Source organism: Manacus vitellinus, unplaced genomic scaffold, assembly GCF_001715985.3.
Source record: "Manacus vitellinus isolate BGI_N305 unplaced genomic scaffold, ASM171598v3 scaffold_1_pilon, whole genome shotgun sequence".
Lineage (NCBI taxonomy): Eukaryota > Metazoa > Chordata > Aves > Passeriformes > Pipridae > Manacus > Manacus vitellinus.
The window spans coordinates 22480661-22537773 of record NW_021939396.1 but is presented as its reverse complement, the minus strand read 5'-3'; the positions used below and the strand labels follow the sequence as shown (position 1 = coordinate 22537773).

The 57113-nt window shown below is 40.6% G+C and overlaps 2 protein-coding genes and 1 long non-coding RNA gene across 9 annotated transcripts; 2 read left to right on the top strand and 1 right to left on the bottom strand.

The window, feature by feature from the left end:
- The first annotated feature begins 3386 nt into the window (after positions 1-3386).
- On the top strand, positions 3387-19926 carry NDUFAF6 (NADH:ubiquinone oxidoreductase complex assembly factor 6). Of its 5 annotated transcripts, none has more exons than XM_025895577.2 (8): positions 3387-3491; positions 4342-4525; positions 8838-8894; positions 10541-10643; positions 13186-13319; positions 15178-15279; positions 19216-19272; positions 19778-19926. In XM_025895577.2, exons 2-8 carry the CDS (start codon positions 4388-4390, stop codon positions 19904-19906), a joined length of 720 nt encoding a protein of 239 aa, XP_025751362.1. In that variant the 5' UTR covers positions 3387-3491; positions 4342-4387; the 3' UTR covers positions 19907-19926. The 5 variants fall into 5 exon arrangements, with proteins under 5 accessions (XP_025751362.1, XP_029815099.1, XP_029815096.1 ...); XM_029959239.1 differs by having other exon boundaries at positions 3392-3487; positions 4403-4525; XM_029959236.1 differs by having other exon boundaries at positions 3393-3491; positions 4403-4525.
- Positions 15261-49031, top strand: PLEKHF2 (pleckstrin homology and FYVE domain containing 2). Of its 3 annotated transcripts, none has more exons than XM_018078326.2 (2): positions 15261-15279; positions 45669-49031. In XM_018078326.2, exon 2 carries the CDS (start codon positions 45683-45685, stop codon positions 46430-46432), a length of 750 nt encoding a protein of 249 aa, XP_017933815.1. In that variant the 5' UTR covers positions 15261-15279; positions 45669-45682; the 3' UTR covers positions 46433-49031. The 3 variants fall into 3 exon arrangements, with proteins under 3 accessions (XP_017933815.1, XP_017933804.1, XP_017933810.1); XM_018078315.2 differs by lacking the exon at positions 15261-15279 and adding an exon at positions 29809-29977; XM_018078321.2 differs by lacking the exon at positions 15261-15279 and adding an exon at positions 42149-42187.
- Positions 25599-29003, bottom strand: LOC108640688. The gene is made up of 3 exons (XR_001921403.2): positions 28766-29003; positions 26638-26708; positions 25599-26144 (listed from the first exon to the last, which is right to left on the bottom strand). It is a non-coding gene; the product is annotated as an uncharacterized LOC108640688 (long non-coding RNA).
- Positions 49032-57113: the final 8082 nt, after the last annotated feature.

Sequence of the window (57113 nt, the reverse complement as noted above, 5' to 3'; positions counted from 1 at the left end):
TGTCCCAGGAGGGCTCGACAGCGCTTCCCTCCCGATGGGGAAGCTGGCGAGTTCCCTGAAAGGGTGACTGGGATTCCCCCAGGCTGCCCTTGGCCTCTCCTGGCCCCGAGAACGGTCCCTATGGCCGGCGCCGTGTTGGGAGCGTGGAAAGCAGGCGGATATTTCACCTGCGTGGATGATTTACCCTGCACACAGGATCACAGAACCGATAGGGTTGGAACGGACCTCTGGAAGGCGTTTCGTCCAGCCCCTTGCCAAGGCAGGGTCACCCAGGGCAGGTTACACAGGAACGCGTCCACGTGGGCTTTGAATGTCCCCGGAGAGACATTTGAATGTCTCCAGGAGATTCCCACCACCTTCCTGGGAAGCCTCCCACGGAAATCCACACACGCCCCCGCCCCTTCGCTCCTGCATTTCTTCAGAAATTTCGAATATTTCAGTTTCTTTGCCTCGGGATTTTGGAGAGAGAAATCACCGAAGTGGATGTTTAAAAATAATGGGTTTTGTCAGATTTTCTTGGCTGCTGGGAAACAGCCAAGCTTCCGGAGTGCTTCTTAGAAAAATGGGCAAAAGCAGACGACATCCGATAGCTGGACAGGCAGCTCAGTACCTTCTCTGTCCTGAATGCAGGAGGGAGGCTATGTTCCAGAAGCATGCATACATTTTTTTGTCAAATCCAAAGTGCTCCAAGAGGAGCGGGAGTACAACTCAGACACTTCCAGGCCAAGCCATGTTTCCTGTTGGGCTTCTGGGCTGTAAACAAAGTGCAGAGCCCCTTGGCTGTTTTCTAATCCACAGAAGTTCAGTTCTTTTCAAAGTAAAACGTTTAACAAGTCTCTTTTTAAAGACCTAAATAATTTCTCTTTGGATACTGTTGTCCTAGATGGTTGACAAAAGCAGGGAGGCGGCTTCCAAGTGTGTATAGAAAGAGTGGAACAGGATCATCTTTTCCAAACTAATGCTTGTAAAAGACAGAAAGGTGTGTATAGTCAGCAGTAATGCCTGAGGTAGGAAAACTAATGGGAAGAAATGGGACAATCTTAAACGTTCAGTGCAGCAAAAACCAGCAGATCTATACAGATGCAGCAGAGCGCACAGCCAGGTTGCAGTTTCCTTGACAAAGCTTCAGAATATAGCTTTCTTTTCCTAGTTACTCTACCCAGGATTTGTTCACCTGATACTCAAGAGCCCAGAGGCTGTTTGTGCAGTTAATATAAAAATAAAGGTAACGTATACAGGTAAAATGTTTTCAGTAACAAACAACTGTGAACAGAATAGTTAGGTTTGAAGGCACAGAAGCTGAGAGGGTTGAATTAAAACGTTTTTAATATACATTTTTGTTAAATGATAAAAAGATTAGTTAGAAAAATACATGACCATTCAAAATAGCAAAATGAAAGGTAGTTATGCTTTTGGCTTCATTTAATTGAAGCTGCTGTTCCCAGTAGCTCATATATTGCATGGAAATAATAAACTATAAAAAAAAGAGAAAGGAGTTATTATTCAAACAGAAATAAAACACCTGTGGCTGTGCAAGCATCAGCAATTCCCTAGTCCTGAATTTGATTATCCCACACACTAGGAAGAACAACTGAGTTATGCTTTAAGGATATACATTTGTGCAAGTTTTTGCAATATGCAAGATGTCCTTTCTCTTGGGCTTTCCTTTTTATGTTAAGCAACTCTTTTAAAAGTTGCTTAAAGCTATTTAGTTAAAAATATGTATCCCTAGTAGGTATGTTTTCTGTCTCTTGCTGCTTATGATGTCTGCTCTGGAAGACAACCATGTGGCTTGATGGTATTATGAAGTTTCATAACATGGAGGAAATTCATCATACTGAAAGTCCAATAATGGTCATAGCCAGCTTTTCTTCTGTGTGTTCATACATAAAATATACTTATGTGAGAGGAAAACTATGAAAAACACTCAATACCTGACTTAAGGTCGTTCCCTTCTTTCTTCATTCCTTACACTAATACATGAAGGACGTTGAGATAGGACGTTGAGATAGAACGTGATCTACAGCAATATCAGTTTTATTTTACACACTGTGGCTTAATAGATTTGCTACACTTCATTTTTAAGCTTGGAATAATTGAAAACCAACATGTCAACACCATTACTCTAGGGAAGACAAATTTCTCTATTGTACTGCTGTGTACTTTGTGTAACCTGTTTCTTTCTGAAAGTAGAGGTGTTGCGTGAACAACTCAGGCAAACTGGAACTGGGAAAATGTGGCTGTAAACCTTGCAGCTCTGCGTAGAGTGGGCAAAACTCGGTATTACTACAATCAGTCTTGAAAAAAATACTAGGTTTTGAGGTGATAATACTTTCAGAAACTGTCTTAATTGAGGGAGATTTGATGCATCTGTTCTTTAATACGAATGTGACCCTTAAAGCCTGCTAAAATTCACAAATGTAAATTTTTTTGTTTATGTTTGTGAATTTGCATCAAACTCTAAAACAAGTTTCACAACCATTGTGAAAACTCTTAAGTGTTTGTTGTCAGCTGCTGTAGGGTTAAGAAACTCTGTTAAAGCTCACTTCCTTTTTGTTTGATGCTAAAAGTAGCAACCCTAATAGCCCTTGGTTTTAGTTTGGCTTTGCTATTTTAAGCTCATATTCCAAAGAAATATGAGTACATGGAAGAACAGCAAACTTCATGAAAATGAGCAAATGTGTTTTCCTTGACACCTGTTTCTCCACTTTCCAGGTGAAACTTGGAGTTGTTAGACTTGTTCTAACAAAGAATCAGGTTTTAGGCTTATCAGAAAGTACACAAAAACATTGTTCAAAACCAGCAGTTTAGCCTTTCAGAAGTGGCCAGGTGATTTTATTAGCTGCAGTAATGTCTGATTTTGCAGTCTGTGATTCTGTGCACCGTGTTGTTTTTAATTTCGTGGCACACCCACGTGGCCAAACGATGGCATGTCACTCCAGGGTGACAGTGGGTTGCCTGCAGCGAAACTGCCAGCTCCCACAGTTTTTATGCTTTGAATATAATTGCCAATATAAACAAAAACTTAATGGTTAAGTGAGCACTCTTCTGCCAAGCTCCAAAGCACAATCTTTTAAAGAAATGTGGTTTCATGTTTGGAACAGAAATCTGGAGGTCGGACAAGCTGGATTCTTTTTGCAGTTCTGCCATAGCCTTTCTTCTGCCTTTAGTCAGATATCTGAGATCTGGATTTCAGAGGTGCATTGAGAGTTCAGACAACCTCCCCTCTCTTGGAGTTTGTCTTATTTTAAGCTTAAAAGCCGCTACTTTTGCAAAGTTTTGAACTATAACTTATTGCTACTCTTTCAGGAGTTCAGTGCTAAGCAGTAACACACCCAATGTACACAGAGCTATAAGTAACAAATATATTTTTTCATCCTTTTATAGAAAGCGTGACTATGAAGGGTTTCTGTGTTCTCTGCTGTTGCCTGCGGAATCTCGAACCTCTGCTTTTGCCTTGAGAGCCTTCAATGTGGAACTGGCTCAGGCAGGTATTAAAATATATTTGTGAACTCTAGAAATGTAAAATAACAATTTTGATATTCTAAATTACACTAGTAGGTTGTGTTTTGCCAGGATTAACTTTTTATATTGTGAAGGGCAATGAATAACTAGTGCAATAGAAACCTCTAGTTTTGAATGGCCCATGGAAAGTAGGCAGCCTCCCCCAATTATTTTGCTGATGTGTATAGATTTTCTGGCTTTCCTCTTTGTCGTGCTTTTTAAAATTAAAATTAAATTATAACAATTATAACAGGCAGTGGTCCTTGATACTGTTATGTGATTGCATCTACATCCTGGTTTCACATACAGCGACCGAATCAGTCAAGTGCAGCTAAATCCTGTCTGTAGAAGGTCTGTCAAAAACTTGGATAACCAGGACCAGGTCTTTGTTGGCAGAAGCAAGGTGAGGGAAAGGTTGCAAGGAGGGAAGTTTGCTGTCAGTGTAATGGGAGAGGAGTGGCTGCAGTCTCTTCCCTTTGCTAGGTGGCCAGAAACTGCCAGTGCAGCCAGGAAACTTGGCAAAGCTTGCCAGAAAGGAGTGATCCAGGAAATGAGCTGACCAGGCTAAACCCCTGACCAGCTCATGTAGGCCGTGCTTCTGGCAACCCATGATGTGCTCTCCTGCACTGCTGGCACTGCTGCTTCCTTTCCTTCTGGGAAGAAAGCTAGGGTGACGGTCACCCGAGACTTAATCTCCACGGGTTTCAAAGTTCAGGTCGTGGGGAAGATTTCTTTTTTAGTTTATGTAGTGTTCACAAGCTGTATCGGGAATAAACATCAATTGAAAACTGAGCATTTTCCCTACTGAGTGTGGCTATGTCCTGTGTCTCTTTTCAGCGTAGATAGACCAAGTGTCTTAAAGACACTGTGAGTTTCACTCCAGATGTGTCCTTTCCAGGTTAAAGACTCCATAACTCAGAAGACTACGGGTTTGATGCGGATGCAGTTCTGGAGGGAGGCTGTGGAGGACATATACTGTGATAACCCACCACATCAGCCAGTTGCTACAGAACTGTGGAGGGTAAAATATGCCTTTATTGTCCTAAAATTCACTTAACTTTAGTATTACCGTGGGAAATAATGTCAGTGTTTTGCGTGTGCTGTGTTACATAGTTAACAGCATTATTTTATATAAAACAGATAATGTAAATTGTGTTTGTGTTTCTGTGTGTAAGCTACCTACAAGCAAAGAGCTGAGTTGGAGAAGGAGGATATTTATGTGGGACCTGCTTGAAAGGTCAGACTTCTCTGAACCATCTGCTTTTTTCTCTTCTGCTTAGGTGAAGGGCTGAGTAAATTGTGGTAAGCCATAAGCTGATAGTTGAAGTGCAAAAGTGTACTTTTCTAAGCCGGTGCTAGTTACATCTGAAGAGATTCAGCTGTAGAAAAAGACAGAAAGTTGAGCACAGAAGGTGAACTAGCAAATAGGTATGAGGAAAGGCCTAAGACTTTATGCAGTTACTGGATAATAGGGAAAATCTTAATACAGTCTTCTCCTCACATCAAGAGCTGCATGGTGGCTTCTGTTTATGTATTGCACAGATCTTTTTATGTGCATTGAGTAAAAAGGATGTACTTGTGATCTTAGCACTTTATTTTTACCAAGATGCCCAAGTTCTGCAGGGACTAGAACATCACACATGAAGTATTCCTACATATCTATCCCTTTGCTGACCATGGCCAAAGAAACAGAGGCTTTCTTCCAAATTTTTCTGTTTCTACTTAGGACTGTCATTAATATGTTCAATGGGCAATTGAAGGTCTGAAGGCAGTGTAAATGGCAGTGTAAATCCCCTTGATGCTGATGTAAAACCACAATGATTTCATTGGTAGGTTGTCATCTAGTCCAGCTTGCCATTCAGAGATGATCTAACATCAAAGTTAGATCAGGTTATCAGGGTCACATTGAGGTGAATTTTGAATTTTTTCGGGGATGGAAATTCCATATGTTGTTAACTTGGCATCTTAGGGCCACGGGCCACAGCAAGTGTTTGGAGCAGCAAGTCCACAAGTGCTCCAAGAGAACAGCTACTCTTACTCTATAAGATCAGACCTGGATTTAAACTAAAGATCTCTGAGTTCCTGGACAGAAAAAGCTGCAGTTTCGCTAAACCTCAGTAGCTGAATGCAGTTGACATAGATCCATAGGTAGTTAGGTTTGTGGACCTGCTGAAAAACAGGCAGTGAAATGTGGAGTCTTTGTCCAAATATTCATCTGCATTGTTCCTGTTAAAATCCTGGGAAAGGCGGGACACTCACTGTAACTCTGGATTAGAACAATGCAGTTTCTGCAGGATTAGAGCATTTCTCTTGTTGCAGTTTTGATTTCACTCGGCTTCATAAAACGGCCTGGGTTAGAAAGGACCTTGTAGATCATCTAGTTCCAGTGCCCCTGCCATGGACAGGGACACCTTCCACTAGACCAGGTTGCTCAAAGTCCCATCCAACCCGGCCTTGAACACTTTCAGGGATGGATGCAACTCTGCTGCACCTCCGAGACCACAAAAATTAGTCCTTTACAAAGAACCTTGGCCTCTCCCTGACTCTTCCTCCTTCAAATGTGACATAAAGCATAAGTGAGCATTTGTTCCTGTCTGTCAACACTCATGTTTAGATTAAAATTGAGATTTAAACTAAGATACACTTTGTTTAACTAAGAGAAAACATAGGTAATGCCAGGAAATAAAATGTTACAGTCACTTTAGGGAAGACCAGAGCTTTTCCTAGGTGTCTCCAGCTCAGATAAATTATGTGCTTTAGCTACATCAAAGTGTTCATACAGTTAGAATGAAGACTGGCAACTGTTGTGAGCCTTTTTATGGGATTATGGGAGTTGAAGATGTACTTAGCATTATACTTTAATGCAGATATTAAAGTGCAGAACCACTTGTTTACCATGTCAATCTGTCTGTGCTTTTGCTTTTTATTTCCTTCTCTCTGTCACTCTTCCAACAAATGGCAAACTTCCCAGGTACAAGATGGTTTTCTCCCAAAATGCTTTTTTCACCTTTCTAAGGAGCAACCTTAGTGTAGCCTAACTTATTTTTGCTTCTGAAGATATCCTCTCATTTAGTTGTCTGATGGAGCGGGTCAGGTACAAGTTAGTTGTGGATACGACTGTATCTTTTCTTTCAACCACTTTTATTTTCAGGCTGCTTATGTGTGTCAGTGTGGAGTGTGTGCATCAAAGCCCAGCCAGCCTCTTAGCAGAGGTGCCCTCTCCCTCCTGCCAACCTCCCCCCTTACTTTACTGCTGAGCTTGATGCCAAATGGTCTAGAATATGTCTTTGGTCAGCTGAGGTCAGCTGTCCTGGCTGTGTCCCCTCCCAACTCCTTGTGCACTCCCAGCCTCCTCCCTGGTGGGATGGTGTGAGCAGCAGAAAATGCCTTGACACTGTGTAATCACTGCTCAGCAGTAACTATAACAGCAGTTCTTAGCAACACCTTTTCCAGCACAAATCCAGAACACAGCCCCATAAAAGCCACTGTGAAGAAAATTAACTCTATCCCAGCCAAAACCAGAACAGCATTCAGATATAAATCATTCATATACTGGGATACCAACTGCAACCCTTCCCAGCAGCTAGGGCCCAGTCATGCTCCTTTCTCACAAAACAGAAAATTGATTTTGAATGGAAGAAAGGATTGCCTATCTCTCTAGTAAGATTTCACCTCATGTGTGATTTCTCTAAAGGAAGACCAATATAATACAATCCAAACAGAACTGGTTGCGAAATAAGATGTTGAAAAATAATTCAGAAGGTATTTCTAGGAGCTCTGAAAGCTCTGAGCACTGCAGAGCACTGGAATGAACTGACAATTCAACCTTACCTGGTGACCTTTTCAGTCAAGATGTGATTTTTATTTCTGTACTTTGGCAAATACCCCAAGAATGACCTATTTGAAGATCATGGCTTCACAAATGTCCAGGAATGGCATTGCAATTCTTAGAAAGAAGCATTTGGAAAGACACCTGAACTCACAAGTATTGCAAAACTGTTAATAGAATTAGCATGTCTTTGCACAACATAATCAATGTGTACTCTTTTTACTGTTGAGTTTATATGAGGACAGTTTGATTTTCCAGAATAAATTCTAATTTATCATGCTAAATGTGTTCCTGAAGTTTTGTATATCCCAGAATACTCACATTTGGATTCCTAAAGTTTTATGCACTAGTAAAGTAGATAAATAGCCTTTAATAGTATTTCTTGAATTATTAATAGCTCATTTCTTGGTGACTTTAATATAAATTTATACAGTGGCTGTATAAATTGTTCCTACTTGTCTGTCCATTTTGAACACATGAAGAGTGAGGCCTAATTCTCCATTCGTTTCTGGTAGAAGAAGCCAGTTTTTGAAGCTTGAGAAGTGAGGACCTGTGTGTTTGAATGAAGGTAGCTTAAAATGGATGTAATGTTCAAATTGCATAATTTAGCAGAATTCATTTTGGAGCTTTAAGTCTTGACCTGTGACTGTTTAAAGGATTTAGTTTACAAAATTATACTCTCGGTGAACAAGTGAGAATCAAACCTGACATTCGTAGTTATAACTTAAAATTTGTCTTTTCACATACGGAGTACTGTCTCAAGCAGAATTTGTTGAATCAACAAGATCTGGTCTTGTCAAACCTTGAAAAAATATTTACTAATATGATGGATGTAAAGAAGAAATTGAAAATGAGCTATTAAGCTAAATGGTGAGAAATCTGCTCCACAAATCTTGTTTGTAAATGTTTATATGTGTGAATGTAGCCTTTCTGACAATGTGTTCTGGAAAATTCAATGTGTGTAATTAAGAGGATTGAAGGTAAGTTGATAGAATGAAGTGATACAGGAAGGAAGTTAAGTACAAGCTAAAAGCCAAAAGAATGTATGAATATGAGATGCTGTGGGATACATTTTAAACAAACCCAGAATATTCAGTATAATAATTTGTTAGGTTGCTGTCTTTACAGTATGTATCAGTATGTTGTACTGGTGTTTTCTTGAAAATGTATAGGGGAAATGTTTTTTATTGCTTGACTCTGGAGGAAACTGTGTTCTTTTTGGAAAGTGAACATAGTTATCTGCAAATATTTTGCGGGAACGTATGACTCCAAGAATAAATTACTTGCAAAAACATTTTTAAAGAAAAGCTTTTAGTTAGCTGGCTTGATGTCCAGTATTTCATTTTTGTGTGCAGCAACTTGCAGTAAATGTCATTTGAAAATTTCTGTATTTGAATCTCTGTATTATTGTATTAAATATCTAAAATATATTTCAGCCTTCAGAATGCAGTATTACCATCACTTTGTATACATTAACATGGAGGTTTTATTTGATAATTTTCAGGCTGTCAAGAGGCATAATTTGACTAAAATGTGGTTCATGAAGATCATTGATGAAAGAGTAAGTATTTACCATTCAGAGTCTGATTCTAGTTTTAGTCATATTTGGCTTTTCTTTTCCTTATTTTTATGTGCTTATGTGTAGAACAAAAGCTTATATAATTCATCTTTTCCAGACAGCAGTATTTCTCTTTAAAAATAATACTGCTATATTTCTTTTTAATTCTCCCTTGATACCACTCTTCATAGTTTCTGCTCTTTTCTGGCCAGAATGGCTAATAGAATCCTTTGTTTATTTTTGCTTTAAAGTAGGTGTAGTTTGTGAGTCCACATAGATGTAGGATCTCAAAAATTAAATGACTTGTCTGAACCTTTCTGCCACACTTTTCCGCTTCTTATCATGGCTGTGGAGTTTTTCCTCAGCAATGTTGTAAACTGGAGCATTCAAATCACATGAAGTTTAAAATATCCACCCTTTTCTGGGAAAAAATGAGGAAGAATTTCACTGGTACAGTGATGCTGCTACCAGCTCTGACACAAGGGCAGGAATGAAAAGCGGGGGGCAGGAATTTCTTAAACTATTTTTATTGCTGAAGTTAGTGTCTCATGAAGTTATACATTGAGAAAATTGATGGTCAGTTACTTGCAGAGTGTCATTGCTATGAAAGACTTCAGAGTTTATTAATCTTAAAACTGGTTCTTAATCCTATGACTAGTATGTTTTAACCACAGAAACCGCTAGGACAGGAAGAATGCTGGAGGATGTTATATTTTTTGATGTATTTTATTAGATACTACATCATTTGGGTGTATTTTATTATTTTTGGCTGTATTATTTATTAGAGGCTCGAAGTTGATCTGGGGGCTGGAACACCTTGCCTATGCAGACAGGCTGAGAAATTTGAGGCTGTTGGTCCCTTAGAAGAGAAGGCTCTGGGGGATAGCACCTTATAGCACCCTCCTGAAGGGGGCTACAAGAGGCTGCAGAGGGACTTTTCACAAGGGCATGTAGTGATAGGACAAGAGGGAATGGCCTTAAGCTGAAGAAAGGTAGGTTTAGATTAGATGTTAGGAAGAAATTCCTTACTATGAGGGTGGTGAGGCAATGGAACAGGTTGGCTAGAGAGTTTGTGGACTGTCTATGAAGTGTTCAAGGCCAGATTGGACTCTCTGCAACCTGCTCTATTAGAAGGTGTCCCTGCCCATGGTAGGGGAGTTGGAGTTAGATGGTTCCTTTCAGCCCGAACCATTCCATGATTCTAAGAGTCAATGATTTGCTTATGACTTTGAAACTCATGTGTATTTGATAGATTTTTATGCATGTTTTAAACCATACATTCATATTTATCCAAATTTCTCTGTGCTTCAGTTGCAAAATAACTATTATAATTGAAAACTTCATGGTGTAAGAATACCATATGATGTTTTGTTTTGGCTGTATCTTTTTTTAATGAAGAATTCTGATTTCATATTACTGCAGAAAGTTGTATTTGCTCGAGTAAGCAGACATGGCTGCAGTTGCATGTAGTTGATTATGTTAGACTTGCTATAAGCTTTAACGATTGCTTCTATCCGAGTCTATACTTTTCTGTCTCTCAATTTTTGTCCTTTTTTTGTTTTGTTAGTGAATTAGGTTGACATGACCGTAGTAATAAACTTGTGTAAATAGCAGTTATGTTTTACTGAAGTTCTGTGTTTATATTACAGGAGAAGAATTTGGATGATAGGGCATACCGTAACATCCAGGAGCTCGAAACGTATGCTGAGAACACTCAGAGTGCTCTCTTGTACCTCACCTTGGAAATGCTGGGTAGGTGTTTTGCCCTTTTTATGTTTTGTTGTTGACTCATTAGTGCAGGTACAATATTTATTGATGTTTCAAAAGCCCATTCTTTTCCCACTGGAGTTTACTTTCATAGAAGTTGCCTTAGGTAATGCTTCATATATCTTTTGAATGTGGAATTGTACTACAGCTGTCCTAGACCTATGCTTTCCTTGGAAGCTGCTCAGTGCAGAGCTCACTGAAGTGCAGTTTCCTACTCCTCCATTCTTTGTTGCTTTGTTTTGTCTCTTCTTGCTCTTATGTGTGGTAAATTCAACTCTTCACTATATTTAGATTGCCCTACAGAACACAAGGTGCTGTAGATATTCTGCAGCTGTTGTTCTGTATTGCAGTGATGTACACTGATTATCTTGAAACAGCCAACTTCCCAACCTATAAACTTCCCTTGGTGATATTTTAAATTTGGGTGTGAATCCTCTTAGAAGTAGGTTAACTATCAATAGTTGAATAGCTAGAAAAAATGCAACAAAAATGATCCTTGTGATCAAGAACTAGTTTCATGTCTAATATAAGAGTTACAGATTGGGAAAGAACTGTTCATCTGTAGTGAAGAAAAGGGTAATTTTCTTTTAGGTGTCTGTTGCACTATGGAAGTATTCCCTGTATGAGCTCAGATGTAGAAAAAAGGTGGAAAAAACTGTTATTTAGTAGTATTTAGTATTGTAGAAGCAATATTTTCTTCTTGTCTATCAGAGTGGTCTGATGGAAGGCCAATACTGAGGCTAAAAGACTTAATAAAAATGAAATTAAAAGAATTAAAAAGAGATATGGTGAGCACCTTATTCTTTGGAAGAAATGAGGAACTTAACATCCAATGTTTGCTTCCTCAGTAGGAAATCAGTGAAATGTTGCAAATGTCTTTCTGAACCTCTGATTGAAGAAATGTAGGAGTATGAGAAATGTCAAAATCTTTCATTCTGAGAAATGTTTTTGATCCTGAATAAGTTCAGTCATGCTTGGGTCACTCCTGGTACAAATAGATAAATCTGTTTTTCAAAATGGGTATGGAGGCTCTGGATATTCTAGGTGTTCTATTGTCATGTGTCACTTCTCTTAAATTTATGAATGTAATAAAGTATCTAAGCAAAAGTCTCCTTCACTGCATATTAAACAGTTAACTTCTGTAATTTTTTCTCCTTAAACAGGGAAACTAACCAAACCCTTTCTTGGTGTTCCCCATCAGCAATCTTTTCCAGAGTAGGTAGACCTGGTTTCATTGCAGGTCAAATTTCTTGTCCTTTTTAGATTCTTTATTCCTAACCAGTCTCCACTGTGTGTGTATCTCTCCCGGTACTAGTGCTGTTTTATTCTTACTGATTTCAGGTTCTCTCTCATTTTGACTGGTAATTGTGTCAGCCAAAGTCCTCGTACCTCCTCTCAGCTCCTGTCATTTAAAAATATCAATGGTTGTGCTCTCTGATTAATTGCCTCAGTAATTAGGAGTTTGATACTACTAAATAATTCTGTTAAACCTTTTAAGAATGTCACTTTTGGGATATATTCCCAGGTTGAGCATGAGTCACTGCTAACTCTGAGCTTTTTTTTCCCCCCAAATTCCTAGTTAAATGTAAATCCTGAGCTGCCCAGTCAGTATCAGTAAGTTATATCCATTGATTCCTCCAAGACATACTTTGCTTTCTCTGTAGTTAATTTATAGCCACTGTTTTGCAGAGGCTTTTGAGATCCATTGAAGGCCCAGACAGGCTTCTGCTGGGAATCTGGTATGCCTGGTACAATCTTCAGAAGTTAGTTAGGCTCACTGACTGTCATTCCTGTATCCTCATTTCTTTCTTCATGGAATGCTGCTTCTGCTAGAGCTTTTATGAGTTCTAATTTCAATTTTCCTTTAAGTTTCATTTTATCCTGGGTCAGTCCTGTGAAAACATTACAGCTTTATGATCCCTTTTTCAGTTCTCACAGTTGTGTGACTGTGCAGTAACTAAAGTTACTTTTCTGTTGTTTTGCTGATCTGATTCAGTTTTCCTCATTGCCGCAAACAGCACAAGGGAGGGGGCAGAAATATGGGTTTGGGGGGTGAAGTGTAGGATCATTCTCTATGTCTTCACTACCATGATGAATCAGCTGCAGTTAATCATGAAACCACATTGTAAGGATTAATGCTTGTCAGGAATCTCACACTTGAATGAGTTTTTTTGGCAGGAAAAACAGTTCTTGGGATACTGTTATCCTGGGAGAGGACATATCAATGAAAATGAGTTTGTGTACTGATGTGTTCTATCTGAATAGGTGCTGCTCTGCTAAGTATACCTTTTGCAGACACTGCAACAAAATAATAGGCATCTTACTCCTGAATGTGGAAATCAATGACTTTTCCTGCTGCTTTGCACCTCTGAGATGAGATTGCAAGGCAATTTATGCACAGAATGTTCTGTCATGGACCAATGCACTTAGCTTTCCTGAAGTATGACTGTGATACACATCAGGGAAGACCATACTCCTCAAAAGGTCTGACTGCATGTTTCTAAACATATTATTTCTGCAATTTTAGGTGTGAGGGACATCCATGCTGACCATGCAGCCAGTCACATTGGGAAAGCACAAGGCATAGTTACCTGTTTAAGAGCAACTCCGTATCATAGTACAAGACAAAAGGTCTTTCTTCCCATGGACATTTGTATGTTGGTGAGAGAAGCAATTTGTCTGGAATTGAACAGTATAATGTTTCTTCTAACTGTGTTTCTCAGTGCTAGATATGAGATCATGATTTATTCTGCCAGAAAGAAACAGGACTTTTTTTCTTTAATTTAACTTTCTGCTGTGGGCTAGTAATATGCCATTGTCATGGTTTTGTATCCTTTGGGAGGTGAGAGGAGTGACCTTCAAGAAACTCTAGGGTTTCTTTTTGGGTTTTTGTTTGTTTGGTTTTGGGTTTTGTGTGTTTGTTTTTTTTGGGGGGGGTTGTTTGTTTTATTTGTTTTTATTAAATGTAATATTTTGATTTTCAGGAATTTTTCCATTAATGTATAAAAATGCAACTACGTAATGGGGCCTCGGTTTTGTGGTTTAGGGTTGGATGTGGGTTTTTTCTTTCTTTTTTTTTGTTTTTTTTTTTTTTTAATTTTCCTATGACCATAAAGGAAGGACTGTGAGAAATTTTATTTCTGAACAATCTTCTTGCATTTCTCTTTGTTACTTTTTCATAAATGTGCTGGTGGTTTTGGGGTTTTTTTGTTCCATATTTGACAGCTATAGGCATACATTCCATACATTGCTGTAGGAGATGGTATAGTCCTCCAATTTAAACTATACACCTAATTTGCATTGGAATTTAACAGATCGTGCAGCTTAAGTAGGATGGGATTAAAGCTCAGAATTTTTCATTAATGTTCTGTGGCTCAATCTGCAGCATCTCAACTGTAATTCCTTCATTTCCAGTCTTTATTTCTAAATGTTAATGCTGTTCTTTTTTTATTTAACCAAAATTTTTGCAATTATAGTGATGACTAAGGCAGCTGTGTTAGTATTTTCTGAATATAATCTCAATACAATTAAAAGTTTTGATTTGAAGTTTAGTAATGTAGGTAGTTGCAAAAAATGTAGATGCTAATATAGGTCAGGGTTATAAGACTGCAAAAAGGAGCTGCACCCTGCTTGCAGCCCTTCTGGGACTGCATGGTATGGGAGGCCTTCCAAATTTTCAGCTTTTCAAACATAGCCTGAAAATTCACAGTCATTCCTTGCCATGGAAGGTGTTTTGCAGTGAAACCAAAAAAAGCTTGCATCCCTTCCGTGAAGATTGAGCATCCTGTAAGCATTTCAGCTGCTGGCAAGTATTGCAGAGTTCTCCTGGAGCCTCTACCTCCTGTGAAGCCCCACCAGCCTACATTTATACAGCTTTCACATGCCTCGCTGTTGTTGAGAGGGACAGGCAGCTGGTGCAATTCTGAATATGCCATATTGTGTCTCACACTGGTATCTGTAGTAGAAGAATAAGGTTGGGGTTGGTTTCTTTTGAGGTTTGGAGGGGTGGTTTTCCAGTGGATCTGTTTTTTTGCTGTTTGGTTTTGTTTGTTGGTTGGTTGGGGTTTTTTTTTGCAAGCCTGGTGGTGCACACCAATCCCAAGATTTCAAAAGCCAGCATGGCTTCTTGTGTTAGCTGTTACTGGCTTGCTTCTGCTTAATATCTATTCTTGGTTCATGGTTTTAAAAATTGGGTATCTAAACTGATCTAAATTCCCCAAACTTTAAAATCTAACTTGGTTGTCTTACTGACCACAAAGATTTAGGGAGCAAAATCATGCAGAAAGAATCTGTACCAACTGTTCTCTGTGATTTCTTGAATTTTTTTTTAAGCGATTGACCAAACAACAACAAAAAAGGAATTAAAAAAGGAGGGAGCAGTAGTAAAACATTTAGGCTGTTTTAGTATTTTGTCCTTAGTTTGGTTGCTGGAACATATTTTTGAGAAGTTAAAATGGAAAATTGATATTTATGGTGTTTTTTTTCTCTTTTTGATTTTGTTTTTCCTTCCTATGTCTAGCATGGAGTTTCACAAGAGGACTTCATAAGGGGCAAGCAAGAGAAAAATGTGAGAGATGTAATTTATGACATTGCCAGCCAGGCCCATATTCATCTAGAACATGTAAGATTCCTTTCCTTTTATTTATTTAAATAAACATAACTGATGCTAGTCTCCTTACGCATTTGTTGTTAGATGACTTAAAACTGCATACTTAATTTCTAATATTTTGCCTTTAATTATTTTGGAAGTTTAAATTAAAAAAACCCCAACCTTTAAATATTACTACTTCTTTATGAATATTATACTTATCTTTATGTACAGGAGGCAGTTTACTCACAGCCAGGTCCAATTTGTTATATATAAATGCTGCCTAAGAGACTTATTACTGGAAGAGAAACTTCAAGCAGACTTTCCTAAATGCAGCTATGTGCCAGCATGGGATCAGCACCATAGAAAGCACCTCTGCATATGGTATTTTGCAGCACGGTGGAATGGCTGCCAGGAAAACAGAGCATGTTGCCTTTAACTGCTGGTTAGTGTGTGTGGGAGAGGGGATTCATTCCCTAGCATGACCAGCCATGCCCAGAATTAAGTTGGGAAAAGTGCTTTCTGTTTATATCTTTTCTGGCATACAGCCAAGTGAATTATGAAAGACTTTATTTGCTTGGAACAGTGAATTATGAGCCCTGAAGGACTGCAGAGTTCTACTCTATTTTTTCTTTCATGTTTTTATTTTAGCTACACTCTGAATTGCTTGTTGGTGCATAGTACAAAAGCAAAAGAATGTTTCATCAGCAATGCTTGGTCTGCCTCCATCTGGAAAACAAAACTTGCAAGAAGCACTGTAAAGAGCTGCTTATGTCTAGGAGTACATGTCTGTGTATACTTTAAGTATTGCCCTCAGTGCTTCCAGTCAGGGTAGTCTGGAAAGATACCATTTCAGAGTAAAGAAATGCCAGATTTATCTCTGCATTTGCACCATTGATATAATCCTCAATTACAGCATTACCTGTGATCACAGGATTTTTTTGCAGTAGAAATAGGAGAGCCCTTTTCTGAAGGTAAAATGAGGGATCTCTGGTTTGTTCAGTCAGATGTTAGTTAATTGCTTAATGTTTTTATTTTATGTTAATAGTATGTATATATTATAACAGCTCTCCAGTACCTACAGAGTCCTACAAGAGAGCCAGAGAGGGACTTTTTACAGGGGCATGTTGGACAAGGGGGAGTGGCTTTAAACTGAAAGAGGGCAGGTTTAGATTAGATACTAGGAAGAAATTCTTTAATGTGAGGGTGGTGAGGCACTGGCACAGGCTGCCCAGAGAAGCTGTGGATGCCTCATCCCTGGAAGTGCTCAAGGCCGGATTGGATGAGGATTTCAGCAACCTGGTCTATAGTGGGAGGTGTCCCTGCCCATGGCAGTGGGGGTTTGAACCAGATCATCCCTTCCAACCCAAACCATTCTATGATTCTATGTAGCCTTGAGCTTTATTTTTTATAGACTAATTCTAATTTGCATTAACGCATTCCTGTTCACACTGTTTCTTCTGATGTCTCAGTTTTTGTGGTCACATGCCCAGGAAAACTGTTTATTCCATTTAGAAGTAGGGAACAGAGCCAAAGAAAATGCAGCATCAAAACTGTCCACTACCTTTGTTCGAGCTGAAATATTTTGATTTTTCTTCTTTTATTCTCTACCCATTATCCCATAATGCACAGCATTTAAAACCCATTGACTTTGGTTGCAGTTTTGGCTTACAAAAATGCCAAGTGCCTGGTCTGAAATGCCTCATATCAGGGATGGGAGGAATGGAAATGAGTAATGTGTATTTATGGTCTACATCTTTAAAATTTGGTTCCTGGTATTGTATGGATACTTTGGGACAGAAGCAGGAAGAGAATTCAGTTCTTCAGAACTTTCAGATAATTTGATAATTCATACTGCCTTGGTCCCCTCACTTCCAGAATGCCTACCAGCTTCTGAAGAGAACAGGCCTCCTTTCTTCCCACTGCATTCCTAGAGCCCTGCCCATGTTATACACTGGGAGGGTCCTGAGGAAAATATGCAATGTGATCATGTAATTGGAGACTATACAGAAAAGTATAAACAGGAGGAAACCAGATTAGGGCAGCATTAGCATTTCATTCAACTGAATGTTTGTCTTGGCACCCTCTCCCCTTTTTCTGTTAGTGGATGGGTTATATCACCTTAATTAAAATTTAAAAATTCCTCTTTGAATACTTGCTCCATCATCATCAGTGAAGAATAGTTGACAGTGCAGGATCTCTGTAGAGTGTTCAAAGCACTTGAACTGGCTATAACTGGCAGCAGTAACAGGATATTGGCCTTCTTAATAATCAGATGATCTTTGTTAATGCAAGGACAAAGGTACTTTCTCCCCTAATGGCTGAAATGGGCTTTAGCTGGCAAGGTTTGCTGGGTATTTCAAGACTTCAGGTGAATGTAGTGGGCTGGTGCCTTTAAATGCATCTGTCCTCCTGTATAAAATCACCATCTTGTTTTGCCTGAGGGTCTTTTGAGCCACTTATGCTTTGTTTTAGTTGGAATTAGAGAGTAGGGTAAAGTTTAAACCTGAAGACAGGTTTCGACAATCTCAGCATTTGTTACACAAACCACATATTTTAGAGGATGAGGACAATGGTTACCAGCCCCATTTCACAGCCAGAAGACATATAATCCTAAAATGCAGAATTGAGTCTCAGCAATATTATAGGAAGCATATTGTAGTAATGTGGCCCTTAATCTTGGCAGAAAAATTTCTGGAGTGTGGTCAGGGACTGATGACCAGCAGAGGGCAAAATAAGATAATGAAGACTGTAGTTTTCCTTAGGAGTTCTGTGTTTTATTAGAATAAAAACTTATAATAAACATTCTGTCAGTCCCACAGTCCGCCTTTGAAAGCCTGTGAATACATTTACACATTCTCCTCCTTCCTCTTAAGCACCCTTTGTTAAAAGAGAGTGTCCTTTTGGCTTTTTGCATTTATCTCAGTTATGCTACCTCATTATGGGCTCAATTTACCAAGGAAGATAACATGCTTTCTGAATGACGTGCAACCCATTCTGGGTTAAGAAGGTCAAGCAAGACTACTTTTTTTTTTCATCTTGCAATTAATAATAGTAAAGCAAGATGTTAGATCAGGGAAGAATATTTTTCTTTTTTAGAGATAGGCATACAAAAAGTTTTAAAATAATTTGCCTTATAAAAGATTAAGTATTTTTTCCTTCCAAAGTTTCAGGCTGATTTTTCTCAGTTGCCTGGAAAAATTTGTGAAAAACTATCAGAAACTTATACACTCTTGTCAGTATTTGTAAAGGGTTGGTTTGTTTTAACCTGTAAGAAAAGGCAAAACAAGGAGGGATTTTGTGTTTATAAATAAACATTACAGGAAGACTTGCTTCAGCTCTGTTAGAGGAACCTGAGCTGAACACGAGTTTAAATTGTAGATTTGATTCAGCCTTGCTTTAGGTGTGATATGTAAATACTGAGGAACTGAGATAATTCTGAAGTCCCAGAAATGCAATGGGAGCATTTACAACTGGGCTTCTGGGGCTGATGGCAACATTGGACCAAAAAGATGCATGGAGAGAAGTGCATTTCTGGTCTTCCATAATTTCTGTCTATTGGCATGCAGAGAGTTATTTGGGTTGTGGGGTGGGGGAAAGGTTAAATTGTTTATTAAACCAGATGCAACTTGGGACTTTGCTGGAACAAGGGATGCTAATTTACATGATTTATAATATGTAACCTTTAAGTCTGTCAAATCACATAAATATTTTAGCAGGCCTCTCCCAGTATTACATACTTACTGTGTAACTGCTTTTGTACACAGTGAGGGATGGTGCTGGCTTGCACATAAGGAAAAGTTACACATTCAGGATGTCAAAATAAAAAGGGATGAAGCTCATAAACCAGTTTGTTGCCTCTAACCATTCTACATAGTACTTGATGTTTAATCTGAAATGTTAAATTCTTCTGATAAGTACGTTTGTTTTTGTTTTGTTTCCCCCCCACCTTACCCCATTTACTTTTAGGCTAGATCTTTCAGTAAGAAAGTTCCCGCGAAGGCGTATCCTGCTTTTTTCTGTACGGTGGGTGTGATATCATGCACTCTTTAAGTGATGGACTTGTTCCTCTGCTAATGTTTGTGAAGAGTATCAAATTAAGCATGGTTAACTCCTGCTTCGTGTGTCTGTTTTGGGAGGATGTAATACCTAAAACTCACAAAGATCAATCATAATGTGTGCCTGACTGTGGAGCCTTACAGTTTTGATCAACACTTTTAATCCTTCTCCTTTAACTACATCATTTCACCCAAGATGTCTGTATATTCACAGACTGCCATTCTGATGCAAGAGCCCCAAATCTTGTCTATTTTTATAATTTGCTGTTTGGTCTAGTAAAAGGTAATGCTTCTCTTCACAAAATCTGATTTTTTTATATGCTTGGAATGTGATGGTTACACTACCACTTAATAACACAAACTGTCAAGCCTTTTTGCAGTTTCTCATTTGGTTTCATGTATTGTTTTTTTAAACTTAATGCCCAATTATTTGTATGCACCATATGGATTAAGCTTTTTTTCTTCTTTTCTAGGTTGCTTTAGATGATTTTTTACATAACATGCAAAAAGTGGACTTCAATATATTTCATCCAAGCTTACAAAAGAAGAGTACATTATTACCGTTGCATTTGTATATTAGATCTTGGAGAAAAACATATTAAAGTTTGGGTTTTTTTTTTTAATATGGGTTCAGAGTGCTGAGTTTTTTTCTTTAATGTCTCAACTTGATAGAATTGCAAAGTGTCTAACTTCACGCTTCTGCAAAGTGCAGTTCTGGGAAACAGCAGATGCACATGAACTGTAGCTGTCAGCTTGCTGGCAGTAGTTAAGTTTGTTCTTGGAATTTGAGGCTGATATCTCTGTTTCACGTCTGCCAAGTCATATGTCCTTGTCTGAGATTACTTTTCTTGTCTTTCCTGTAATAACAGCAATATGACAGAATTTTTCTTGGACAAATTCTGTGCTAATGGATGCTTCTGACAGTTGTCACTCTTCACTGAAAAAAGCAAAAAAAAAACCTCCAATAACCAAGCCAACAAACAAAAACTGCTTGCTTTATGCCCAGAAGCAGTTACAGTAAATGCCCTATAAATCAGCTAAGCAGTTCTATTCAGTACAAGGAGCAGGCTTCTTCCAAGTAGTGATGATGCTTCATACTTGGAAGAATGAACATGTATATTTGAATGCAAGAAAACTGTCAGGAAAAGCTTTAGCTGTTTTAATTATGTAGTATTTATGTAGCATTTCAGAATGGTGAAATACAGCTGTAGTGCAGAGTTTAACTGTGTGTTGAGAATGAGCATTGATGTGACTGTCGGTAGTGGGAGGATAGCTTTACAACATAGGAAGAGAACCCTATACAGTTTTTGTCTCTGGCTTTTTCTCTCTGCTCTGGGCTTGGCTGTGTCTTCCTCTTGGCCTTTAGTCTCTCTGTTGTTGCCCACAGATATCATTGCAACATGGGTTCAACATCCCCTTTGCTCGGTATTTACCATGTCTCTCAGGACAGCCTCCTACGTGGCTTCCCCGAATTCCTTTTCTTTGGTACTACGAAGAAACATATTCTTGAACCCTTCAGGTCATTTTACACCGCCCTGTCTGTAAGGATACTGCTCTGTTTTTTTGGTGGGAAACTGCTGGGAGCTTTGTACTCAGCCATCTCTTAGGATCAAGGTAAATATTTCTGTTTGATTTGTTTTATGGTAAAATAATGGTTCCTAACATCCAGCTTGATTCAATTGCACAAATCCGGTAGCTTGTTTTGCCGTCATCCCTGTTCTGTTAAATAACTGCTTTTCCCAGAGATTTTTTTTTAATCACGGGTAATCTCCCCAGATGCTTGGCTGCATAACAACATCCTGTATTTCAGTGTACAATGCTACATAATGAACTTCTGAGAACAAGATTTGTGGCTTTTTTAATCACAAACTTTCAGCATGGTAGAAATCTTTGGTGGTTTTGTTTTACGTGTTTGAAGTTGGTTTGTGATACAGATCTTGGTTAATTTTGCAGTTTCTTATTCCCAAGTAAGAAATCTCTTTTTGAATTTTTTCAGCTCAGGATCCTGGTTTCTGTATTACTGGAAGTGCAGTAATCGAGGTGATATGAACCTAGAAGAATGTATGTACTGGATTGGGAGTATAATGGCTATTTTCTTAACATGAAATCCTAACAGGCTCTGTCCTCTTTTCCAGTCAGCTGCTGTATCTTATTGGTGTTCTTGAATGTGGCAAAGAGATCTGGTGAAAAGAAAATGTTTCATTCCTATGCAGGCACTGCAGCTCTTCCTGCCAAACGACGAGCCAAGGCTTAGGCTCTGTAGCTGCCACCAGGCCAGCTGCGCACTCGCTCTGTTTATTTTGTGTTCTGGAGCAAGCATTACAAATGTCTCTTTCTGCAGTTGGTCCTTGTTTTGTTCCAAACGTGCTGAGTCAGGATAATTGAGGCAGCCCTGTCTGTCTTCTCAAAAGGAATCACTCTCCTGTAAAGTTAACTTTTGGCAGGAGTGCAGTACAGTAAAGAGGAAGAGAAGGGAAACCATGCAGTATCACCAGCACCTCAAGTTGCTACAGTGATATCTTCCTTCGAGGCCACAAGGCCAGTGCTTTGCTTGAAGTAGAACAAATCTTGACAATGTGTTCACAAAGGCATCAATGGATGAGCTGATTTGTTCTTGTGTAGAAAGAAGCCATGTGATGCAGTGATTGGTTAGCATTGTAAGGAGGACTTATCGGTGAATTAGTAAACAGGATATGGAATAAATAAATTCAGGTTGTGACTTCAGTCACAAAAAGAGTTTTGAGTGACCTCAGAAAGTAAAGCAGCATTTCGAATTGCAAATGACAGGAGGCTGCTTAAATAGGCAATCTGTGTCTCCTTTATATCCTTCAGGGAACAGCTCTCCCTCAGATGGCCATGCCTGATTCTTCCTTTAGGGACAGTGTTGTGAATGGAGGCATTAAATACTTGTCAAACAAGGTAGTCTGCTTTCATTAGTATTGTCTCCTTTTATTTCTTGATGGAAGTGGGTGCCATATAAGAAATGTCCTGTTTCTCCTCTTTGTTGTAATCTGGTTTATAGTTGTTTTCACCAAGTGTTGCTGGCTCAGCGTTGCATTATGCCTGGTTTCAGTTGATGTACTGAAAGAAGTTTCTTTCTTCTGTTCTTTTTTTCTGTGGCTGCTACAATTACTGAGATATGTTAAACATAATTTATCTATGTGGGAGCTGTACATCATTCGTGTATGTCAAGTCAAGTATCACAGACAACTGTGGGCTGCAATTTCTTTCTTTATTGCCTGACAAAAAAAAAAAAAGACAAATCAGGAGTCAGCATGAATACAGCTTGAGAACCCTGTTTACTTCTTCATCAAAAGGATCAAGAATCTGTACATACATACAGCTGTTAGTAATATTTAGGCAATATATGTTTCGGCTTATGCCATCGCAAGATCTTTCTAGATCACTAGTTTCAAATGTGTCCTTAAGCACCCAAAATAGAGAGTAGGCTAGAGAGACTGCAGGAATCTATGTCAGAGGACTGTGGATCTCGTATCAATGGTACTTTCAACAATGAGAAAGAAGACAGTTCCTGAAGAGCCACAATTGAAAGCTGGAACTGTTCTTTTCTGCACTCTGAATAAGTACTTGTTAAAATCTCTGTCTTCATGTAGTAGAGCAGCTCCTGACTGGCTCACACAGTCATGCTGAATAGGAGATATTTTTTGGTTTAAGCTAAAGGTAGAATTAGAAAACCACAGAAATCAAGTCTAGTCACAAAAGCTCACGAGCCCTGAGATAACAAATCCCTTCTCATGCTAAAACACATCATTATGCTAGATGAGAGAAAGGTGCATTTTCAGGAATGGCCTTCCTGAATCAAATAATCTTCACTGCTGCACAATCAGGACAGAGCATCCATTCTAGCTCTTTCTTGGATGTGGAAGAAGAGATCGAGATGAACAGGGCCAAAGAGAAGAGGCTTCCTCTATTTTTTTTTTTTTTTAGGGCAGACTAGGAGACATAAAGAATTTTATCTATTCTCAGGACAAGCATCTGGAAAGACAAAACTTATTCAAAGATCTGAATATACAACCTATCCAAATCAACACATTATAGGGACTGACTCATTCGCATCAAACTGTCATAGGCAGAAAGCTCCTAACATGTCAAATTTAAGATGCTTGGGCCATGCTAGTTAAAAGGAGTCTGGTGAGACTAGAGGAAAATCTCAAATTCTTGTAATGTTTTCATACTTAATTTCTTTTCAAGAACGGAATGACTACTATACAAGTGTTACCATGTGTGACTGCCTGCAAGGGGAGAAAGATGAAGCAGCAGACTGAGAAAAGTGCCCTCCTTTTGCAGCCCCCTACCCCTGAAAAGGTTCTGGAGAAGGGCTAGTGACAGACTGCTTTGAGAGGCCTGTGTGGGTGGACTCACTGCCTTTTCCTGCTGGAACTGCCAACAATTATGCCAAATACAACAGTGGTTTTGCAATAGGGATAAATGTCTTCCAGACTGAAATGAAGAAGTCTTATAACACAGGCAACTAAGCAGTAAAGAGTAATGCTAAATAAGTGTGATGGTCACAGTGCACACATACATAGGCATAATGCACATGCATAAGAGTGTGTGACAGAAAGTGCTATTAGACAATCAATTTACCTTCACTAATTAGGTTTTGTCATCATCTTCCTGATGGCTAAGAACAGAATATAGTTTTGCCATGTGAGATACACTGATGTGCTCAGTTACCACAGCGATAGAATGCAACACTTGCTGAAGAAAAAAAGGAAATTACAGTTCAGAATAGTGCAAGATACACCCTACTTTCTTATATTGTTAGATAAAAGTGGCACTTCAGAGAACTTATCTCTCAGGATTTAACTGGAGAAAATGAGTTAATTTTTCATACTTAAGAAAAAAAGAAGGCTAAAATTTCTGATAATATTTTCCTGCTCATCAGTCTATGACATCGATAATCATAATTGCTGATCTACTGCTTCCAAAACAGCAGGGAATGACAGAATCCACTTTGTTATAGAGTAGCTGCCACAGCAAAGCCACGGTTGCATTTTGTTAGAAACACGATACAGGGCCCTGGAAAATGTGTCTTTGGAGGCCAAGGCTACAGGTCTTCCAAATACAGCTGTGCCAGGCAAAAATGGAAGCATCCTTAGGTGCTCACCTTTAGCCATTAGCTGAATGTGTACTGTGCCTACAGCACTGCTGGCAGAACACGCTGCTCAAGTCTGAAGTAGATCAGCAAGCAAAGTTACAGCAGTTAGCTCCTACCTTTCAACCCAAGAGTGAATAGCAGAGTGACTGTTACAAATTACCAGTCTCTCAGACAGTCCCTTCTGTTACCAAAGATGTGATAATCTCTGAAAAAGCACACTAACATGCAGCGACAGCACTTGGTGTTTAAGTTGTGCCCCTGAGATAAAATCTCAGGTTTATGGAATCAGCAGATTTGCATCACTTTCTGCTAGATCAGTGTCTGTTCAGGCACAGCTTGGCCAGAGAAGTTGGGTACCCCATCCCCGGCAGTGTTCAAGGCCAGGTTGGATGGGGCTTTGGGCAACTTGGTCTAGTGGAAGGTGTCCCTGCCCATGGCAGCAGGTTTGGAACTAGATGTTCTATATGGTCCCTTCCAACCCAAACCATTGTGTGATCCTTGAAATACAGCTTCTCTGGAGATAATTCCATCCCCGCTTAGCAAGGCTGAGGCTGTTTCATGTAGTGTCAGCTGCATGAACTGTATTGACTGCTTAGGAGATGTATGGTACAAGGAAGCAGCTGCACTTGAGTGACTCTTCAGAGCGTATTGTTTATAACGATAAATGACTATCTAAAGCCATGACTATCTATAAAATGTTCTCTCTTTGAGAGGTGCTATGTCTCTTCTGTAGTTGGAATTTGTCCTATTAAAATCTGTCGTCTCTGTTACATTCATTAGCAAGTGCACAAGCAAGCGGTGTCTTTCCAGTCCCTGGTGGACCATAGAATAGACAACCTCTACAATTTAAAAAGGAAAAAAAAAAAAAGAAAAAAATTCACATAAGAAAACCCATAATGGAATAGTACCTATTAAAACCCCCATCCCTAAAACACACAACTCTGCTCTCCTAAACAGAACACTTCATGGATAAGACAGCAATAACAGCTAAAGTGTGAGAAAAGTCAATAGTGTTCCATTCAACTAGGCACCAAATGAATCGAGAAGATAATTTGGATGTACAAAATCTTGAGAAAAGATAGTAGCATCCCAGAAGGACACTTCCAGAACTTCTGACAAACCAACAAGGGTGGTTACAACCCACTGGAGCCAAACAAGAACAAACTTCTAGTGCAGAATCTGCGACTGTGCTAACTTAGGAATCACCAGTTCATTTTTAAATGATACAATAAATATTCATTCTTTTTTTCACAAAAGGCAATATTTGAGAGTAAAGCATTTAATTCCCCCTTAAAAAGCTTAAAGTTACTGGATTTGGCCTCCTTTTGTGGGTGACTAAGGAGTGGAAGTATTCTAAAGCTGGGAAGGTATTCTGCATTTCTGCATCTGTCAGCTAGAAAAGCCAATACACTGCTGCTTCAAAAAGATTTTCAATGAATAAAGAAACAAAACAGATTTTCTTTTTATTGTTTGTAATACTTTTTAAAGTTACTGAAAGCAAAGAATTTAAAGTCCTATTTCAATATGCCATGACTGAGTTTTGCTGACCAAGAATATATAAAGCTAAGAATTAAATCTCTAATATTAGTTTTCTTTTGTAACACAGAACTCACTTATCTGTATAAGAAGCAGAGAGATTTTATTTTAGCCCAAGGACAACATATGCTGCAAGGTTCTAGTTGCAAGTCCCATCAATTGTAAAACTGATATTTGAGCACCTAAAAAAAAAAAAAAGAGAGTTGGTGGGAGAGAGAACTGACTTCCATGGAACAAACTACAGTTGACTACCACTAGATAATTCCTTCCCGCTTACAAACTAACCAAGTCCACTTGTACAGAAAACTTGAAAAAAATCACCAACTCCAGCTTTTAAAGCCAAGACACTTTTAAAGGATAGCCTTGCCACACAGTAAATCTATGAACCTACAGATATCCTGGCTTCTATCCATTTTTAAAAATTACTTTTTAGTGCTGCTAAAAAAACCCCATCAACACTGCCAACAATATTTAAACATTTTTTTATGTTAAAGAGAGCTACAACTTCGGTAGGTTCCATCAGAAATTATATGACAGCACAAAGGAAAAGTTCACAGCAATATTCAAATTACTTGAGAGAAACCTGTAAGCCAAGAGAGTTGTAGACAGCCCATTACTGAAAGCTTTCATAAATAATGCAAATGTCTCACTGACACAATGAAGTAAAATACTTACTGAACCATCTATTTGCATTGGCTCAACACCAGACAGACTTGCTCCAATTTTCATGTGATCCTTGTGAAGATCTGAAGTGAAAATGCAAGCCCTGAAACAGCTCTTTGTAAAGAGTGACCGTTCAAAAATCATAAGGCAATTCAGAAAGCATAGTATAGGACATGTATTGCAGTATATCATTGCTATATCATGTCTTCTGAAGAATATATTTCCTCCACCCTTAAAGTGTAGCTGTGGCAAAACCATAACAGTAAGGTTATAATTAAACAGCAAAAATAAATGTTATTTTAGATGGCACTATGCTTCGAGAGAAGTTTTTTCAGCTAAATTAAAATGGCAATTAAATAATTTATGTGAAATACCCTACTTATACAAAATAGTAAAATAAATTAGTGTATACTCTGTTTAGTGGGACATCCCACAGTCTCCCACCCTTTGCCTTCTATGTGTCTTCTGTGTAGAATCCATTTTTTTTGCAAGACTGCATCTGCAGTACTAAGATACAGAGTTAATATGTAAGAGCAAAAGATAGATAAGTACAAAAAACTCCATTGAAACCAGCACACATGATCATTGTGCCATTTCAGTACAGGGAGCACAAAGCAAGAGTCACTGACCCTTAGCCAAGTTTTTCAACACTACTTAAAAATTAGGTCAAATATTTACTTTTTTATAGAGCGATTTAAGAAAAAGTGTTTGAGGGTTTGCAAACATACACTGTTACAAGGTTTATCTTCCCCTCTAGCTGAACACAGTAAAAAAAATACTTCATTTAGGAGGAAGAAAAGAATTCTGAAGATTATAGGAAGACAATAGAAAGAAATTATGGCAGTCTTTCATAGCACTGAAGTTGCTCTGCATGATAGCATTAAGTCATTTTTAGTTCACAGTCTTCTTCAGACACCAGGTTGCTTATTCTTCTATTAATTGGAGTTAAAGTCTTGTGCTGATATTCCATGACTATATGTGCTAGAAAAAGCACATCACTGCTGTAATGCTTTGCAAACCTTTCAGAAAACAATGTCAATTTGGACTTAACGAAGAGAATTAAGGCGTGGACACACAGGCAGAAACACTAGGACTGTTTTACTCTGCCTGCATCCAACCTTCTGCTGTATCTTAACCTGACGTTATAAAATTATTTTGTAAGCATGAAAGAAAAGTTAATTAACCATGAAGCTGCTTCTGATGTCAAGAATAATTGATTTAGAGGGCAAATTAAATCTACCACAGGTCACAACATAAACTGATCATTTTGATTCACAAGAACCAGCCCAACCCATAAATAAAAGATGCTCTGGTGTGAAGATCTCTGTGCAGCTGGCAATCCCAACATGAAGGCACTGGTGGCCAATTTAAACATTGGGTGTGCCAAAATTCTTTACACATGAAGCACCTGACAAATACATCCTGCACACACTCTCAGACCTGGAATTCTTAAACTGCCACAAGCACCTGTTTCTAAAAACCTTGGGTTAAAGAGCTTGGTCCACACCTTATATAAATTAGTACACTAAGAATAATCACAGGACAACTCAGGCTGAACACCAGGTGGATTTGGGGAGAAGCAGATGACCAGGCTGCCATGCTGTAGGGGGGGTGGACACACTTGCTCAGCCCTCCATGTCCTGGTCCCTTCCCTGTGCCCATCTTCCATACCAGGAGAGACCCAGCTCAGTGATATGGCTCGTATCTATCTGTGTTCCTGTCTGAACAGGGACGGAAAATTCAGATGAAATTCAGAAAGTTCAGTGGGTTCATTATTACTCCACCACCAAACTATTTTTATTCCCCCAAAAAAGCCAATCACATTATTGCTCAATAATGTGAAATTTGGGAAATGAAACCGGTATATTGCACATAAGTGAAATTTTCTTAAAAAAGAAAGCCCCTTGGGCCATTTTCCAGAGCACAGATTTTGGCACCAGTGTGACACTACAAAGAGCACGGTGCTGTGCCCTCTTCTCCGCAGCTCCCCAGAACACCCCAGCCACCTTTCCCCTCTGTACCATCCATCAGTGGCTGGAAATCTTAGAAGGATCAGGTTAGCTACCGAGTAGCTGGCTAGATTTGGAAAATATTGGTCTGGATTTTGCTCTATTGATGTGTAGACATTAAAAATGCTAACACAAGATGGAAGGGGCTCCTCGTGTTGACAGCGTTTCTGGTGGGAGCCGTTCTGGCACACCTGCCACACTTTCTCCATGCTGACCAGGCAACTCTTCAGACTGAAAAATGTTGCTAATTCCCTTCCGTGCGCTGTATAAAACTTTAAGTACAGAGAGGTAGTTAAAAACGTGTCCACACTGAATTACAGTTGGGAGACCGTACTTAAAGAGCCAAGAGCACGAGTATAAACACGGGATAGTGCACAAAGAATGGAAACGTGCTGGTTTAAGAAAAAAAACAAATAACATAACAAAAAAACCGTGAGGCAATAGTCTCGTGTCTGGAGTATCCCTGCTCCAGGAGGTGCCACTCGAGGGGTAGGAACGGAGCCCCGCTCCGCTCTGCCCTCCCCGCGCAGGACGGCCCTCGGGGCCAGCCCGGTGCTGAGGGAATGGAGGGAGGGCGGTGCCGCCTCAGCCCTTCCCGCCAAGATAGGCGGTGGCCCCGCCCGCCGGGGGTGGCTGCAGGCGTCCCGGCGCGGGGTGTATGACGCGCGGCTGTGAGCGGGGCAGGGGCGGCCGGAGCGGGGTGCATGGGTGAGGAGTGCGGGCTGGCGTGTTTACGGGCGGGGGGGGGGGGGGGGCCTCGGTCCGGCCGGGGGATGCGAGAGGGGAAACTTTTCTTCACGGAGGCCCTTCTCTGCCGGGGCTCGGCCGCTTTCCCTTGCGGCCAATGTTGGGAGCTGGGGCCTGCCTGGCGGAGATGGAGCTCCTCCGGCGAGAGGCGGCGTCGAGCTCCGCTGTCCCGCTGCGGGCTGGGAGCCAGCGCCGCGTCCCCCGGAGGGAGGGAGGCAAGCGGAGTGGGAAGGATCTGGGGAAGGAAGCGCGTGGCGGCGCTGCTGTCCCAGGGCGTTGAGGGACTTCGGGGGCCTCGGGGAAGCGACTTTGACTTCGGGAAGGGGGAGAAACACGGCGTCGGCCCCGCGGCGTTACGTAAGTGCCCGAAATCCCCGACTCGGACTGCGCCGGGGGCGCCGTGAGGCGACGGGGGGACGGGACGGGCGGGCGGGCGGGTGGAGGGCGCTTCCTGCCCCGGCGGGGCCGCCCTCCCCCTGAGCCTTCGCTCGCCCCGTGAAACTCCTCGTCGTTCTCGGAGCGAGTCGCCTGGGAAGTCTTGATGCTGTGGTAAAAAAACCAGCGGAACCGCGAGTGTTGGCGGCTGCGAGCATAAGGTGCTATTTTTTTTTCCTGTGAAATTCGCTTATTTTGTATTTTGGAGGATAATGTGACTGGTCTGCCAGAGATACATGCGGCACATAAGCTGTTGTCTGAAAGTAGCTCGGCAGAAGACAGCCGCATGTTTTTCCTCTCGCCTCGCTTGAAATACTTACGTGCATAGGCACCGGTATTTATAAAAGGCAAAACTGCTCATCACGGCAAGAAAGTGATGGGTGAGTCTGCTGAGCAGCGCGTCCTGGCATCGACTTTGTTCCTGCTAAGGGAATCCGCTGTAACTCGAGTTTTGACATGAAGCATCAGTACAATAGTTGTTGATAACCAAAACGACCTGTTGTATCCTTAACCAGAGATCAAGGACTGTCTTTTGGCTGAATTGATGCAAGTCGTTCCAAAAGCATCATTAAGTTCTAACTCAGGCTCTGCTAGGAGTTACTCTAAGTGGTAATGTGTATCTGAGAAACACTGTATCTGAGGCTGTGATGTGCCTAACATTAAGTTCAGATGAGGTTAGTACAGTGAGCAAAGTTGAGTCTAAACTCAAACCCACAACACAGGAATTTGTTTCAGAACTGAGATTTCAAATTCCTCTTTCTCTTGAAATAAGAAGACTTTAAATACTCAGATCCCAAGTTACTTGTATATTGAACTATTTTAGAGATGGCTGTCTGAAAGAAGGGAAGTACTTAAAAACGGCAGTGCAATCAGTGCTGAGATCCTACGGATTAATTGCTTTGTATGCAGCCATCAACATGCAGAACGGAATTGATTCTTTAGCTCAGAAGGCAGTTTTTAACCTTGATAATCTAAATACTTTTAACTAATCTCGTGGGAGATAAGAGTTCCTGTGTTGTTAAATGTGTTGTATATCAGCTCAGTTTGTTAAATAATATTTTCCCAAGTGTTTTAGTGCCATGCCAAGTGTGTTGAAAACAATAGTGAAAGCGAAGTGTTGTGAGCCTGAGTCCCAAATTCTTGCTTCTGAATGCAGGTTGGCTCTGTGCCTTTTGGAGTGTCTTGAGTTTTACTCTGCATGGAAATCCATATAGAGGAAGTCCCTAAAACGATAAATAAAAGCCTGTGAATAGAAGTTTGGAGCTGGAAAAGCTGGTTCAGTTTCCTCTGTTGTATTATCTAGAAAGAGAGAGAGTAGCATCTTTTCACCTAGAAGCAATTTTTCACTAGATGCAGTGTTGACATCATTCTTCAGCAAGATCTCCATTCTATTTCCCTTAAATCGTGGTCTGAGCCTTAACTGTAGTAATTAGACGTGTCTCTGGCCTAAAAGAAGATCTGTCCATAGTATCATAAAGCCCTTTAGTTTACAAAAATTATTATTGTCAAAATGATTGTTATACTCAAAAGGTAGGATGACTTTTAGGTTTCACTGTTGAGGTTGGTGGGTGCAGGAAGGCTTCAGAGCAGTGAAGAGATGGAACTGCAATCTCAGGTGAGGTGTGATATGATATAGCTTGGCTTATCTTGTTTATCTTCCTAAAAGCCCTGTGAGATCAATAAAGGCAGGGTACAAACACTGGTTTTGTACCCTTGCAGCATTTTTGGGGGCTTGCCTTCAGCAGAGAGGACTAGAGGTGTTAAAGGGAAAGCTTAGGGTCAAAGCATGGCACATAGCTGAGGTAGAGTTGAAGTGTTTAGCACTTGCAGATCTAATTTTCTGGAAAGGTATCTGTAAGAAAATGTTGGAATTGGTGTCCAAGCAAACAAATGGCATGCAAGTTTTTGTTCTTAAAGGGCATTTATTAGCAGATGTCAAATAAGGACACCCCAGCGTTAACAGTGGATATGATTCTTAGGTGATGGTAGGTAAGGAAGTTAAATTCTTGATTTTTGAATTAAGAAATGAGACCTTATTCTGTACAACCTCAGATCCTAAAGGTACATTGGGACTTATTCCAAGCTCTGTTAATATTTAAGCTTGCTTTTGCATTTAGTTTATGTATTTTTTAAAAAAGTTACAGATGTATATTTTAAACTTTGAAGAAGTCAGTAGTTGAATGAAACTTGATAATCTGGGGATTGTTCCAAAAGAGAAAACATAAGGGCAAATACAGGGTTTTGAAATAGAAACACGTATTTAAAACTTTCTCTCTATGCAGCAAATGCCAAGTTTGCTGTTGTACAATAACTTTTGTCTCCATGGTTCAGCAGAGGACTTGTTCTTACAGTTCAGGGAGGCTGAAAAACTGCTCTACAGATAGATGTGGTAGAACCTGTTTACAGTGCTGAAGATTATTGTTATCAAAGTTACAAAATGTGGTGACAACTGTGTTAGCAAGTAGTGTCCTGCAAATTCTGGGCCACATAATCAGTGCTGTTGAAATACATTGTCTGCTCACTTGAGAAGTGGCTTGACTGAGAGCTGTGGGGCAGAGATTCTCCTTTTACGAAAATAAATGTTATAGTGCAGAAGTACTATTGAACAGAAGAATATTTCATGTTTTTCAGCTTGCTACTTTAATACTACATAGTCAAAAACGAATTCATATGTTTACTTTAGTTGCATAAATAGATAAGAGTGCTGCTACCTTAGACATAATGATGTGGGGTTTCAGTGTTTTGGTTTTGTTGGCTTTTTGTTTTAGCCTCTTAGTAATTGTAAATAATTTAAGGATTTTAAAAATTAAGTGGAAGGGAGTGGCTCTCTGTTTTATTGTAAAGCACAATGATGCAAAGAGGAAAAAAAAATAATGTTAAGCATATTGTGTATGTAATATAGCAGGATTTTGGCATTTTGTCTAAGTGTAAAAGAAGAAAAAACAGTTGAAAGTTAAGGATTTCAAATACAAGAATGTTCTCGTTACATCCTCCCCTCCCAATACCTGAAGGTAGTAAGATGCCATGCAAGCAGTTAGTTACTGTGTTGAGAGGCAACCTGTTGAGAAGTTTTACTGACTCAAACAGATACAGGGGGGTCGGTAGAGATTGATGTATATGATCTTTTTATCAGCAGCTTAAGCTTTCATTAAATGCTTCTTGTATCTCAAACACATCATCTAAAGGTAACCGTTTTGCTTTTAAGTACTTAGTATGCCTTCTGAAAAAGGAAAAGTTACAGCATGTTCTTTGACATTTGCATTTCTGAAGTGTACACCTAATTTGTTAATGGAAATTAACAGTGGATTGTACACGCAGCCGTTCAGGTTGTCAGCATCTTTTTTGGAATGGTGAGCTGTGCAGGTTAACTTCAGTGCAAACCTTTGTGTACTAGATAGTCTGTACTCCGAGTGCTTTCCATGTAATTAAAATGCATCAAAAACATTTGACAAGCAGTAAAAGGGAAAAGGGCCAGTGAGTGCATTTCCCAAGAAGGCATCTACAGTAAGCTGCTGTGATTACTAGATTCTTTCAGGAAATGACTCCTTTACTTTTTTAAACTTCTGCTTTAAATTTCTCCTGACTTAGCTGTCAATACTTGTAATGTAAATCTTCTGAGAGTGATTTTGGGTGTACTTCTGTTCTGAAAGCTGTGTGTGACAGTGATTTCCCACTCCCCAACTCTGATCTAGGTTAACAGCATGGAGGCAAATGAACTGCCCTTTCAACAGCCAGAGTATGGTTAAAAAACTGGTTACATTGAAGACTGACATTTTATTTATGGTATCATTGTTAAAGCTTTCCTTTTGGCTTTTGTTAATAGCTGTCAGATGTCAGTTTTCTAGGCCTTTACCGCTCACCCATGTGTCACTAGGTAGCAGCATTTGATCTAAAAAAGGGATTATGTCCCTTGCTCAGAAAGAGAATTCAACACTTGGTTTATTGCCTTATGTGTTTTTAAATAATGCTGGATAAATAAATTTTAAATATTTCTGAGGGTTGACAGTGAGAGGTCCATGCTTGCAGCACTGCAGTAGTCTTGTCAAGCTTCTTGAAAATCACGTGGTTGAATTTCAAGCCCCAAATTGTGTTTCAGCTGCCTGTGAGCCCCTGGTTCTGGGCTGGGCTGGGGGTTTCATCCTGGTGCCAGTCCTGCTGTGCACATGGTTACTGGGGCATGAGCCATTTTTGGTACCAACTCGAGCAACTTCTTTCAGCAGGTTTAACTGGTAGGAAAAAGATTCCCTACAGCTAGCCATGTTTGCCCTTAGTCTGTTATTACTCGTGAACTAATGGTAGAAATTATATGGATTTTTTTTTTTTTTTATTAAGGCGTTAAGAATTTTCAGGGGGTCAGTACGTCTGTATATTTTCTTTTTCTTTCTACAATATTGAAAATGTGCTCCAGCAGTGTTTTGTCTGACCCTGTTGGGTAGTGACCAGTTGCCTTGCCTCCTGAAAGTATTTCTACAATATAATATAGTATTAGGGTTGCCCCCTAAAGTGGAGATTTCTTAACTTATGTAGGCCAGGAGAAAGAGGTTGAGTGTTGTTACTTGGCTTGTATGTTGTTTAGTTTTGTAGAAATGCTTAGAATTACTGAACTGGTGAAAGAAACCTCTTTCTTGTGCAGCTTCTTTTCCTAGAACACAATATCTGAACTTAAAAGAGCACATGCACGAGAAAAAAAAATAGTAATAGTAATGAAATAGCAATGATGTGGTTATGGTGCTGTGCTTGTAAATTGTGAAACTGCATGTGAAAACTTTACTCTGTTTCAAACATGGTCACTAGAAGTGAAAGTCCTTTTGTGTTGCAGTTGTTTGTAGGGAGTTAATGGCTCTGATTTTTGACTAGCTTTGACTATTTGGTAACTCTCTAGCTTGGTCATGCTATAATTATTTACTTATAGTCCAGTCCTTGTTAGACTGTTAGTGAAGTGCAGTAACTTCTCTCATAATGGTAATAAAAGTGAACTAAAGAAAAACAGAAAGCTTTTATTTTTGGTTTTTGTTTGTTTGTTTGTTGTTTTTTTTAACACTAGCTGGTTTAAGTACCTGTGCATAATAAAAAGGCATAAGCCAGTGAACAAGCAGTTGTGTCATAGGTTTGTGTTCATGAAAAAAGGGAAAATAAAATTCTGTTAACTTGAGGAAGCTCTTTTGAGCATGTAGCTGTTCTGAGCTCTCAAGTGCTAAAACAAACAGGTGCCCTGAAATGCAGGAGGTGCTGTTTTTAGTGTATACTTGCATGTAAGAGATACACATCGAAAATCCTTTTGTAAATATCCTCCACTTGTAGGTTAAGAAGCATTGTGTGTTGCAAGAAGCATTCTGAAAAATATTATTTATTTCAGTCACTGAAAACCAAATCCCTTTTTTCACACTGACTGAGAGACAGTCTAGCTAACCATTAGCAAGTTGCCTCCGTGTGTGCTGTAATAATCCATAACAACAACAAACCACACGGCCAGTCTGGTTTTGGAGAATCGCTTGCAAGATGGATTTGGCAACAGTTCTTATAGAACAGCTGCATCTGGATCTGTTTTCCTAAATTCTAATGATGCTGTGTGCCCTCCCCAAAACAATTTAAATAGATCTGCTTCATGATTTAAAACATTGATGCTGTGGATTCTCTTCATTATGCCGGGTTGGCAGAACTTAAGCAGGATATAGCTTGCTCTGAAATTGGTCAGATCCTTTTGATCGATTTCTCACGTCCCTCACCCAATGTCCATTTATGTTTAGCAGGGTAGTATTTGTATCTGTCAAGTTATTTGCTAGCCCAGATGTCCAGATGTGTGCCCTGGTGCTGCCCAAGTGGGCTGTGACCAGTTAAGCTGTTCCTTGGCACGCAGCGTATCGGATGGGAAGGGCGCACCGGGCGCCTGTCCAGGCAGCCTGGAAGGGAGGGGTGAGCTGCTGTTGCCGCCAAACTGCAAAATAATGTTTGCTGAGAGAGACTCTTAAACAGCTAAACAGTGGAGTAGGGAAACACTAAATTGTAAACAGAAAAATGTATTCCAGTATTTGGTATTGCAGCCTGGTCAAGTGATTGTTTAGGTACCGGCCTAGCCCATGGAGTTCATGTCTGTCAGAGCTTCTTGTGGCAGAGCAGGATCCCAGTATTGCTGTTCTCTGCCCTTGACTCTTCATGCACATTGATCTGTTATCTGCTTTTCTTCTGATGGCTTTTAGCTACCCAGAACTATGGAGAACTTCAGAAGGAACTCGAGCTTTTTTGGGCTTAAGATCTGTGGAAACTGGTTTTGAAACCATATTCTGGTGTATGTTCCCAGTACTTTGATTAAGATGAAAGATGCAGTTTGCTAGCATCAGAGGTTAAACTAACCACTGCTAGTATTCCTAAATACATACAAGTGGCAACTCAAAATACTAGGGTGTTTTCCCATGACAGCAAAGATGTGGTCTGAATATTGGGCTTTTTTAGTCACTTGTTTGTTGATTAATTTTGAAGGGTACATGTGTTCTGTAGTTTATAAATAGATAGCTTTATATATACAAAACATCAGCCTTTTTACTTATCCCCATTTCAGTATGCTGTCAGCTGCAAGTATTTGATATGCCCACAGTTGCCTCTGCTTGCAGATGAGTTTGTCAGATTTGAAATGCTGTTCGTGATGGATCAGGCCTGTCTTTTTACCTGTGCAGAACTCAAGTTTTCAGGGTTGTGTGGCTGTGTACTGTGGTTTGGGTTTTTTTGTTTGTTTTAATATTTCCTTTTAATATTTTCTTTAGTTCTAACTACTTGGTTTGCCCATGCATGTACTGGCTACCTCCTCTTTCACATCTTGAACAGTGTTAAGAATTTTCTCATCTAAATGGCAGCACTTCAGCTGGCAGTACCGTTTTTCACAAGTGCTGCTCAAAGCCATGTAAGCCGGTGTAGGTGCTTGGGAAATGCTCAGCTTATCTGCAGATGGGTAAGGACACAGAGAAAATTCAGTGTAGATAGCTGCTTTGTTTGCTCCAACCCTTGACTGCCAGGTGTGGAATGGAGAACTCCGTGTTTCTTCCCAGCAGCAGCTCTGTCTCTGTCATGCCAGAAGACAAAAACAATATCAGCTACCATGGTTTATTGTAAATAGAAGCCTGACAGTGGTAATAAGCAACTGACTTCATTGAAAAGCTGGCCTTTTTACAAGAATGTTCTTCCTGGAGCTCTGCAGTGAGGTCTCTTCTCCCCTAAGAGACATTCAGGGACTTCTTCCAGTGCAGTTGGGGACAGAAGAGAAATACGGCCGACCCCTTCCAATTGGTCTAGGAGTGCCTTGAAGCCCTCCTGGTCATGTGGTACAAACCCTTTAGTACTGACTATGTTTCCATCTTTCATATTTTCTGTTACTACCAAGCAGGAAAAGGTAGTGGGAACAGCTTTGGACTCAGCAGTTCTGGATTTCTGTGTGTCTTTCATGGGTGCCACGTGTTCCTTGCTTGGAGCAGGGGTGCTGGCATTACTGCACGTGGCATTATGGCCAAGGTGGTTCCTCTCACCATCCGTGCAGGGCTGGTTTAAAACAAGTTAAAACAAGCCCATCACGTCTGGTGGGAAGCCCTCTTCCGCATGCCTTTGTTTTCTTTTTGCGTCCTCTATTATTATTTAGCATTACAACTTGTTGGGAATGTGGGAAGTAGTGTTTCTGTTTACAGGCTGGTTAAATTGGTGTTCTTTTTCCAGCTGAGAAGCTAAAGTGCAGAACTTGGATGGTTTTGCCTGCATACAGCAGCTCAGGCAGTGTGTTAACTGTTCAGCAGAGTAACCTGGATAGTAAAACAGCATTGCTGTGTTCTTGCTGTGTAATGCATATGCTGCTTGGCTAAACAGATAGACTGTTGCTAAAAATAGCTTTCTGTACCCAAACTAGCTTCTGAGTGGGTTAGGCAATATAAGGTCATATATCTTCAAAGTTCTACATAGAAATGATTTCCATCTCCAAGATGAAACTGGCCTTTCTAGGCATTCCTAACTCAGTTGGATAATGGCTATTGCAAATTTGAAGAGCAATCCACTTGCCATGCAGGTTTGATAATAAAGGGGTTTTTTGTTGGTTTTGTTATGGATTTAGAATCATTTACATTCTATGAGAAATTTTTACACAACTGGTCAATTAAAGTGAAACAGCAGTCCTTGCTTGTAAGTTGGAAATTAGAGTATACAAAAATTTAACTGTAATGTATGAAAAGAATTACTAAACTGTAAGATGTCAGGGAGTTAAAACAGGAATTTCTACATTGTACTTTCAAGAAGAGCTTTAGTGGGATTTGACTTGTGACATCATTTGCAGCAGTTAAAAAGCAAAACAGATCTGTCTGGTTTATTATAGTAATTATAGGTTTATGATGACGTCCAACTAGACAAATGCATGGATTTGCTTTCATGATATATTTGGATGTGAATAAATGGGCTGAGAAATAATCTAAATATTTCGAAAATATTGGCAGGGCAGAGTATTCACAGGTTGCACAGTATGAAGTAATGTGGTTGCTGTTAACATATTTCCAGCATGGTTTCTGCAGGTCTGTGGTTGATGCCAGAACATTAGCTAACAGGCTGAGATGAATGAAGGGTTAAGCCTGCTGGTTGGTACTGGATGTACCAGTAAGGGAGTGAGCTGATCTGTGTTTCTCCACACTGCAGCCATTGCTCCACAGGCTTGCACAATGCAGGAAACCGTGTCTTCACAGTGGGGGAGAATAAAAAATTGCATTCAGGTAGAAAACACTACACTTAGAATCATGAAAATGAGACTTGGGAGAGATCCACAGTATCATTCCATTTCCCTGCTGGTGTCCTACTGATTGATGCTTACACTGTGTTTCTTTATAGCGTTAGGATGAAAATGTTGCAAGCATCTTTGCATCCACAGAGTAATCCAAAGCAGTCCTGGTATTGCCATCGTCTTTTCCAGTGTTCTGTCTTGCAGCTTTTTTGACTTTATTCTGTGCCAATTATTATTAAGGATGTGAAAAATGGTGCAAAGAGTCAACAGCTTACATTGCCTTAAGGAAAAGGTAAATTCTTTTGTGTCTGTAAATCAAGTCAAAATTTCTGTACCACTGTCAGTACCTTTCTGAATGCTGCAACCAATAACCAAGTTAGTAAAAAATGATCATATGGATAAAGGCTATGCTGAAGTTCAGAGGAACCTTATGCCTCATTTCCTGCTACCTTGATATAATCTCTTTAATCTGTTGGCTTTTCTTCTTTCTTTTCAGGATTATGATGAAGCTTTTTGTCATTCCTTATACTTGCATCTACCAGATATTATCAGGGTTATCCTCTGTATCCTTACCAGCTGGTTCTGATAGTGATGCCAAGACAGTTAGAACACTGTATTTCTCTATAAGTGACAGTGGTTGTCTTATGTTTTAAATAGCATCCAGGACAGCTAGCTCCAGCATAGGACAGGTGTTTAGTTGTTACTGTCGTGTCAGCTTTTAGCAGTGATAAGGACCCTTAGAAAACATTTGTCATGTTTGTATCTCCTCTCAATATTTTTGGGGGTGAAATTTTTTTAATTTCACTTTATGCACAAATTCGTCTTTTGACTATTTCATACAAAGCGACAAGGACCAAAAAGTGACTTGTGCATGAATGCTTGGATTCTGATTACAGCTAATCAGATCTAAGTGCATAGAAAGTGTAATAGAAAGGGTAATTTTGCCAACCAGGACAAGCAATGGTATCATCCTTCTCTGTATGTACTGAAGGAAGAAGTGTAGGAGGTGTACCTAGTGAGGCCAAAGTAAGATTTAATCTTTATGCTAATTTCTCTTCTGACTTGTATCAAAAACTTAGAGTATCTGCTGTGCATGAGTTTAGTTCAGCAATTTTCCACACTAAAACTATTTTCAAAGCATTATGTAGATGTAGGTAAGTTTAATCCTTAAACAGGTTGCACTTCAGAAATTTACTGTGTTTTACTTGGCAGTGGTGCAAAAAGTCAAGCGTTGCTCTTAAGAGCAATACATCTAATATTTATAGAGATTAACATAATGTGTTACAATACTGAGATACCTTCATAGCTGGAAGTTTCTCTACAAAAAGTAGTGACATTACCATTTCAGAGAGAGCTTTAAGTGAGGGATGTACATTGGTTCTGGGTAACTTGATTGTGTTTATGCAACTCTAACTGAAAATAGAGTGTCTTTCTTGCGTAGCAAAGTGTGAGACGAAAGCTGTGTGAGTCTGTTGTGATAATGTAATTTATAACAATTATTTGAAACCTGTTACTGAAAAACTCCCACATAACTACCAGTGACTGATTCTGTCTGATGAACACTTTTTAGGGAGAGTGTTACATTTTCCTCTGTAGATCCAAAAAATGAATCATCTTACAACCCAGTCATTTAATGCATGTTAGATACCTGGTCAGCAGATAGACTTTGTCTTTGGTTTACAATTTACTTGGTTTTGTCTTGTAAAAGTTTTGGGTTTTTTGATCTTCTGTACCTTTCATGTATGTTTCACTTGTGTGATTAAGTATAATAAAGCAAAATGCATTTCTGTTTGAAATTTGTTTTATTCAGAGCCCTCAAGTTGTGGAGTCAAACATGATAAAACCTTTAACTTTTGCCTTCTATTAAGTGACTCTAACCACAAACTTTTATGAAGCACGTATGTTATCTTTAGGCAAGAAGGAAAATGGTTTAATTTGAATGTATGTGGTGTAAAATAGGGACTGTCCACTAGACTGGCCCAAGCCAGAAGTAATGGAACACTGCTGGTTCTGCTCTATTGCTGAAAAAACTTGGGAATTTGAGTTGTGTCCCTCTGCTTCATACCCTACGTGACTCTCCTGCAGCCTGAAGGGAATGTGATTGTCGTGGTAGTGTGCCCTGAGCTGGGGTGGGGAAATGGTGTTGTGCTCAGTTTGTATGCAGTCTGCATCACTATGCTGTAATAGCTTTTTAAATCTCATTTCTCCCCTTCACCACCTGTGTTATTTATGGTTCTGCTATGTGGTGCTAATGCCAGCTGCTACAGTGCTGAAGTAGTAGTAGTAGAAGAAAAGTTTTCTGTCAGTATTGAGTTAGATGGAACTGTCAGTCAGGTTCGTGTTGTTTTTACTTGCTTCCTTATGTCTATCTTCAACTGCAGCTATTCTTCTGTGCAGTTTAGTCTGGCCTCTATCAAGAGCAGAGCTAGCAGATAAAATAAACATTCTCCTATTTTAAATAAGACCTTTAAAAGCATTGAGTCCTGGGAGATCATCATCCCAGTGTCATCACCAGGATACAGGGGCAGAAACGATTATGTGGAACATGACTTGTCAGTGCACAGCAACTCTAACAGAATTGTTTTCCTGCTGCAGTAGTATAGACAGTTAATAACTGTAGTAAATATGTGATTTCCTCAACATGGATTCTGTTTTAGGTAAGTAGGTAACTTGTTAGTTCTTCTTAGAGGTTTCAGTGGCATCTGTTTGTCACCTTGAAGGTGACCATTCTCACCAACAAGATACAAGTGTAAAACTGGTGTGAAATGGGAGCAAGATGATCTTGATATCTTGGTAACAGAACTATTGCTTCTGTGGAAGATTCTTTTGAATAAAAGTAGAAATAACTTAGTGTAAAACACAATTCTGTGTGTTGTAGAAGAGTTAGGGCTTTCTGTGTCATGAAATATTTTGTTGCCTTTAAATAGCATATTATGCTGTGGAGATGAAAGCCTTTGCCCAGCATTTTCATCATGAAATGTACTTACTGAGAGCATGTGTGAGAAGGGCAAACTGAAGGTATTGCAGCATTTTGATAGTTGACATTTATTTATCTAGAAAGGCTGTTAGACCCTGCTTATGATACAGCTCTATGTAGCTAATTTTTCTTACAAAGTGTGGTTTTTTGTTTTTTTTTTTTTGCAATGTTATGTCTAGAAGCTAGTACTACACTGCAGTCTGGACACAAAAACTACTGGATCTGATGTCTGTGAAGACTATCAGTCCGTCACAAATGGAGTCACCCTTGCATAAGGGCCTGGGGACCTTTGGGAGTTCAAATGCCAGATGTGTGAAACTGGAGTCAAATGTGATAAAGGTCTGAACAATAGGTTTGAGGGTTTTGACTACATGGCACCCGTAAACTGAGACTATGTGTAAGATGCTGTCCCTTAAGTGGAGTTGTCTAACCTTATTTCGAAGCTCATGGTTCTGGTTTATTCTTCACTGCTTAGGGAAGGATTGGGGCATGTTTTCAGCAATTTGCTGTCACTTAGGAATTGCTTTGTTTGATCAGGTCTTGAGATCCTGCATCTTGAAGACAGTAATCCAGTATTTGCTGCTTATGGTGGCCGAGAGCTTCAGAAGAAAATCTTAGCTGGAAGAGAGGAGGGTATTGCTACCCAGTTCCAGGGTATGATCTGTTATCTCTTACAATATATCTTAAATATGCTTTAAGACAAGATTAATGTAGTCTTTAAATACTGGTAGTTGATAACTTTGCTTTTGGACTGTGACATTTTGGGATTAAAAGTTCTTTGTGTGTCCAGACAATTTTAATTTAGTATCTTTTTGATCAGTGTGCTCTTGAGAGGAAGAGGTGTATTTCTCCTAACTTTAGCTTTTGTGGCTTAGGGATGGCTTCTCTTTTGTACTTCTGGTCTATTTTTTCCATGTTTCATTCTTACTTGTAATCACGATGCGTTTTGGGTGGGTTTGTATCCATTTCTGAACAAACTTTCTCAGAAAAAGCTAGTGAAGATGACTGAACATTAGCGTGCATAGGATTTCAGATGGATTTTTAATTTTTAATTCTTTAAAGACTTATGTGAAAAAAGGCAGAGTGCTTATTTTAAAAGGTCTAATCTTTTAGTGTGGGAAAATACAATTCATGCCCTGGAAAAGTGGAATCAGTATCCATCAGCAGTCTGTGGCATTTACTGCCTTAATTGAGGCTGGCTGCTGACAATGTTAAATATTATAGCAAAAAGTTTCAGTTTGGAAGACATGTGATTATCTTGTCTTCCTTAATAGTCCTTAACTTGCCCCGGATTCTTGCTTTAAGTCCAGCAAGTGATTATTTTCACAACAAGCTCGAAGTATAGCCTTCAGCACAAATTCTGGAGTCATGCATCTTGGTTTCAAGCCATCATGATTTTTAAACGATCTTGGTTAGAGTTGTTTTCTCTTAGGTCCTCCTAGGGAACAGTTAATTAAAACCTTTAGCTTTTTCTCCCCTGTTTTCTTCTCCCAGTGGCTTGTGTTTTGAAAGCTTTTGTGGTGACCTTGGACTGAGTTTGCAGATTATTGGCAGGGAGCGCGGAATGGCTGAGTTAGAGCTGTGGAGCAGCAACTGCTTCCTACAGGTTGCTGTAATTTCATACCAAGAGCTCTCTTCACTGAAACTCATCAGTATGACTGTATTTGTGGTTTTCTTTTGGGAGGGGTGGGCCAGGGGTGGTGTTCCCCCTTGTGCACTACCAAAAGCATTTAACTTGCTGTAATTTGTAGATAACTTGTATAAAAGGGTACGTTTAGAAGTAGTGTATATTGATTTGTACCTGCAGAAAGTATATTCTTCTGGTCTGTCCTCTTTGCACTCTGACTGATGTCCTCCTGCACTTTACAGGGAACATGAGATTACTAAATAACTTTAGACTAACCCTGTGACTGAGTCTTTGCTTTCTAAGTTTGAAGGGCTGTTGATTCAGCTTTGACACTTGCAAAGGCTGTTAGTTGCTAGTATGTTGTTAGATGGGCATGTTTACCTGATAGTTAATGGCAATTAACTCTCATTTGAAGTCCTGGGCTTCAGCAGTCAGGCACCTGAATTTGATTTTGAAAACTAGGACTACAGCAAGTACACCTAAAAAGGCTGCTGGTTTATCTTTTGCCTTCTCTTCTTATTACTTTCTGCTTGGCAGTTTTTGTTTTGTCTTCACTTTCTGCAGATCAAAATACTTTTGGAATTGGTAGCTTTGTAATTCCCCTAACCATAAAACTAGTTAACACAGTATTCACATATTGTAACTAAAGCTGTAAGGCATGTAAAGAAAGTTCAAAAATAGCACTGAGAAGTGACTTTTAGAGATTCTTCTCTCTTCAGTGTCAGACTTTGATACAAGATGATGTTGTGTGCAGGGCTTAAAAAAGGTAGTTATATCTGTGCAAGCTCACTTGTCAAACTCTTTCAGTGTGAAAATAATTAAACTTTCAAAGCAGTAACTTACGATGACCATACTTAACATTGGGCATGTGGATTTGTGTAATCACAGTAACATACTTATTTAGATGAGGCCTGATGAGAGGTTTCATCCCTATTTTGTAAGGAAGTATCTGTGCTTTGATATATAGGAAGAAGGTTGATTGGATCAGGTTATGGCAGAGCAAGGGAGTTTGAGCAGCATCAAGTCTGAGCCTTGTTTCAGCCCAGTTTCCTCTCTGTTGTAGGCTGATGCTGTATTAATGTCAGGCAATGTAGATCTAAAAGAAAAGGTAGGTAATGTAGAGGACTTCCCAAACGGGGATTGTGTTGTGATGTGCAGGAAGTAGAGAACAGAGTATTTGCTGCTCAGCTCTCCTTCAGGCCTGTCCAAAGTGGTGCTTGTAGCAAAGGGTGTTGTGAGCATCAGCCCTGTGGAAGGCACTGGAGAGTGTCTTTTGCATGCTGAGACAAACATCTGTCCATACTACTTGCTTCTGCCAGATGTCTTGCTGCTCTCCACCAAGCATACAGTTGAGGTTCCTGGCTATATCACAAGGAGTTTGGGGGGAGCAGATCTGGGTCAGACTGGCAAGAGTTTCCTTTGCAGACTTCTGCCTGGGAAACTCTAGGGTAAAAGATAGGCTAAAGAGTGATTTGCCAAGGTATGAATCACTATAGTGACTTCTTATTTTAGTTCACTGTTGGATGCCTTAGATATCTCACCCTTACAAGAGAAAATCTTATTTGCTACTTGGGGAATGACAAGGTGGGGTTTTAATCCGTAATTGGACCATATGTATTCTTCAATTCATTAGCACTTTGTGAAATATGAAGTCGTCTTTTCTAAACTTTCGGCTGGTGCAGGTCACCTAGTCTTTCTCAAGAGCAGTTGTGAGCTGTGTGGCTTGTCCTCTGAGTAGGTCTACCTGTGTACGTTGCCTGAGTGTGACAGATGCAGATGTGGTTTGAGTAGGTGAGGAGGGAGGCACTGTGGGGCTCCTACAAAACAGGGCAGCAGCAAGCAGGCATGACTCACTCCCTGTTCCTGGCTCCAGAGTTTGCTGTGAAAGCAGGTGGGGGGGTGCAAGTTGTGGCCTGTACAAAATGTTTCTAGAAGGTAGGTTCAGGAGTTTGGCCCATGATTTGAGGTTTACATGCTGGAAAAAAAGAACAGTACTGAGCTTGGGGAGTGTGATTTCCGATGTGAACGTCAATTATGTAATTTGTTTGTTGTGTTAAAATTAACGTGGGTCTTCAGGCTGCTCAGTTAAGTTGATGTTTCTGCAGCATTAGAATTTGGAATGATGGATGATACTTCTTGTTGCCATCTGGAGAGTAGGTATAGGAGGATATGCAGAGAAATACGAGCATTAAACCAGGATGCAGTAGCCTTACTAGAGAGGAACTAGTTTGTTGCCAGAGGCTTTCAAAAGCAGTGCCGTAGGTGCTGTCTGTGTGATAAAGATAGCTGTCAGCTGCATGGAACATTTTTGCTTTTGCAAAAAAGACTAATTGGCTGCTAAAAATTCTTAGGTGTTAATACTTATTTAAATCTAGCCCAAGTCGATTCCTCTGAGCCAGCGGATGCTGTTAGATATTTTAAGAAATGCGGGGTTGGTACCTTCCTTGGGGAAGGCTGCTTGCTGTTGAATCAGTCCTGTTCTAATAACAAACTTTTTTCTAATTTTAGGATACTTGTGAAAGATGGTGGATCGCTTGGCAAACAGTGAGGCAAATACTAGAAGAATAAGTATAGTGGAAAACTGCTTTGGAGCAGCTGGTCAACCTCTGACTATTCCTGGTCGTGTTCTCATTGGAGAGGGAGTACTAACAAAGCTGTGTAGGAAGAAGCCCAAAGCAAGGCAGTTCTTTCTGTTCAATGACATCCTTGTTTATGGTAACATTGTCATCCAGAAGAAGAAATACAATAAGCAGCACATAATCCCCCTGGAAAACGTCACTATTGATTCCATCCAGGATGAGGGAGACTTACGGAACGGGTGGCTCATCAAGACACCCACGAAGTCTTTTGCGGTTTACGCTGCCACTGCTACAGAGAAATCTGAGTGGATGAATCACATAAATAAGTGTGTTTCTGATTTACTTTCCAAAAGTGGGAAGACTCCTAGCAATGAACATGCAGCTGTCTGGGTACCGGACTCGGAAGCCACGGTGTGCATGCGCTGTCAGAAAGCAAAATTTACGCCCGTCAACCGTCGTCATCACTGTCGCAAGTGTGGCTTTGTTGTGTGTGGGCCTTGCTCTGAAAAGAGGTTTCTTCTCCCGAGCCAGTCTTCCAAGCCAGTGAGAATCTGCGACTTCTGCTATGATCTTCTTTCTACCGGGGAGATGACTGCATGTCAGTCGGCTAGATCAGACTCCTACAGCCAGTCACCTAAGTCATCTTTAAACGATGTATCTGATGATGATGATGATGAAGACAGTAGTGATTAAGGACAAAACGTTTTTTTCCATGTGTTGCAAGTTGTTTCAAACCATATGGAGCTGCTTTTGGGGGAGTCTGTAGTGAGGTTCCTCAGAAAAATCCTGTTCTAGCCATAAAATATGCCTGAATATCTTCAATTGCAATGTGCCTCAATCTATGAATTCTCTAGACAATAGTTGTTTTTTTCTCTTCTGCAGGGATAGACTGGTGCAAATGTTATCAGAATATTTTCCAACCTCATATACTTGAGTTGTGTCTACGTTAGGCTTTTGTGGAAGACCAGAGAATAAAATGTACTTTCTTAATTTAACAACCCATACTTTCTAATGTTTCATATTGATATGTTATGTGGAGGTTTTTTGGATATGGGAAGGAAAACTGTGAGCATGCATGGGATGGTGATGTTTTTGTTAATCCTGTAGACTGTGTTGTTTTTCTTGCCATGGTATATAATAAGTTGAAACGTGATGTAATTTACAAACCTAAATGTCACAAAACTTGGATACTCTTGTTTTGCTCTTACTTATGACTTCCTATGCCAAGGAGTGCCTTGTATCAATTATGCTGATTCAGGAAGAAACAAACCTATTTTATGTCGCCTAGTGCTGGTATCTGAGAGATTGTTGGTGCTATTGAAAATAACTGCTGTGTTCAAAGTGGAGCTTTGATAAGGTCATAACTGTACCTCGTGGTGGGTGATGGAGACCCAAATCACATGTCCTCACCTGTGCAGGCAGACCCGAAGACTCTGCAGGTTCCCACAGGCTTCAGCAGGGTTCTCCTTGCAGAAGTTGTGTTGTGGGTCAGGATCTTGAGATGAGAAGCTTGGGGAGACTCTTTGTGGGGATTTACACGTTTTCTTTTCAGAACAGTTACTAAGTTTCAAATTTGGCAAATGCGTACTGGAATTTTAGTTGGGTGATACAGCATTTGGATGTGATAGCCTGTATGTTTTTGGAAATAATTCCCAAAAATGACACTAGATTTTTTTCTTAAAACATTGGTGAGAAGACTGCGGTTTTTTTCTCCCCAGGAATTTATTGGCTCGTTTAAAAATAACCTCAAATTTTCAACAAAAAGTCTGCAAGTATCCTTATAAAACTGGCTTTCCTTTTTACACAGCTGACCTCAGGATAAATGTGAGATGCAAGTTATTTCATTCTAAATGTATACCCAGGACCAAGAAAGATGTATTTAAGGACTGTAATGGAATCATCAGTGCAGAAAATGTCTCTATCACAGTATTCGTTTTTATTTCTTGAGTACCGAAGCATCATGTTCCCATATAAATGTAAAAGTTAGACTTGTAAAGACACGTTAAACCCCCAAATATATGTTTCTGTATTTTTATATTGATAGCATCAATTTTGAAGCAGAAAGACCTCTTTGAAATAGTTGTATGAATATAGTAGCAACTGACTTTATACAAAAAAATGTTAAACTTTTGTATCTCTGAATGACAATTTCTGCACTGTTTGCCTTGGTTGGCAATAATTGGGTTAAGTATTTATTGAATAAACAATCAATGCTGCATGTTGCACTAGTCTCCCATTCTGTACGCTGAAAGTGTCAGTCATATTTTTTAATAAAAATTAGCAGAGCACTTCAAAGATGTACCCCTCCATGAGATTTCTGGTGGCTAAAGATGCACTTAGCATCTTTAGAGAGGCACTCTACATTCATAGTTTGCAAGACATTGCTTCAGGTGAAAATTGCATTAATATTTCTATCTTAGACAATTTCTAAAAATAAGACTTTTTATAAAAGCACTGAAGAGTATTTGTTCTACTTGGAAATAAATACACAAAGGGGAAAACACTTTCTGATGCAGACTTGGGACCAGGAAGATTCTGTAAAATTGCTAGATTGAAAGGCTGGCTGAAATATGCATACTTTTTTCTTGAAAGATGGGGGAATGGTGACCTGCAGCAGGGAAAAATGGGCTATTCTGAGAATGCACTTTGAGTTAATAGTGCTTACTTTTTGTACCTCTCAATATTTCTATTTCAGGAGTGGAGACTTGTCAGCTTCAGTTTTTCTAGAGAATCAAAGTACAAACCTCCCTTGTACAGACCTTCTAATGACTAACAATCATTTTCTTCGTGATGCAATTGTTTCCTCTTTCTTAAGCTGTCAAATATTAACTTGTCTTGTTAACGAGTCCATCTCCTTGTTTACTTTCCCCTTTGTTTCCATACCTTATGCTTATCTTCAGCACCTTTTAGGGGTGAGAAAAGGGTTGCTGAGAGTTAGATCACATCCTGTATTTTTTGAGAATGTATTTGTACCTACTTCAGATATCTTTTTATCTGTGAATGAAACTTGCACTGTGCTGCACTGATCCCTGAAGCTGTAACCAAACTGATGAGTGCGTGTGGAATTTTTCATCTGAAATTGATGTATATGGTTAGAGCTTTTTTAAAAAGCATTAAAAAAGGTGTTTTATGGTAATACTCCTATTCCTCAGTAATACTTGTTTAAAACTTTACAAGATGGACTTAACATTGACTTCTCTTGTAGTTAAGAATTCCTGAAAGGGCTCATTTCGTATTTTGTAATTTTGTTCTGTCAAATTATTTTATTTACAAATATATGGTGTAGCTTCAAGCCTATGTGTTTAATTTTCTTTAACTGTGGGCCTTCGAAGGTGAGAGAAAAGAGGGCAGCTGGTTTTTATATTGACAAGTAAGTTAGCAGCAGGTTTATTCACTCTCAGGAGGGATTAATAAGCTGGGAGCATGAGCATACGGGAGGAGTTTTAAGACTAATTTAGAATTTAATGTGGTTATGGACTTAGAAGCCACTTGCATGTTTAAGTAACGTTTTAAAACAAGGATGACCAAACGTGTTGCAAAGTTTGGCTTTTGTTGGACCAGTGGTGGTTGAGCTACTGGAAGAGGCTGGAGGGCCAGCCCTTCATGTCAGCAGGGTGCTGAGCAGCCCAGTTCCAGTGCTACGGGTCTTGACTGTCGGCCTTGTCAAACCACCACTGGGTCAAAACTTCTTGTGGTATCAAACTGGAGAGTAACTTAGTACTTTTCTCAGAGCTTCTGCACTCTTTGGATGCTAAAATAGTGATTAAGGATGGACAGTCTCTGCGTATTTTGTGTACTTTTTGTTTGTGGTAGATTTAACCTGCTCTTCCTCTATAAGCTTTCCAAATTCAATGGAATAAAAGCAGCAGCCTGTATGTCTCTCATGTAAGGCTCTGCAGTCAGCTTCTGCTTTGTAGAAGATTCTGTATTGGAGAAATAAGTACATGTTTGCTTTAGCTGAATTCACAGTTTGCACAGTGTTTACCAGTACTTCATAGTTCACTTGCTGGAAATATTAAAGGAAAGGAAATATTCTTTGTTTTAAAGGTTTTAATTGAAGTCTGCTAATTTTAGCCTCTGCACCTAAACTGCCGTTAAGATAAATTAGGCTGCTTCCCTTTCAGATTTGATGCAGCTGAATTTGCTGTAGCCATAATCTGAGGGTCAAGCACTGCTACTCAGTTGAAGAAAAGTTTAATAAAATGGGTGGGTGGATTAATGAGTTGTGAGTTTGCAGCAGGGGTTTTAAGGTCTCATCTCTAATAGGCAGATTATCAAAATGACTTGCAGAAACATTGTATTTCTGTGGGGCTTTCCCCCTGGGGGAGGATAGGCTTTAGCTGATGGCTTAATGCAAATGAAACAGCGGTTGTCGTAGTTCCTGGTTAATGTTTGAGTGGAAGCAGATTATGGATTGTATTGTTGTGATTTTTGTGTTTTCCTGTAATCCCTGAACTGATAGAAGAATGCCTGGTTCTGTTAGCAGATACAGTCAGAAAAGACTCAGATGTCCCCCCTCTCCCCTCTGATAGCAAATTATTGTAGTAAATATTAGAAACTCTTTTGGCTCTTTACTGCCTTTCATTTGATGAAATCTGAGCTACTTGTTTGTGCTGCAGCTGCTCTCCTGCCAGTGCTGGCTCCTGTGACTCATTGGGTCTCTCCTGGCACTCTCGCTGTGAAGAATCTCTGCTCTGTTCCTGTGCTGGGATAGAGTCTGGAGCTGCTGGGAAGCACAGCACAGTGACCATTGGTCTGCTGTGCAGTGATAGACAGCTCTGCTGTACTGCTTGTACCTGCAGGGTTTTTTTATTCAGTCAGGAATAAGAAATTCGAACATCAGTCTTCAGAACAGAGATTCATTGCATTCTAAATTTTTAATTATCTATGAAATACTACCATGTGCCAGAGTAACAATCAAAATGCTTCAGCTGCACTTGGACACATTTAGGGTAAAAACTAACAATGTAAATCGGTTGAGTTGACAGTGGAAATAATATGCTAAGGAGCAGAAGGCATTTCAGGGTCACTTAGTGCATCTGACTTGTTTAGCTTGTGTAAGTGGGAGAATCTGTGCACTGGGATGAAGTTTTACCTTTATAAAACTTGCAGTTACTAGTATTTTCTGCAAACATAAAAGGCTATGACATAGCAGCAGCAGCAAAAGCCAAGGTGATGCAAAGAGACCTGATTTCACATTCAACCTCTCTGCTACCCCCAGCCCTTTTCAGGGTCATTCTCAGTAACAGAGAGGGTAACTGGATTAAATGGTAAGAACTTCTCTAAAAGAAACCTCCTTTACAAATCCTTTTACACAAGATGATACCCCCAGCCTAAATAGTGTTCAGGCAGAAAGCAAGAGCTCAGTTTATTCAGATGTTCTGAGGCATAATGCTAATGAGTTGAAGGGCTTAAATCTTTCAACAGTCAGACCTTCAAGAACATCTATTTACCTTTCTTAGGTAGTTTTTTTTTCTCATGAAAAGTAGATGTGGTCAGCTCTTTTACAGGTGTGAGTGGCTCGCTATCAATGCATTTTAGCTTCTGACTAGACTTGCTATTTAGATTTTTCTCTCCAAAAGCTGTTGCCAGTATGCAAATTTAAACAGAGGCTGTGTTGTAGTAAGAGTTAGGGCTTTGCTGGCTACTTTATTTATAGAGCTTGGTGCTGCTGTTGAGCGCTTCTATCCTGTGAGCTTGTATCAGGTTTGCATAACATCAGCAGTCTCTGAGCAGGGTGTGTAGCAGTGAAGGAAGGGGATGTGCTTGGTCTGTTTGAAATAGTCGGTTCCTTCTGGCATCTGTTTGCCTCACTCCAGATCTGTTCTGTCTCCAGAATGGCAACTCCAAAATGAGCTGGGTTATCCGCTTCTGTCTCTATAAATATATAGGTATAGCAATTTCCTTCCTTCCCCACCTGGCTTGCTTCATATTTGCTTTATCAGGGCATTGCCCTCAAACATGAATAACTGAGGGCTAATCCTGCCTCTCTGGTGTGACACGGATGGTGTGAGTGCTGTTGTGATGTTACGGTGGGTTGTGGGATGTGTACACTCTCCTGGGAATAAGGAAGGCAACAGAGGTAACTACTACGCTGAGAAAACAAACACACTGGTAAATTAACATTGTATGTGAGGAAAGACCTGACCTCTCAGCCTATTGTGAGCATGCAAAGTGCTGGCACATACTGCCAGATGCAGAAGGAAAGGCAACCAGCCTTAGAGGGCCTGTACTCTGGAAGCTAAAGATACTGTTTAAAAAAAAAGTCTGTAAAAATATTACTCATTGGGTGCATCTGACCTGACAGTTATGTGTAATAACTTGGCATTTTGAATAGATGGGCTTAAAGGTTGGAAGGATCAACCTGGCTTTTAAAGAGGAGTGTTGTTTAGTGCTTTTAACAGCATTGAAACAATAGCATATGAGAGGAGGAGGGCATGAAAAAGTCTATTTTGAATATTACTCTCTTTGGCTTTTAGTGATGCATATAGTTTGTCTCACATGAGATCTCTGGAGGCAGAAGAAAGTTACCCTCTGTTGGGGTACTTGCTTCCTAGTGTTTATAATGCACATGATAAAAGGGTTTGTTACCTCCCTTAATGGAAGCTAAATGTGATAAGTCCAAAAAAATTGCATCGTTCTGTGAATTAAACCCATTTGATGTGTTGCAGGAGATACTTAGCATGATTCAAACATGCACAGGACAGTGCAGTTCTGCTCATACCTGAAACAAAGCAGTCCCACTGTGGTGTGTAGGGGAAGCTGGTGGCTTCAGGTTTACAGGTGATGACAGCAGGTCTTGAGGCAGCACATGGGTACAGTGTGAACGTGGACCCTGTCACCCTTTTTCCAAGGGACAGGAACAATTTGGGAAGGAGAAACAGTTACTGCTGTTGCTGGTCAGCATGTACAAACTAATGCTGAGAAGTGCAATGTGTTATCCTTAGTGGATGCAAACACTTGAGGCTCTTTAGGTGTACTTTTGGAGACAAGGAACTTCATGCTGTCCCAAAACTACACATGAGGAAGGAACCATGCCTCATCTGAAGCTCTGTGTGCCTGTTTTGCCCTGGAAGGGCCCAGCACTGTTGGCTGTTCTACAGCAGCTCTTCAAAATTGTGGGGAGCTCTTTCTGCCCAACTGTGCCTCTGCAGACCCCACCTGAGTGGGCTGGCTAGCTCAGAGGTGGTGAGGGGGTGTGGGGAGGATCACCTCAGGGTACAGAGGGTGAAGTTTGCAGTTGGTTAGTAGAGCGAGTGCAGCAAGCATCAGCATGCCTCGTGTGTGTCACCTGGCTTGGTTGGGTAGGTGGGGCTCAGCAATAAATACCTGGCGCTGGAGCTGCTGCCTGAGAGGCTTTATCTGCAGTTTCTGTCCTGGATCTAGTGTTCTTTGGCGGTGCCTGCGTTAAGAGGCTGTTACGGTTGTGTCACAAGAGCGTCAGGGGTGCAGGTAGTTGTCCTGCTTGTGCAAGTGTCAGTGCTGGTGTGCAGGTGACTAATGCCTGAGGCCAGTTTCTGGCCCTGCCAGGTTTGATGCTATTCATCACAGAACGCAGTGGCAACCTAGGTGGGATTAACAGGGAGCTTCTTGGTCCACAGGATGAATGTGGCAGGAGCAAGGGACCAACAGTGCCACACAAGGTCCCTTCTGCTCCTCTGTCCTGTATGCTGTCAGCCCAGGGATTGACGTGACTCCTTGGCTGTAGAAAAATCTGTGACCTGTTCTCTTGGTTTTTGCTGTACTTGTGTAAACCGTGAGGAAAAAGAAAATGGTGTCTGTCTGCTGCTTCCTGTGTGAAGTCATGGGATGGCTGAGGCTGGCGGGACCTCTGGAGGTCATCTGGTCCAATCCCCTGCTCAAGCAGGGCCACCTGGAGCTGGTTGCCCAGGAATATGTCCAGTTGGCTTTTTAATATCCCCAAGGATGGAGACTACATGGTCTTTCTGGGCAACCTATTCCAATGCTTGGTTGCCTCCACAGTGAGTAAGTGTTTCCTGATATCGAGAGGGAACCTCCTGTGTTTCAGTGTGTGCCCATTGCCTCTGGTCCTGTCACTGGGCACCACTGGAAAGAGCCTGGCTCCCTTCTCTTTGCACCCTCCCTCAGGTATGTACACACAGTGATGAGGTGCCCCTTGAGCCTACACTTCTCCAGGCTGGATGTTTCCAGCTCTCTCAGCCTTTATTTGTAGGAGAGATGCTCCAGACCCTTAATGATCCTTGTGGCCCTTCACTGGATTCTCTTCAGTATGTTCATGTCTCTTTTGTACTGGGGAGCCCAGAACTGGACTCAGTATTGGATCCAGTTGTGGCCTCACTTGTGCCAAGCAGAGGGCCTCACTACTCTTGCTGGCAATTTTTTCCCTCATGCAGCTGAATGAAGGTGGCTTGCTGCCTTTGCTGCAAGGGCATATTTCTCCTCATGTAAGTTGGGTCATAAAGTGCCAGGCACATCTATACTTTTGATAACTTGATTCTTTAGTTCAGTTTTGTTGGTCCACTCTGTGTCCCCCCTTCCTCCTCTCCTCCCCTCCCCAGTTGAATTTTTATGGGTTTTGAAAGAGGAAGGAAGAGATTTTAAAAGTTGCTGGTATTTTATTTGTACTCAGGTTTTTCATACAAGGATGTTTCCCTAGTGTTGTCATCCCTTTGCTCTGCCATGCATTCCCACCCATACCGTGTTTCTTTCTAGGTGGGGGAACTATTATCCAACCTCTTAAATACTTCTCTAGCAGGAGTGCTGACACTGTTTTGATTTGGCCTTGCCAGCACAGTGCGATGATTTGATTTGCTCCAGTGAGTTCACATGCCAGACATCTTGGTGTAGCCTGCTGCGTTTGGGATGGTTGTGTCCCAGATGACGTGTGGCCCCTGGCGCATCTTGCCCCTGCTGTGGGTCCACCTATGACTAAAATAGCACATCTGTGGGTGTTGGTCCCATGACAGCCAATGGAAGTGGGAAGAGGATTTCCCTCACCTCAGTGTGTTTGTCCTTACTGCCCAAAGCAACCTAGTGCAGACAGAGTTGCCATAGCTGCCACATTTTCAACCATCCAGAAGCTGGGGAGAGGACGTGGTGCTCAGAGCGTGAAACCACCAAGCAAACTGGGATGGACGTTTGCCTTGGCATTAAACACTCATCTCTGCCCTGGAGAAGAAGCGTCTCCCAGTGCAGGCATCACCCAGCTTGTGGGCAGGGAGGCTGGGAGCAGGGAGTGCTGCTTCTCCCGTGGGGCTGTAATGCCTCTGCGAGGCAACATCCTGGCTGCTACAGAAATGGCCCTGCAACCTTGCTGAGATAAGGGTTTCCTTGTTGCTGTACTTTGTAAGAATGCCTAGACCTGCTTTCTCTTAACAAGTTTGGAATAAAAAAGGGCAGATAAAGGAGAAAAGTGAGATGAGTCACAGAGAAAGAACTGGTTCAGGGCAATGCAAGAGAAGCCCAGGGCAGAGTTTGGTGTGCTGTTTTCCTCCCGGCTCTCCTTCCCTGCCGTGTGCAGTTTCTTCCTCTCTTGGCAATCAAGCCTGACCTCTGATTTCTCACAGAAGCAGCACCCTCAGCTATCTCGGGGGAGGGAGGACAGTGCTGGGGATCTGGGTGGAAATCCACCCCACCTGTATCATGCTTAGCACTGGAAGCAACCTCAGCACTGCTGTGGTTCCAGGAAGGTTGCACCAGGCTCCTCCTTGCCTCAATCCTCCACTGTACCTGGTGCATGACGCATACAATGGTGCTATCTGGACGTTAAGAGCTGCATTTTGTGGTTATTTGGATGTGGGGAGAGGGTAGTGTGTGTAGAATTTAAAGGGAATGCCTGTTAGTGGCCAAGCAACCAGGGCTGTCTTTATGCATGGAGAAGTCAATGCAGAATTACAGGCATGTTTTGCATGTAATGACATGGCAGGAGCTGAACCAAAGTTAAATAATGAAGTAATGCTGCAGATGGGATTTTCCTCTTGTAATTTGTGTGACTGCTTGTGCTGGGAGTTGCAGAGGCCTGGAGGGGGAAAGAGAGGGTTTCCCAGGCTGTGCCTGCCCTTGCTGCACTGGCTGCTAGCGGCTGCCAGGGCTTTTTTAGCAGGTGGATGTAAGGGTGCAGCTTATGCTCTGCAAAGCTCTAGATGTTCTAAATCCCCGCTGCGTCAGAGCCCGCCTGTCCCCAGACGGCATCTGCCCAGCTCAGCCGCCTGCCCGGCAGTGCCGTGTCGTGGGGTCGAGCACAGGCCATTCCCAGCAGCGTGGCTGGGATTCAGTGGAGCCTAGTTCACAGTCCATCGTGCGATGCAACCTTCAAGGGACCTATTCAGTGCCTTCAGAAAGCCTCTCCGAAATCTTTAAGTCCCTCGCTCTGCTTGGATTCCTCATCTATCAAAGATGCCATTGATCTCCCTTTCCCTTTGCACGTGCTGTGATCCCCTGTGCCTTGGCTTGGCGCTGTCAGTAACTGGAGCTGTGCTTAATAGATTTCCAATGCAGCTTGTCTTAAGAGCATGGTGGGCTGCAGGAGCTGCTCTGGTCAGCCCCTGTAAGTGGGGAGCTCTCTGGTGGCTGAGCTAGGGCTGTTTTCTGCCCTCTCTCTGTGCCGAGGTGAGGGCTGTGCAATGCTGCTGCTTCGATGTGCTCCACTGATACCAAGGCATGAAACTCCTTGTAACTGTGAAGGAGGGCAGCTCTTCAGCCTGGGGAGCAACACAGGTAAGGGAACACTTGCATCTGGTGTGAAAATGGAGGCTCCTTCCCAAGGGGTTCATGGAGGAGCACCTGTGAAAGAACATTGGCTGCCCTTTCCCTTCTCCCTAGCATGCAGCAGTGGAAAGCAGGAAAGGTATGGAGTGGGACAGGAAAGGCAGCCAGTTTCTGCTGTTTGCCTGTAAACTGAAGGTAAAGAGGAAAACTTCAGGTTTTAGGTGCTGCCAGTTGATTTGCAACACAATTGTTACTGCAAGTAACAATGAAAACCCTTTTAGGGAGCCCTTATCCATGTGGGTCCAACAGTAAGATAGCAGTGCAACTAGTGTGAATACAGATGCACAATTCACTTGAAAGTTTAGCAATCTTTTCCAACCTTAATGATTCTATGAAATTTTATGATATGAGCTCCTGCCTGATAAAACATTTGGGGTGAGTGATGGTCGCTTGATACTTGTCCCATGTGGAAGTTTTTCAGTGACCTGGTGTTACCAGAGGAGATGCCAAGCTGCTGGTGAGACCCAGCTGTGGGCTGTGTTACTCCACTCGAGTACAGTCACCACGCTCACTCACACTCGGTGGGCAGCCAAACCTGCACTTAAGCAGCATGTGGTTAATTTTTGTTTTTTTTCTCTCTCTCAAGTTTGAACTCTTCACAGATGAGAAGCTTTAAGACTTTGTT

Coding starts and splice junctions, on each gene's coding strand:
- NDUFAF6 (XM_029959236.1), top strand. CDS start 3,471: ATGTGGAACTGGCTCAGGCAG. Junction 4,526..8,837: donor TTGCTACAGAACTGTGGAGG/GTAAAATATGCC, acceptor GATAATTTTCAG/GCTGTCAAGAGGCATAATTT. Junction 15,280..19,215: donor CCCATATTCATCTAGAACAT/GTAAGATTCCTT, acceptor ATTTACTTTTAG/GCTAGATCTTTCAGTAAGAA.
- PLEKHF2 (XM_018078326.2), top strand. CDS start 45,683: ATGGTGGATCGCTTGGCAAACAGTGAGGCAAATACTAGAAGAATAAGT.